Source organism: Psammomys obesus, unplaced genomic scaffold (genome assembly GCF_907164565.1).
Source record: "Psammomys obesus unplaced genomic scaffold, mPsaObe1.curated_primary_1811, whole genome shotgun sequence".
Taxonomy (NCBI): Eukaryota; Metazoa; Chordata; class Mammalia; order Rodentia; family Muridae; genus Psammomys; species Psammomys obesus.
In genome coordinates this window covers 29,798,608-29,870,450 of record NW_026593286.1, presented here as the reverse complement: position 1 = coordinate 29,870,450, position 71,843 = coordinate 29,798,608, and the positions used below count along the sequence as shown (strand labels likewise).

The 71,843-nt window shown below is 41.9% G+C and overlaps 2 protein-coding genes across 5 annotated transcripts in view; both read left to right on the top strand.

Moving 5' to 3' along the window:
• The window catches only part of Nbeal1 (neurobeachin like 1), a 144,376-nt gene extending 131,792 nt beyond the window's left edge, over positions 1-12,584 (top strand). For all 4 annotated transcript variants that reach the window (XM_055616358.1, XM_055616356.1, XM_055616357.1 and 1 more), the window contains 5 exons: positions 407-523; positions 909-1,070; positions 1,749-1,897; positions 3,242-3,377; positions 5,166-12,584. In XM_055616358.1, the coding sequence (XP_055472333.1) occupies positions 407-523; positions 909-1,070; positions 1,749-1,897; positions 3,242-3,377; positions 5,166-5,267 (666 nt within the window). In that variant the 3' untranslated portion in view covers positions 5,268-12,584. The remainder of the gene's footprint in view (positions 1-406; positions 524-908; positions 1,071-1,748; positions 1,898-3,241; positions 3,378-5,165) is intronic.
• Positions 12,585-22,388: 9,804 nt separating this feature from the next.
• On the top strand, positions 22,389-60,121 carry LOC129684002 (cytochrome P450 20A1). The gene is made up of 13 exons (XM_055617064.1): positions 22,389-22,521; positions 27,339-27,388; positions 28,023-28,189; positions 29,591-29,733; positions 40,306-40,473; positions 43,343-43,421; positions 45,174-45,289; positions 46,390-46,444; positions 50,101-50,221; positions 52,131-52,242; positions 54,444-54,508; positions 59,141-59,230; positions 59,379-60,121. Exons 1-13 carry the CDS (start codon positions 22,450-22,452, stop codon positions 59,527-59,529), a joined length of 1,389 nt encoding a protein of 462 aa, XP_055473039.1. The 5' UTR covers positions 22,389-22,449; the 3' UTR covers positions 59,530-60,121.
• Positions 60,122-71,843: the final 11,722 nt, after the last annotated feature.

The window sequence follows — 71,843 nt, the reverse complement described above, 5'->3', positions numbered from 1 at the left end:
AGTCAGCATTGATATCATTCAGTTTAAGTTTTGGGGTTCAAAAGACAGAATAATTCAAGCGTCAGGACCTCCCCTATCAGTGGACTTGAAAAGAGGCAGGAGGAGATGAGGGAGGGAGGGTGAGATATGGGAGAAAATGAGGGAGCAGGCTACAGCTGGGATACAAAGTAAATAAACTGTAACTAATATTAAAAACAAAAATTTAATTAAAAAAGTCAAGCATCAACAAGACTCAGTGTGAATGAACGCATAACTACTTATTATATTACTTTGTTAAGAGAAAGTTTGAAAACAGTATAAACTTTGTTACAAAAACCAAAAACCCAGCAAGAGCCTTGGGAGTGGAGGGAACAAAACAGCAAGCAAACATTCATATTTGTTTTTGTTTTTTTTTTTTTAATTTTAGGGAGGCACTCCTGTGGGCTTAGCATCTAAACCTTTTCAGATTCTTTATGGACACACTGATGAGATACTGAGTGTGGGCATCAGCACTGAGCTCGACATGGCAGTGTCAGGGTCAAGGGTAAGAGTCCACGTTTAAGAAGTAATACTTTTCTATAAATTGAGTAACAGTGTTTATATTTGAAAAGTCTTCTGTAGAGAAATGGGAGAAATTTTTAATCTTTATTTTCAGTGTTGTTGAAGTAGAGTAATACAGAAGGAATAAACTTGAAAGAGGCTGTGTTACCGTTAGGGATCTTACTGGCCTCACTAGGTGAGGAAGACAGCACTCTATAAGATAAAGTACTACTTGAAGTTTCAAGATTAGCGTTTTTCCTAAAGCATATATGTCCTTGATGGAATACTTATTCCCTCAGTTTCTTACCCATATTTCTTTATCCAGACACTTTGCCCTATCGTTTTTGTTCTTGTTTTGTGTTTCATTCTCCATTATCCCCTATGTGTAGGATGGCACTGTGATTGTACACACAATTCAGAAAGGCCAGTACATGAGAACTTTACGACCGCCTTCTGAGAGCTCCCTGTTTCTGACCATTCCCAGTTTGGCTATATCTTGGGAAGGACACATAGTCGTCTATTCCAGCTTGGAAGAGAAGTCCACCATCAAGGTACACAGCCCTGCTCTGTAGTAGGTGTAGACAGTTAGGAATGTTTCTTTCTTCCCTGCAGGACAGGGGCAGCCTGAGGAAGCAGAGTTTTCTTATGGTTCAGTTGCTCATTTCTCACCATTAGATAACTTCTGTCACAGTCTTGTCACATTTATGTTTTGTTTCAGAGATTTCTGTTATCTCTTTATACATGATCAAATGTAATTTCTTAGAGCTAAGGCTATAACTCAGTTGGAAGACTGCTTGCCTTGCAAGCTTGAGGCCCTAGGTTAAATCTCCAACCCCACAGACAAAGTAATTTTTGCTTATGAGGGATGTCATGAACTTTAAGTAGCAGTGAAAGTCAACCTAAGTTCTTTTGTGGGTAAGACAGTGTAGACATAAACTTGAACTTTATATAGTCATTTCCTTTCAGTAATAAAGAGGAGCATCTTTTTTAGGAATGTGAAATCTTTTTTAGGAGCATCTTTTTTGGACTGGAGAATATTTTAACTCATTTATCTCTTATTTGTTTCTGAAGCAATATGAGTTGAAGGCAGTCTAATATTGTCATACTTTTTCTTTAAATACAACCATCTTTTTATTCTAGATATCTTACTAATTATATTATAGTTTTATCTGACAATATAAAAACTCAGCTTTTATTCAAGATCTTTAAAGTTTCCTAATTCCTCATAGGATAAGAACATGTTACATGCGTTTTCTATAAACGGAAAGTATCTGGGGTCTCAAGTGCTGAATGAGCAGATATCAGACATGTGCATAATTGGAGAGCACATTATCACTGGCAGCTTACAAGGGTTCCTGTCTATAAGAGGGCTCCACAGGTAAGTATTTAAAGTGGTAAAACCATGGGCTACATCTGAGCAGGGGTTCTAGGTTATATCCATGAATGGTCCTTGGTTGGAGTATCACTCTTAAGAAAAAAAACCCTGTGCCCAGTATTTTTTGTTTTTGCTCTCCTTGTGGAGCTCCTGTCCCCTCCCGGTCTTTCATTTCCCCCTTCTTTCATAAGATTCCCTGCACTCTGCCCAAAGTTTGGCTATGAGTCTCAGCATCTGCTTTGATACCCTGCTGGGTAGAGTCTTTCAGAGGCCCTCTGTGGTAGGCTCCTGTCCTGTTACCTGTTTTCTCCCTCTTTCGGCGTCTGTCCTGTTTGCCTTTCTGAGTGAGGATTGATCATCTTACCCAGGGTCGTCCTCCTTGCTTAGCTTCTTTGGTGTACAGATTTTAGTATGATTATCCTATATTATATGTCTAATATCCACTTATAAGTGAGTATATTTGTGTCTTTCTGCTTCTGGGATACCTCACTCAGGATGGTCTTTTCTAGATCCCACCATTTGCCTGCAAATTTCATGATTTCCTCATTTTTAATTGCTGAGTAGTATTCCACTGTGTAAATGTACCACAATTTCAGTATCCATTCATCCACTGAGGGACATATAGGTTGTTTCCAGATTTTGGCTATTACAAATAAAGCTGCTACGAACATTGTTGAGCAAATGTCCTTCTATAGTTGAGCATATTTTTGTGATATGCCTAGGAGTGATATAGCTGGATCTTGAGGTAGTGCTATTACTAGTTGTCTGAGAAGGTGCCAGATTGATTTCCAAAGTGGTTGTACAAGTTTACATTCCTACCAGCAACGGAGGAGGGTTCCCCTTTCTTCACATCCTCTCCAGCATGTGTTGTCACTTGAGTTTTTGATCTTAGCCATTCTGATGGGTGTAAGTGAAATCTCGTTTTGAGTTGCATTTCCTTGATGACTAAGGATGCTGAGCATTTCTTTAAGTGTTTCTCTGCATTTGATATTCCTCTTGTTGAGAATTCTCTGTTTAGCTCTGTACCCCATTTTTTAAATTGGATTACTTGATTTGTTGCTGTTTAACTTCTTGAGTTCTTTACATATTCTGGATATTAGCACTCTGTCAGATAAAGGATTGGTGAAGATCCTTTCCCAGTCTGTAGTCTGTTCTGATAACAGTGTCCTTCGCTTTCCGGAAGCTCTTCAGTTTCATGAGGTCCCATTTATTGATTGTTGATCTTAGAGCCTGTGCTGTTGGTGTTTTGTTCAAGAAGAACTAGATAATTAATTTACCTTACATGTATAAACCTCTATTCATCCATCATGTATGTTTGTAACTTTGTTTGGTTTTTATCTCTTCTAGTTTGAATCTCAACGTCACCCCATTAGCCATGCGATTACCTATCCACTGTGTTTCTGTCACCAAAGAATACAGCCACATTCTTGTCGGCTTAGAAGATGGGAAATTGATTGTAGTGGGTGTTGGCAAGCCAGCCGAGGTAAAGCCCAGCCTCACGGATTCCCCCTTATTATTGTGTGTTTGTTTGCTCCTTCATTCTAGCTGATTCAGTAGTCTTTATTATGGATAAACTGAAGCATAAATTTGACTTTTCAAAAAGAGCCAAAGTATAAGTTGTTAATCAGTAGTGTTTATTTTATGATATAATTGAAAGCATGCTTGTGGATTGGTCTGTGTATCACTGTGTCAATAAGAAAATTATTTTACTCCAGATCATGCTCAAGAGGTCTATGTGAATTTGAGAGGCATAAAAGCCCTTATAAAAAATAAAATATAGTTTACATCAGTAAACTTAACAAATACCAAGCATAACTATATAAAGTCATCATTTTTTTAAAATTTGGACCTACAAATATTCCATATCCGTGAGTTTACTATAATGATAAATTTACTTCCTTAATAGTCTTTTATAGATTTAACACATTTGTTCCTCAGAAAACCTAACAGCTATATTCCAGGTAACTTAGTCGTTGTATGTTTTTTGAGACATTCTTAGCCTTCTCTGAGAAACCTAATATGGCATCACAGGTATTTTTTTGAGAGAAGAAATTGAATGTGGTAGTGCTTTCTTATAATCCCAGTGCTTGGGAGGCAGAGGCAGGAGAATCACCACAATTTAGGGGCTAGACTGACTGGTCTACATAGTAAGTTCTAGGCATGCTAGGGCTATATAGCAAGATTCATTCTAAAAGCATCTACAGAGAAAGGCTGCAAAGATGACTGCAGGTCAGAGCGTTGCTGCTCTTGCAGGATGCAGGGTTCAGTTTGTAGCACTCAAACAAAACCTCACAGCCTTGTAACTCCATTTCTGAGGGAGCCCATACTCCTCTGACCTTCACAGGACACACATGTACAAGCAAAGCACTAATGTACATAAAATAAACCCCCAAAAAGAGAGTTAACACATTTTAAATGTGTTGAATGTTTTCATTCAACATTGAGTTTCTAGGTAGTTTCCTGCATCATGCCCCCCATCCTCTGTGAAATAATTACATAAAACTTCTGCTCACACTTTACTCTTTGAGTACATACTTGTAATCCTTGATGGTTGGGAGCCAAAGATAGAAGAATCACAAGTTGAAGGTCTGCCTATCCTACAGAGTGAGTTCAAGGCCAGGCCAAGAAACTTGTGAGACTGTCTCAAAAATGAAAGTACAAAGATGGCAAAGGATCAACCAGGCGATTACAGGTGGTGCAAGCCTGTAATCCCAGCACTCAGGGAGGCAGAGGCAGGCCGATCTCTGAGTTCAAGATCAGCCTGGTCTACAAAGCGAGTCCAGGACAACCAAGGCTACATAAGAGAAACGCTGTCTCAAAAAACAAAAACAAACAAAAACCATGGCGAAGATAGCTCAGTGCTAGAGTATTTGCCTAACAAAAAGAGGCCTTGAGGACTGGAAAGCTGGCTCAGAGGCTGAGACTACTGTTTACTCTTTCAAAGGTCCTGAGTTCAACTCCAGCAACCACATGGTGGCTCACAACTACCTGTAATGAGATCTGGTACCTCCTTTTGGCATGCAGGCAAAATACTGTATACATAATGAATAAATAAATAAATCTTTAAAAAAAAAATGCGACCTTGAGTTCAATCTCTAGTACTGCAATGAAGAAGTGGCTTTAGTTAATCATCAGGAATCTTTTCAACATGTTAGTGACTTTACTACCAACACCTGTTCTGCCCGTTACAAATCGGTAATTATATATTGATTTTATGTGTCCTTGTTTTCTTTAACATCTATTCTTCATTTCTCTGGATTACCTCAAACAGATGCGATCGGGGCAACTTTCTCGAAAATTGTGGGGATCTAGCAAACGGCTCAGCCAGATTTCAGCTGGAGAAACTGAATATAATACTCAGGATTTCAAGTGATTGTTGCTCACATTCTGTGATGGACAGCTGAGCTATATTCATTGCCTTGTCACTTTAGCTGCATCTCTCCACTCTCTGAAGAGAGGATTACCACAGTCACTGTGGCATTTGCCTGTAACCAATGTTTGAGAGGCTGAGGCAGGTGGCTTTTAAGTTCAAGGCCAGCCTGGGCTATGTAGCAAGGCCTTGTCTCAAATTAAAATAAATAAATAAATAAATAAATAAATAAATAAGGATTAAAATTAAAGTTGTAGGTTTTATTAAGTCCATTTTTAAAGTTTTGTCACAATGAGTCTAGTTTTATTAAGTGCTAAAATTGAATTCAGAAAATATATTTGATTCAATTTAGTAACCTATTCCCAAATCATTAAATCCATTTTTTAAAAAACAAACTTCTAATATAATATATTTAGGTTGAAATCCCCTAATCTAAGTAGCAAATTTTAAGCTATTTCTAATAAAGTAGTATAGATCATGGAGAGTTGAGAGATGTGGCTTTTCATGTGTTCTTTAGATAATCATTTTTCTGTTTACTGACCATTACATTGAAAACAACTTACTCATGAACCTCCTATGTAAAGGTAATAACTTTTAGGCATTTGTGTATAACTGAAGTTTCAGAAGTTGCAGATCTGCATAATTGGATTAAATGCAAATATTGAAATAGTATAGTGGTTCATTTCCTACCCTTACTATTTAAATAATATATCACTAATAAAAAAGTAGTTAATTCCATTATTATCTTTAAGTAACAAAAGTTGAAAAGGAAAAAGAAAAACTAGAGATAAGTTTTACAGATGTACTTCATTAATAGTATATTTAAGCAAAAATGCTAATGTGGCTTTGGCTAGCCAGTCTTTTGAGTAGCATTTGCAGCACAATTTACATCTGTGAAATTCAAAATTTTGTTAATTTCTCTTTGTTAAACAAAAACTGCGTGAATTCTTTATGTATTTGATCATTTTTAGCCTGATGATTATGAGTTGCCCTAAAAGGTCGTGATTGATGGAAAAATACTGCATAATTCACAGTAGTCGTGTGGATGCACAGTGTTGTAAAAATCCTTTTATTGCTCATTATATACAACTGTTACGGGAAAGCTAATTTCTTTAGAGTTTGTTAAATATTACATTATATTTAAAATTTTAAGTAAAAAGGCTGATTGATTAATTTGGAATTCAAAGTGATTGTTATTTGTTTTTGTAAATTACTTTTGAGTTAGGTCAGAGAAGTTTTGCAACTAGCAGTATTGGTAATTTAAGATTCTACCGGCTTTGGGAAGATTTGTGAGTCTCTGAAGTTGTACAGAAATTTACATGTTTAGTCCATTTTCAGGAAAAAACTATCGCATGGTTTTCTTAAAATGATCGATGGGCAACAACAAATGACTTTCCTGTGGTAGCCTTTAAAAATCATATATAAATATTTGTTCTGGTCATTATAGATTTCCTTATGCCTAATTGTCTTTTCAGTTGAATCTTGAAGAACTTTTGATTTTCCATTTTCTCTCTCCTGTTGAGCACAGTAGCCAGTGCCTTTTTCTTTTTAAGTTGATACTTTTTTTTTAAAATTTAAGGTAAAAGATTGTTTAGAGAAATGTTTCAATATTTTGATTTGTTGTGGGTCAGGGTTATCAAAACACTGCAAAATCAGTTTCTATTTAATCTGTTAAAACTGTCTGATTCAGGAAAAAATAGCTGTAGATATTTAGCTGTAGATATTTATTTAGATAAATAACATTAAAATCAGCTGATACAAAAGAAGAATTTGTGTAACTGTAAAGACTTCCTTTTTAAAGACTTCAGGTATTTATTGGAAGTCTCACTAGTAGAGATGATTTTGTTATTTGAAACCTTTCTTCTTTTTGTTTCCCCTCCCCAACTCTCCAGGTGCTACAGCCATGATGGTGTCAAGGCTATCTATTTACCCTAAAAATGATTGGGTTTTTCTCTATTTGGAAAATACTGATCTGGGAATAGGGATATCAGTCCGTAGTAGAAGGCTTGCCTCATTGTTCAAGATCCTGGGTTTACTCCCTAGCATGGGTGAGGGAGATAAATGGAGGGAAAGAGAGACAGACTAACTGACTCTAAATCAAGACTTAGTAAGAGGTGTTTTGGTTTTTGTTTGTTTTGTTTTGGGGTGTTTTGTTTTGTTTTGTTTTGTTTTTTTGGCAGTTTATGTAGTTTTTTTGTAATCATAAATATTTGATTTAGGAATTATTTTATTTACTTAAGAACTACAGAAACTTTGATAATCAGAGGGGTAAAGTCCTTTTGGTGTTTTACTTTTAGTGGGAAACTGAACAAGCAGTTTCTTTTATAACCTAAATTAGCAGCTTTGTTCAGTTTCATCAAAGTCTGACCCTAACTAATACTAGATGTTAAAAGGAGAACTGTTTCTGATACTTGTTATTTTTTTCTAAAAAGTATAAATCATAAATGTGGGATTTGGAAAATACTAACAGTATTCTTAAAAAATGAACTTTTGTATTTATTAAAATAGGCACATAGAGTGGAACTATTTCCTCAGTAACATACTTTTCATATAAGCAGTAGAGCCTTGAAATTAAAAATCACTAGATAATATCACTGGGAAGGTAGACTTTTACAGATTGGAGTGTAGATGTTATCCATAGAAATTTTAATAATGTGTAGTGGAAATTATTAGAATGAATTGATAACTGGATATTAATGAGTATAAAATTTCAACTTGGTTGCTGTGTCAGTTCATTTTTTTTAGAATTTTTCATCTGCTTTTTATTTCTTGATAGTGGTGATCATGAATATAAAAATCTCAGCATCCTGGTAATGAGGTGTACTAAGATAATGTTCTTACTTTTGGAAAGGGAAGTTAGTAGAAGTTGTTGGTGGTAGTTTGTGTGTGTGTTTGTGTGTGTGTGTGTGTACGTACATTTGTATAATTGCTATGTACACTCAGAGAATAGAACAGCCTTATATACCAGTATTCTGTCATTACTTAAGAGTTAATGACATAAGAACATAAAATTAAAGAAGAAAAGAAGGAACAAATCAAAACATGTAAGTAAGGAAACTATGAGAATAAAATTGACATTAAGTCTTTCTATTTCTAGCCAGTGTCGCCTCTGAAGGAAGTTTCTATTAATTTCTTTTAAGTCACTTCGCATCCTTTGTAGGTGAAAAATGTCTGCATATTCATAAGCCTGACTTTTCTTTTTTTCTTGTAGATATGTCAGATTATTTTTCAAAGACCTTAAACTGAGATGTTTCATGCTTCTTTTGTTGTTGTTGCTGCTGCTGCTGGTGTTGCATGCTTCTTAATGAATAAGTATGCCCACAGAATTAGGTCTTGGATTTGAGGATTGACTCTTAATCTTAGCCTCTTTGTATTTCTTTTGAAATAGGCTAAGACAATTAAATTGAGCACCATTTTGTTTTTGTTTTTGTTTAATGATGATAGAGGCAAGGCATTTGCCTGTAAATATAACTTATTTTACTAAAGATATCTCTAAGGAAAGATTTTAGTCAAATTTTGAGAGATTAGTTCCTTTAAAATACTTATGTTTATAAAATGAATAGCATCATCTTTGCCTCCTTTCTGATAAAAACATGTGAGTACTTGGACTATACTGAATATAAGCAAGGTATTAAGTGCCTGATGCCGTGTATCTGGGATGTGAGTGTGTAAAAATGTTAGTGTTTTTGAGTGGTATATACAAAATGAAGTGTATTATTTTTACTTGAAAAATCTGTTGTTTTCATCCAGAGCTATGCCCTGATATAAGTGTTGTGTCTCTAATAGAAAACTATTCTGAGAACTCTTTAACATCTTTGCCTTTGGCAGCAAATATTTATTTCACTACCTTTTCTTAATTTTGTGTGTGTGTCATGTGCTTAGCTTTGATTTGTTTCATAGGCCCATACGGACATCTGAAATTTGTTTTGTTGAATTTTCTCATAGTGATTTCCCTGATGACATTAGACAACAATACAATGTTATTACTCTTGAATGTTATTTACAGTACGGGCCATAGCCATACTTACCTAATTTAAATCTAGCATTTTCTCTGCTAGTAGTTATTCCCAACTCTAGCCAGTGCCTTTATTATCTTTGATTCACATGGACAGAACCACTGTGTTTCCTTTTCATTATTGAAAAGTTCATTTATCTTATCTTTAGACTTCTTGTATTTGGAAATCATAATTAATATTTACTTCTAACAAAAGTATGTCTGTTTGCTAATATAAGTTCCTAATAAGTATCAGTCAGTATTTTCCACACTTACAAAGTTTAAATTTTTTTCCAGTATTTGGTATTGAATTTAGGGCCTCATGCATGTTACACAAGAATAAAAAGCATTAGTAAGCAGCACCAAAAGAAAAACCGAATCGGGATATTATAGCATTGGAGTTATAATGAATAGGGTTCTCCCATTATAAAAGCATTGGTAATTTTCCTACATATTTCTGGTGATGTCTGATGATGTATGCCTCTGTATGGAAAGTCTTTGATTTTTCATGGGTTTTAGAGCCTGAGAGTTTTAGGCTGTGTTAGGAATGTATTTCAGTGATGGTACACTTACATGTAAGCCCTAGGTTTGGGATTTGGGTGGCATTTTCCCCCAAACACTGGGGACAGAGTATAGGCCTCACACACAGGAGGGGTTCTACCACTGAACTCTACATCCTCAGTTTAGAGAATGGTTCTTAATTTGAGATCCAATTAGTCTGTAGGAATTAATAAATGTACTATACCTAGGTACTAGTTGGGACTTTTAGTGATTTAATCAGTCACAGTTCTCAAAAATTATAAATATATATGTACATATAAAATACATGTAAACGAACATGTGCTTAAGTTGTAGAGTTATATTTTTATTTGTTGAAAACCATATGACCATCTTAGAATATATAATTTATATCTCTTCCTTGCCTGCCTTTTTGCTACCATGAATTATAGACTATAACAATTATGTAGTTTATTTATTACAGAAACCTTATATAAAAAGGGCCACATTATGAACTTCGGGTGTTTTGTCTTTTTTTTTGGCAATCATATTTATTCATTTATTCATCAGATGTGTTTTCTTAGTATCTTTATTGATACTCACCATACAGGAATGGTTTCTAAACACACTACAAGATTTGGACACATAAAGATAATTCTTTTAGTGTTAAATGAAAAGATAAAAATTCAGTGGCATATACTTTTCCCTATGAAGAAAGAAAGATTAAAGTCACTGACTCAGTATTTTTTCTCTTTTCTGTGACACAGTTTTCATGTTACCTTGAATATGCATACATGTGCATATATTAGCATAACAGTAGCTAAATTTCATCATTTAAAAAATTAGACAACTGGTACATTCACTTGTTTCCTCTTGGGAGACTGAGATGGAAGGATCACTTGGACCCAGAAGTTCAGGAACAGCCTGGACAGTAGTCAAGCTCCATCTCAAAGATAAGTAAGTCATTTTAATTAATGTTTCAAAGCAGACAAGTGTTGCTGCTGTGTGTTTCCGTTTATAATGGCTTTCTAGTAATTTACGTTCTTCATAACTATTTTTGAATAGTTAACAGTGTTTCACTGCTGTACAATGCTATTGTAAAGGTAGCAATGTAACATGAGACTAAGCAGTTCAGATTTAGGTGAGATTGAATAGTTTTACTGATTAAAGTACAAACTGTTTTTGAAAGAAGTCTTATTCCAGTTAAGATTTTATTTAAGTAATATATTTCTATTTACCTTATATTAAAGTGACATGCTCTCTGATAGTGTAGTCCAGTTGAGAATTAGGCCTTAATGTTCCTTTTTATTTTTTCTTGTTTTTGTTTTTGAGACATATTCTCACCCTGTAGACTTGACTGCCTGGAACTACCTGTGTAAACTAGGCTGGTCTCCAACTCAGAAGTCTATCTGCCTCTGTCTCCCAAGTGCTGAGATTTTTAAGAATATACATAATTATTTTGTTCTTCAGAAGTAATTCTGGCAGGAAGATATCAGTAGTTAAATTTAACTGAAAGTAGTCTAAATTCTTACTAGAGAATTTAAATTCTTACTAGAGAATTGGAACTAGAGAAACTTTTTTTGAAGTTTGAATTTTCTGTTAGATAATCCCTAGTGACTTACGTAGTTCCTATACTCCTTCCAAAATTATGGTGTGTTACAGTGGCTCTTACTGCTGAAGATCTTTTATATTTTGAACAGTTTTTTTCTGTTCTGCCTTTTCCTTCCAAAGATTGTGCCTGATAGACACCATCACAAACGTGTTACCTGCAGCTAATGCTACTTACAGTCAGCTCCACATTGGACAGCTTGTGAGGAAGCGAGGTGGCTCTTTGCCAAATTCTCCTGCAGGATGAACTTCCCTTTCCTCATCAGTTTGCTTTTTGTACATGTGGAGGAAAAAATATAGCCAAAAGTGATGAGATTTCTGGATAGCCATTTTCTATCAAATTCATTGCTAAATCAAGACAGAAAATTAACAAGCATTTGATTAATTTGACCATTTTTCTGGGACTCACATTAATTAGCACTTTAGTTTTAGCAGGGTGATGGTCTCTTGAACACATGAATATACACCTAAGGTCAGAACTTTGGTTAGCTGAAAATTTAAAATGGCTTATTCATAAAGCAGCTGAGTGTGGTGTCACACCTGTAATCCCAACACTCACAGCCTATTGCAGGAGATTGTCTCAAGTTTTTAGGCTACCTGGACTACAGAATGAAGTCTGTTTATCTGTGTGTCTCTGTTTCTCTCTCTGTCTCTCTCTCTCCTTCCCTCCCTCTTCCCCTCAACAACTTAGAAATTGTGCTGCTAGTTACTATTTAAGGAGTTGTGTGTTTATCTTAAAATATCCTCTTTCATTTGTTCCACTGGAATTGATTGAAAAAAAAAAGTAATAACCCTTTTTATGTTGAATTATTGACTGTGCAAACTGTGATTCATTGAGTATTTATATGCAAAAAGGGGGGCTCAAAGTTGAGCAAGTTTTAGACCTTAAGGTTGTAAATAACTAATTAGCATTCTGGTAACAAAATTACTGTTTGGTGCAATTGATTCTTTCTGTTTTCATTCTTCTGAACTTAAGTATACGAGATGTATTTTGTTTTGTCACAAAAATATTTTTAAGAACTTCACTGAATGTATATGGGTTAATGTTTGATTGTTTCTGTATAGTATGATCAAAAATAGTTGAAAATTTTGCACTTTGTTAGTCCCTTGGAAATTTATATTCTAATATTTTTTAAAATGTACATTTATTTTGTTCATAATAAATTAGCTTTGTATATGACAATGGGTTTGAATCAAATAAAAAGATAACATTAATTTCATTATTTGGTTTGTAGTTCTGTTTATTTTGATTGACTAAAATTTGCTCTGCCTAAATTCTTTGAGTAGACAAAGAATTGAATGCAGTTTTTAGTAAATAGAAAACCAAACATCATTTGTTTCTCAGATGAGAATCTCCCATGACCTGTATAAGGTGAGTATTAACATTATTTCATCAGGCTCATTCATAAAGAGACTTTAATTTTAAATCATCTCAAAAACATTGTTCCAGTTTTTTTCTCAATAAGTGATCATCTTCAATTTTCATGTCTTGTTAACTAGGTAATACATTCAGTTTTTTAAATTTTGTTTTTATAATCAAAATATTTTATGCATAAGCTTTTAAATTTTCATCCATCTAACAGCGTAGTCCCAGGCTTTAAGCCTGGTCAACAGGTTTCCCCCTGTTGAGCTGCACCCCTGGCCTGTGCGCATCAGTTCTGTGCCTGCCAACTGGTTCTTGCTGCTTAAGGTCCTGTGACAAAACATCTTGCTGGTGTTTTGTCTCTGGATCCAGACCCACTATAAAAATGGACAGTAACTTCACTACTGTGAGCTACTCACAATACTTCATTTTATGGAAGGATCTTCATTAGAATTAGAAATTTTCTGCACTAAATTCATTAAGATTTCTAGATCAATTGGCAGTTAAAGCTAGGTCAGCAACAGGACTAGTTAAAAATCATGTCAGGCTTCAGATAAATGTTTCTCAAATGATAATAAAGTTTGTGTTTTCTTGTCATTTAATATCACTTCATGCAACTGATGAGACTCTTAAATCTTTTGAATTTTGGTACAGTAATGCAGATCTGTAAGCCACTTGAGAGTCTAAGGTGGGAAGATCAAAAGTTCAAGGCCTGTGTGGGCTACAGAGAGCGTTCCAGGAAAATTGGGACAACATAATACCATGTCTCCAAAATGAAAGTCTGATACAGACTTTCTAATGAAAGTCTGTATCAGACTTTCATTAGAAAGGGGCTGGGAACATAGTTTGTTGTCAAGCACTTGGCTGTTTGTGTGAGCACATCTCTGGTACCACGGAAGGAAAGCCTTTCGAGTTCCTAGATTTTATTCATGTACTTGGATCATTTTGACAAATAGCCTGTAAAACTTTACCTAATGGTTATTTAGTGTAGTTTTCAAAGATATGTTTAATTATAACTGCAGGCACTATTGTCAGGAACGTCTATAGAGAATCTATTAATTTCACCTTCTAGTAATAGAGATTTTTTTAAATTAAGAAATCTTATTCAACCCACTTATATTTAATAAATAAAATTTGAACTTAAAAAGATACAGGAGGAATTTAGGGATACCAAAAGTTTTACAGTTATACAGCAACATTTTTATACATACAGTATATATATTTATATATTTTAAACGGATGGTACCATCCTTAAACTAGGGTAAGATAAGCCCATACCCTGGGTCTCATGCTTGAGGTATGCCCAGATATCCCAAATCAGAAGAAATCACTTACTAAAGACAGCAGGCCTCTGTCATTCAATGCTTTGTAGTCAGGGTTTCTATACCAAGATTAACTTCTATTTTCTTAACTATTAATCGTCATGGTCCAGGTAAATAGTTCTCCATGTTTCATGTTCTGTATATTTGACATAAAATGTGGCTTCACTTAAATGTCATAAAGGCTTGTATATCATATTCTGCTAAGGTTGGGAGAGGATTTGAGTAAATAGTTTTGCAAAATCTTTGCTAGCAGGACAAATATAACAACTTATTGAGATATTACTTCCAGGTAGAGTTAAGCTTTCATTTTTCTTCTCAAAGTTAGAGTTGGTGAACTGAATACTCAAGAATTAGTGTGGGCATACTGATAATCCCAGCACTTGGGAGGCAAAGGCAGGTAAACCAGCATAGTCTACATAGCAAGTTCCGGAACAGCCATAGCTGCTTAATAAGAAAGACCCTGTCTCAGACACACCATGCACACAAATAAACAAGAGAATTAGTTCGGTAATGACTGTTAGAAGTAGAGACTTAGGAACTCTTTAAAACATTGAATGACTCAAAGGAAGTGGTAAGTGGAGACATAATATGTAATGTGGCACTGATTGTTTATGTGACTATATGGATTTAGACACTTCTTGATGAGCTAATAACTCAGGCTTGGTGGCACTGAAATCCAAGTTCCTGAGAGGCTGAGACCAGGGGATTGTGAGGCCCTTCTAAGGAGAGTCTAAGGATTCAAGGCCAGCATGAGCAGAGTAAAGACACCATCTCAAAATGGAAAGCTGCCTGAGCTAGAATCCATTGTTGAAAGGGCTTGTGTAACATACACAGGGGCCTGGGTGTGAGCCCAGTATTGGAGACGGAAAGAAATGGTGCAGAAATAAATGAAAGGGCTGTCTTCAGTAACACTTAACCTTCAAAAACACGATAGTCCTTAATCGACAGAGCCGTGGGAAAGAATGTACAAAGAACTCTATGCCCTCACAGCGTGGGTAGCTGTTAGTGCATATTGAACCCGGGCTTCAGCTCAGAGTCAGTTTTAGGTGCTGAAGCTAATAAATGATTCCACAAATGCTGACTGAGACCTTCTAAGTTTAGCTTTTTACCAGCATTCATGTTTTTGTTTCCTTAAAAATATATCATTATGAGCTGGAGAGATGGGTCAGATATTAAGAGCACTGTCTGCTCTTCTAGCACCCACAGGGCAGCTCACAACTGTCTGCACCGCCAATTCCAAGGCATCTATCACCCTCACACTAACACACATATACATATATACATATATATGAGTCTATTTTATAATAGACTCAGTTTTCATGCATGCTTCCCAGTTTCCCTCTGTCACACTTTAGCAAGGCCCCACTGTTGCTGAGTTGTGTAAACCACTTCTGTGTAGGTCCAGGCTTTGTGGTAGTACTTAAAGAGTAATATAAACAAATGTCTTCACTTTTTATTGTAGTTGTCTGCTGCCAATAGAACAAAGCTGTTGTTGCCCTTTTACCCTAGGATGCCACTGTTACTGAGGTATTTCCTCTAAATGGAATTGACCACTCTCCCCATTGTGAATTTAATCCTCTTTATTGGTCTTCAGCTAAAGAATGAGACTTGAGTACAATAGTATCTCTTCTGATATAATTGACCCAAGTGATGTTTCAGAAGGACATTTTTGTTTTTCCCTTGGAAGAGATTCAGAGGGTCTTGAGTGTTAGGTTTGTTTTACTTTGTGTTTTCACTTTTCTTCTCTGATAGAATACATGAGAAAATAATGTAGATTGGAAGGATTGTTTTGGCTCATGTTTCAGAGCTTTCAGGCAGTGCTCATTTGACTGCACTCTGTGGGCCCTTACATGGTGAGATAGAGTGTGGCAGGCAGTGTGTGTTAGAGCAAAGCTGGTCCTCTGGTGGTGGCCAGGAAGTGGCGACAAGGAAAGATAACACACCTTCAAAGGCTCATCCCCCAGTGAACCACCTTTAACTAGGACATACCTTCCACAGTTTCCCCTTCTCCCACTGGCCCATTCATTGACAAGTCAATCAATGCACTAATGCTATGATTAGAGTCCTCACGAATCAATGTTTTTTCAATAAGCTGGCAACCAAGCCTTGATATGGGTGTTGTAGACATTTCTATCCAAGCCCTAACACTGACCTTAGAGTTATATTCCTTTTCAAATAGTGTCCTTGTAAGTTGGAGCTAGGCAGAGGGTTGTAATTTTTTCTTTTAAGGATTTGTGTATTTTTGTGTGTGTGTGTGTGTGTGTGTGTGTGTGCGCGCGCGCGCGCACGCACTCATGAGCAAGCTCATGGAGTCCAGAAGAGTATTACACTTCTCAGAGCTTTGATCATAGACCGTTGTGAATCCCAAAGGATTGCAACTTATGAGATCAGCTTAAACTACATAGCAAAACCTTGTCTCATACACCCACAATGCAAAAAGGAGTGTCATAAGTTGGAGTAAGACATTAAGAGGTGGTGTGTTTCAGTGGCATTGTGACTACCTGTATGATTAGATTTTGTGGTCTGATACTCAGTCATACATACAGCCACACAAGTTAAAGGATTTGAGAACACCAGAGAAGCCTGGCTCTTCTCCAATGCTTTATATTGGGAGTTCAAGACCTAAAACTTAAGGTTACCTTTTTGTTGTTTTATTTTTATTTTTGGTTTTTGAGAGAGGGTTTATCTATATAGTTCTGTCTGGCTGTCCTGGAACTCACTCTATAGATCAGGCCGGCCTCCTGAGAGTTAGGTGTGTGCCACCAACACCCCGTTTAAGGTTACTTTTTGAGATTTTTAATTCATGTGTCTGAATGTTTGCCTGAGTATGTCTGTGTACCAAATGCATGCAGTAGCTGTGGCGGTCAGGAGAGGGTATTGGGTCCTGTGGGGCTAGAGGACAGGTGGTTGTGAACTGTATGTGGGCACTGGAAGTTAAACCCATGTCTTCTGGAAGAGCAACCAGTGCCCTTAACATTCATTGAGCTTTCTCGCCAACCCCTTTCCTAAGTTTCTTAATGCAATCAGAAATGTCTACCTTCCCCACAATCTTTTATGATGTCATTGACAGTACCTAACCACCAGCAATATGCCAGTGATGGTGATGGTTTGAATAATCTACATGATATAGGCTAAGGGAAGGATATCCTCAGGCGGTCATTAAATGTATTTTTAACCTGTAATTCTCTTTTGACAAAATGAATTTGGGAGCCTCCCCTTGAGTAATCCAGAGCCCATTAATGTTGAGTCTACATGGTTCAAAAGGCTAATGATGAAATTATAGACAGAGATGTGAATGGTTAAGGGAGTGAGGGATGGTGAAATGCACAGAGTGGTAGCAGGGCAAGCCATTGTCCTTCCTGAAGGCCAAGGAGAAGAGTGTTACTGTTGTTAGAGGGTCAGAAGGTCATAGCAGAAGCCCGCCCTGTACCTCAGAAGTTGCTGCTGTAGTGAGATCCAGCAAATACTGCACAGAGTTGAAGCAGAGGGGCACGTTCACTTTCTCTCTTGACTCCAGCTTTCTTAAAAAAAAGAAGAAAAAATGTTTTTGAGACAGGGTCTCACTATGTAGACCAGGCTGGACTTGAACCCAAAGAGAACTGCCTGTCTCTGCCCCAAGTGCTGGGATTAAAAGCATGTGCCACCGTGCCCAGCTAGCCTCTGCTTTCTACTTGTGGAAGTCAAAGGGAAATCAGTTCATAGACAGCCTTGCCAGAAGGAATGAACTTCAGTGGTCACAGAGTAGTGCTGAGAAAGAATAGGGAACAACCAATAGATGTTTTCCAATTTCAGAAAAATGGAATTTCAATGAAATATAAAGTAATAGAACACTAAAAATAATGTATAATCAGTTAACAAAGTTACAATTTTGTGCTTTGGGGCTTATATCCCAAAAAGATTGCAAAAAAAAAAAAACAAAAAAAAACAAAAAACAAATAATGTTTCTGTAACAATACCCTGTCTTATTTTTTTTTAAGGTTTCTCTGGGTTCCTAATCATACTAACCAATACACAGGGTGATTGTTACTGAATCCTGGCTCATTTCAACAATAACTAACATTGGTGGAGCTGGGAGATAAGGCAGTAAGCAAAGTGCTAGCCCTGCAAGTGTGTGTAGTGCAGCTGGGATCCACAGCACCTTGTAAGCGCCAGGTTAAGTGTGGCAGTGGCCTGTAATCCCAGCCCAAGGGGTTGCAGAGACTGAGTGACTGGAGTAAACTGGCCAGCTAGACTAGCTCAATAGTGAACTCTGGATTCAGTTGAGAGCACCTACCTCAGTGGATCTGGTGGAGAGACTGAGGAAAGCTCCTAATATCAACCTCAGGTTCTCACACATACACACACACACACACATGTACACGAACACATACACACATGCACATACACATAAGCATGCCCTCATAAACAGACATGCAAAAACGACTCATTTAATCATAAATATATAATTGAAAGAAGTCCTTAATATAACAATTTCCAATATTAATTTTTATTTTTGTTTTGACTTTTGTTTTTGTGTGTCAGGATCTCACAGTAGTCTGAAGTGGCCTACAACTCACTATATAACCAAGCCTGGCTTCCCCCATGGTAATCCTACTGCCTCAGCCAGTATTGCTGATGTGAACCATTATTGCTTTATAATATACTTATGTATAATATTTATGTAATTCTGTATAATTTCAGGTCATTGAGTTAATAATAAAATTGTGATTTTTTTTAAATCCTGAAGAATTATAGTAATTTTACATATTCTGAATTTCAAAATATTTAAGTACTTAAATTTTTTTTAGTATTTAATTTTTTGTTTTGTTTTGTTTTTTGAGACAGGGTTTCTCTGTGTAGCCCTGGCTCTCCTGGAACTCACTCTGTAGGTCAGGCTGGCCTCAAGAGATCAGCATGCCTCTGCCTCCCAAGTGCTGGGATTAAAGCCACCACCGCCAGGCTAATATTTAAATTTTTAAAAGGAGTGTTGCAGGGTATCTGATCCCACTGTGAAACCCCAAGATTGTAAACTGTAAAAACCTGTTTCTAATTGTGGAATGGTTCAGTCTTTGATCCTAGAACTTTCTGTTTACTGTGAACAAGAACTTGTGGTGTGGCTCAGCCCTAGCACACACCTTTAAAAATCCAAGGGCTTTCTGTAAAAGAGATTAAATGAAGTTAGTCCTAGGTCAAGAGGAGGAGCAAACAGCTGACAGGGGTTAAAAAAGGTAGGAGGGACATTGAGTGGAAGAATATTTAAGACAATATAGAGAAGGAGTTTCTTTCCTTCTGGGACATCAGCTGAGAAGGAAGGTCAGCTGGGTGCTTTCTCTGCCTCTCTGAGCGGTCAGGCTCTCAACACTACAGCTGGCTCCTGAGTCTTCATTGGTAAAATTAAATGTTCGAGATTTTTTTTCTTAATAACAACATAGAAGTCTTAAAACACTTAAGAATTCAGAATCAGGAAACTGAAAATATTTTTGCTATTGTCATTTTAGACAGGTCTCACTATGTAGATCAAGTTAACTTAGAACTCACTTTGCTGGCCTTGAACTTCTGGCAACCCTTCTGCTTCCGACTCCTACTGTTCCAGTGCCATCTCAAACATTCTGCACCTCTATAGCTCAGCAAATCCATTTCTGGGCTCTTGATCCTCCAGCAGTTCCAGCTGAGTCTGCTGACATTTTATCTAATCCTTCACATCTGTATCCATTCTCTCTGCTGCCTCCAGAAAGACTTTGTTTTACTCTAATACCTTTGTAGTCATTCTGTAACCTATAAATACGCTTATTTTGTGAAATACTGTATGACTTAATATTAGCAATAAAGAGAATAAAAGGCCAGAAGATCCAGTCTTGGTGGAACATACCTTTAAATCATTCACTTGGGATGCAGAGGCAGGCAGGAGGGTCTTCGAGAGTTCTAGTCCAGCCAGGACTCTATACGGGAATGCTGGAGAGAGGGCTCAGCAGGTACAAGCCTGATGAGTTCAGTCCCCAGAACTCAGGGAGAAGAGAACTGATTCTTGAGAACTGTCCTTTTGACCTCTCCATGTTCACTGTTTATGTGGGCACCTACACTCACATATCTCACAAACACACACACACACACACACACACACACACACACACACACACAATTGAAGTAAAAGAACCTGATTGCCAGTGGCTAGCCATTATGAGAAATCCTATTTGGTAATTGTAGCCATGGAAACCAAAACTTGTGAATTTATTATTCAATAAATTCTGACACTGTAAAGATACAGACTTGCCCATATGTGTTTCTGACTCTGACATGCGTACAATATGAATCATCAGATCTAAGCTCTTTTTTAACAAAAGAGGTGACAATTTATATATGTGAATATTTACATTATGCCAGATGTTAAACCCATTCAAGTCAAGACAAAAATTTGTGGTATCAATGCAAAAGCCCAGGAAAGTATTCTACGTGTGGTTATCAAGCTAATTTTAAATCTGAACACACACACACAGAAAGAAGAGGTAAATGTCTTGTCTGTGGCACCGTGTTGCTGGAAACAAAACCGAGACCCAAATGCTAACCAAGTGCTCCACCACCTGGTTCATATTCATCCTCCTAGTTTAGGCAGTCTCCATGTCTGAACCTTTCTGTCCTGCCTCTGTGGCCACTCAAAAGTTCAGAAAGATTCAGGCTAAGGGCTAGTTTCGGGCTAAAAACTTCAGGTCTTGGTGGTAGCACATATGCCTGGCAGGTACCATGCATGGTTTTGTATGGAGCACGGATCAGGGTCTTGGGAGAGTGGTGCCTAGTCATTGTTGTACAGCTACATTGTGCATTTCAAAATCTTACCTACTGTTGATCTGGACCATCATTTTCATGGGAAATGTCTTTAAAATTGCTTTTTAAAATGAACCCTTGAAACACTAAGGACAGTTTGAAATACATTCAAGGGCTGGAGATATGGCTCAGTGGTTAAGAGTGCTGTATGCTCTTCCAAGGGACCCGGGTTCAACTCCCAGCACCCACATGGCAGGTCACAACTGTCCGTAAGCAGTTCCAGATAGTCTGATACCCTCACACATAAAATTAAATAAATTATTAAAAAATACATTCAAAAGCACAACTTTTGCTGGGTGTGGTGTTACATGCCTATAATTCCAACTACTTGTAAACTAAGGCAAAAAAAAAAAATGTAAGTTTGAGGCCAGCTTGAGCTACATAAACAACTTGGTCTCAAAACAGGAAAAAAAAAAAAAAAGGATTTCCATCAAATGGAATCATGGGTAAGCAATGTTGTTCCCACTGCAAAGATATGGCATTTGCAGTGAGGTGTATGGGTCCTGCTTAAGCAGTAGTCATTTATTATGGGAGCTCTAAATGCAATTCAGAATGACTTCACTTGCCAAATTGCTGTCTGACACTTTGATATTCAAGCTCCAAGACCCAAGAAATTGTTTTAGGATGCTTTCACTAAATGTAGTACCAATAAGTAGCAGGCTCTGCCTTACATTACTCCAAGTTAAAGCTGAATCAAATAGGATCCTCAGGTACAGCAATGCTCTGATCAAGTAATGCTTAACATACTTAAGTACACAGCACTCAGTTTTGTCAGGGCTCAGCGCCTTCCATAAAACATCCAGTAGTATCCTACTACTGGCAACTCTACGGTACTGTTTTCAATGATTTGATTTGACGAGGCAGTGTTTCGGGAAATCAAGGAATTCGGTACGTTGTTGGGAACAACTAAACCCTTGATTCTCTTGCCTCCATCTCCTGAGCGCTGGGATTACAATGTGTGCCCGCCACCAGGTTCTGGGCAACTCTGTGCATACTAGAAAAGCATTCTTTCTCCTCCGCAGCCTCCCGCTTTCAGTTTTACATAGACGAAAACAGACCTTGGAAAATTCAAGGAATTTACTGCAAATCAGAGTTAACAGCCAGAAGTCCCTACCCAACGGCTGCCACCGTGGCTAACGTCTTTAATCCCAGCGTGTGGGAAGACAGAGTCTGGCAGATCTCCGTTAGTTCGAGGCCAACCAGGTCCTCATAGTTCCAAGCTAGCCAGAGATAAGCAGTGAGATCCTGCCACAAAACAAAACCCAACCACGTTTACTGGACTGCTTTCGAGAAACAAGGACCTAACGGTGCTTCTTCAGCCACGCGGCTGATCAGACCGGCTTGGATCGTGAATCTAACCCGAAGGGAGGCAAGAGACGACTTGGTGCAAGCGGTCCTTTACCGGACCGGGGCGGGAGACAGGCCTGGAGCTTTCCGCGCGGCCCGCGGAGCAGCCTCCGGGGCCCTGCGGGGGCGACGCCCACCGCGGGCGGGGCGGGGCGGGGCGGGCGGGCGCTCCCATTCGCCGGCCGCCCGAGGCCGCCTCCCTCCTCCGCGCCGCCGCCGGCCTAGCTCAGGGCCCGGGACCGCGCGGCCGGAAGCATGCTGGACTTCGCCATCTTCGCCGTGACGTTCCTGCTCGCGCTGGTGGGAGCCGTGCTGTACCTCTACCCGGTAAACGCCGCCTGGGGCCTCAGGGTGCGCCTGCGCCGCACGGACCCCGCGGGCAGCGCGCTGGGGTCGCGTCCCGTGACGCCGCCCCGTGCGCACGCGCGCTCTGCGACCCACGTCGGTCCTGGGCGGCGACTCAGAGCCCCGGGCTGGGGTCCCTGCCGGGTCCCGCGCGCCCGGCGCCCGGGCGCCAGTTTTCTGAGGCGGCGCTGAGTTACTTTGGGTGGCTTTCGACTCCCTCAAACTCCAATCCCGCTGGCCACCGCATCAAGAGAAAAACAGCTTCCGTCTTTGCCTAGCAGACCGTTGGGATGCGCGAGGCAACTGCTTCCCCGTCTCCCCCAAAACGTTGTCCACCTGTCCTTTTCAGAGGGGAAGCTCTCAGAACTCCCGAGTTAGTGGTTAAGGGAACTTTTTTAAAATTAAGTGTAGTTTTCTTTATTTTATAATGTGTACAATGTTCTGGCTGCATGTATGTCTGAACGCCAGAAGCAGGTACCAGATTTCACTATAGATGGTCGTGAGCCATCATGTGGTTGCTGGGAATTGAACTCAGGACCTCTGGAAGAGCAATCAGTGCTTTTAATCTCTCCAGCCCCCTAAGGAAACTTTCTTTTTTGTTAACTTTTATTAATTACACTTTATTCACTTTGTTTCCCCCCAAAACTCCTCCCTCCTCCCCTGCTAATCCCACTTTCCCTCCCCCTTCTTCACGAATGCCCCTCCCCCAGTCCACTGATAGGGGAGGTCCTCCTCTCCTTCCTTCTGATCCTAGTCTATCAGATCACATCAGGAGTGGCTGCATTGTCATCTTCTGTGGCCTGGTAAGGTTGCTCCCCCCTCAGGGGGAGGTGATCAAAGAGCAGGCCAATCAGATTATGTCAGAGGCAGTCCCACTTCCCATTACTATGGAACCCACTTGGACACTGAACTGCCATGGGCTACATCTGTGCAGGAGTTCTAGGTTATCTCCATGCATGGTACTTGGTTGGAGTATGAGTCTCTGGAAAGACCCTTGTGTTCAAATTTTTTGGTTCTGTTGCTCTCCTTGTGGGGTTCCTGTCCTCTCCAGATTTTATTATTTCCCACTTCTTTCATAAGATTCCATGCACTCTGCCCAACAGTTGGCCATAAGCCTCAGCATCTGCTTTGATAGTCTGCAGGGCAGAGCCTAAGGAAACTTTCTTAAAGCATATTATACAGCCGGGTGCTGTGTACACTCTGACTGCAGCACTGGCAAGGTGGATGGGATGGACACCCAAAGCCCATCCTGCGTCAAATCCTGTCAAAAAAAAAAAAAAAAAAAAGAAATACAAAATGGTAGTGAGCAGCCCCCCTGATAGATGACTGGTGATGGAGATACCCCTTAGAAGTGTCCTGAAGACATGGCTCAGAGGTTAAGAACACTGGCTGTTCAATTCCCAGCAACCACTTGGTGGCTCACAACCACCTCTATGAGATCTGGTGCCCTCTTCCGTTGCTCAGGCAGAACACTGCTATACATAGTAAAGAAGTGTTCTGTTCAGAGCTAGTGGATGGATTAGAAAGAAAGCATTGATGTGAAGAAGGTGAGAGTTCAGGCCTTCCAGGAGTGGGAGAACAAACCATTGCAGCAAGCTAGATCCATGTGTCTGGAGTGGATGTAAATCCAGACAGGGAGCGGGCAGGCTCTTTTCTCCTGGAGGGTTTCAGTAGGTGGCAATTTTAGTTCTAAGAAAAACTGGGAATGCTGTGTCAGGCTTGTAATCTTACTAGCACTTAGGAGGTGGAGGCAGGAGAGTTCAAGGTTTTCCTCCAGTAACAGACCCAGCCTGGATCCCACGAGCCCTTGTCTTATATTTTATCTACTAAAAGAAGATGGGGTTTCTTTAGTAATATGCGGGAATATATTTTGAGTTTATTCCTTTTACGTAAAAGCAGAATCTTTGAGTCAAGGAGTTTTCAGATTTAAAAGAGAATTTTAATTTGAGGGCTGGACACGTCTAATCCCCGGGCACTCAGGGAGCTCCAGTCGGGGGAGCTTGAGCTTGGTTGGAGCCATCTTGGGCAATGTAGCAAGACCGCACTTGAAATCAATCCTAATGGTATTAGGGAAGTCTTATGAGAATCATTCTGGCTACCATGTTAAGAATGGACGGTAATTATGGGCCTGGGGCAGGGGTGGGAACAGAGAGAGCATTATTTTGGTAAGAGTTGGTGTGGGTTTGGACATTGGTGAGAACTACAGCATCCTGAATTTAAAGCCTAGATATAAAACATGAGCCTAAGAGAAGCTGGAAGAAAAACACTTTTTTTTTTTTTTTTTTTTTTTGGCCTGGTAGATGGAAGAATTCGACACCAGGGGAAAGTGGGGATTTTGTTTAGTTTTTATTTTGGTGGAGGTTTCTTAGAGATCAGTCGTTTGGGTTTACTTAAGTCACGTTTGAGATGTTTGTTAGACATCCAAGCCAGACAGTTATCTAATCAAGTACACAAATCTTGAGTTTTAAGGTAAAAGATGAGGCCGGAGGTAGTTTAGGGACTGCCAGTGTATATATTATATTTAAGCTACAAAACTTGTTCCAGTCTCCTGGGAAACTTAGATATATGAGAGATGAGGTCTGTTGTTGATTATTAAAGTTTAATATTGATTTTAGTTAAACAGAGGTTATTCCTAAACCAGATGTATACCCAAATCACCACACAGAAATTAGGATTTATTTAATTAACATAGAGCAAAATGCTGGGCAATAGTTACTCCATCCTAGACCTCCAAGCCTACATAGTTTCCTACCATTCAGATTTCCCACATTATACTTGCTTTTAGCCATATCTTAGGTCCAGCTCATCTCTCCTGGTGGTTCCAAGTCCTCCTGCTGATCTTTCCTCTCCTTTCCTCCCACTTGCTTCTTTTTCCTCCTTTCTGGACCAGGTTGTCCCACCCTATTCTTTCCATTGCTCAGCATTGGCTGGTTGTTTTATTGACAATACAGAGAACAAATGGGTGGAATGTTTACACAAACTTGAGACAGGTGATGCTTAGAATAAGAATAATGCAGTGTAGGGATTGAAGCCAGATAGTGGGAAAAATCAGCATTTGAATGAACAAGGGTAAATTGTATACATTCCATAAGAACATTATACCAACCTAGGTCCAAGGACTAAGCCCTGAATTCTCCAATTAGTATAGAGGCAGAAGAGGGGAATTGGGGTAGGGGAGGAGGGGACTGCACAGAATTCTGGGGAGGAACAGTCAGGCCAAAGAAAGGCAGAGAATAATCAACCAAGTTAAATGTGGCAAAATATGATGAGGAAGCTCAGGCATGAGAATTTAGTAATATTGGCAATCCAAGATGAGCAGCTCCAGTGGATGACAGGGGTGATGACCTGGCTGGTGGGTATCGAAAGACAATAAGTATGCATAATTCTTTAGAGTTTCGCCCCATCTCCTAATAATTCATTTGGTCCTTAATGAGTGGTTTGTATCCCCCAGTGACACTGTTGAAAAACCTGAGTTGTCTATGTGTTGGTCTTGCCCCCTGAACGTGAGGGGAGTGATCTGATGGAGCGCTCACTGTCTGTGCACTGTCTAGCTGTAGGTCTCTCTGTGTACCTGTTCCCTTTTACTTCAGAAGGAAGCTTGACTGATGATGGCTGAGCAAGGGTATGAGTATAGCAGAATGCTGTTAGTCATCTTATTGTTTTGCTCCTTTAGCAGAACAGCAGTGTTTGATTTCTCCTAGCACCCCGGCCTATCTAGTCTCAGGTTCTTCACCAGTGTTGGGAACGGGTTCCATCTCATGGAGTGGGCCTTAAATACAATCAGATATTGGTTGGTTGCGCCCACAAGCTTTGTGCCACTATTGCACTAGCACAATTTGCATGCAGGACAAACATTGCAGATCGAAGGGTTTGTAGCTGGGTTGGTGTTTACCTTTCTTCTACCTTCCTGTGACTACCTTCCTGTGCCCTGAACACTAGTCAGTAGGTGTGAAGGCTCAAGGTAGACACCAGCTCGACTTTTCCACATTCGGTGAGTTGTGTCAGTGATGTCTTCAGCAATGGGGACTTACCATTAATTTGTGGTGAGAATCCAATAGCTTTGGCAGTAGCCTGGGTTGTCTGGGGGGTCCTGCAGGACCCCTTTGGCCAGCAAGTCAATCAGGTGTAACCTATTCCTGGCACTGGAAACTTCATTTGGTGACGAGAGATATCCAGCTAGGACTCTGCTTCCTGTTACTTTGAGGTTTTAGATCATCTTCCTGTGTGTATATATATCAGGAAGCTTCTACTGCGTCTCTATATGACTAGCCAGAAGGGGGTGGGTCCACGGGAAGAGCAAGGCCGGGTGCCATGCCAGCAGGATCTCACGGACCCCTGGGAACTGGGGCAGAGAAGAAGGGGAGGCAGGTGGGCTGCTGTGGAGCCGGGGTTAAGACTACGAGGTTGGAACTGGAGGACAAGAATGGTGCAAGGCGAACAATGTCTGGGAAACATGGAGACAGGAGAGGCTTCATCAAATGACAGTGGTCTGTATTATCAGGTCTGCAGGCCCAGGAACCAGCGTCTGAATAACACAAGGATAATCTTTAGACAGCGCACAGCAACGTCACTCCGTCAGAGTAGTTTTTTAAAAATTGACAGTGGAAGACTATGAAAGCAATTTTTCTACGCCAAGAGCCTATTTTGTTTTATATAGAAATGAGCCCTTGGATTCAGCTGAATTGGAAAGTTGTTGTTTAAGGTCCCGGATGTCTTGTTTAAACATTTAGGGCTTCTTGGATATGTGACAATTCACTACACACTACAGTAAGCTGCTTTGTTTCGTTTTTTCCATTTAGGCTTCCCGACAAGCTTCAGGAATTCCTGGGATTACACCAACTGAAGAAAAGTAAGGGTTTTTTGTTTGTTTGTGTCGTTCGTTTGTTTTGTTTGTTTTTTGATGATGCTGGGGACAGAACCCAAGGCCTCAGGAGTGGTAAGCAAGTACTGTGCTCTGAACTACAGCCTCAGCCCTAAACTATATTTTTAAATTACTCATTTTATTTAAAGTTTTGTACTTCCACTTCATCTCTAGGAGTACACCCTAACCTTCCTAAAGAAATGGGAGGAAGACCCGGGCCTGGTGACACACATCTGTGAAAAGCTGAAAATAAGACAGAAGTAAGATAGAAAAAGGAAACAAACGTCTAAGCTAATCTTAGGGTTTCTTGAGGCTGTAAACGTGCCGGAGGCTGCTGGGGAGGGGCGAGCTAGTGACCAGCTGGGTAGTTCTCCTGGACTATGCCATATGTTCCTTATGTGGTTTTCAAGGTGTCTTGAGTTCTCAAAATCCTCAGAAAATCCATCTCTAAACATAATCACAGAGAGTGGGGCAGTGAATATAACCTAGTTTGGGGTTTTTCGGTCATTTAAATTTTTTGAACCTTTGCCTTTCATCTGTTGACAGTTAACTCAGAAGTCAGCTTTGCCTTTCTGACTTGTCCAAGTCAAGTTGATTATATTACATGTCTGTCTTTCATCAGAGATGGTAATCTTCCAGACATTGTCAACAGTGGAAGTTTGCATGAGTTCCTGGTTAATTTGCATGAAAGATACGGGCCTGTGGTCTCTTTCTGGTTTGGCAGGCGTCTTGTGGTTAGCTTGGGCACCGCTGATGTACTGAAGCAGCATTTCAGCCCCAATAAGACTTGTAAGTACCATTTTCTTCCTCAGCTGACGCTTACCTCTGAAGACTAAATGTCCATAAAGAATGCTGTTGGATAGCAACAGCTGATGTTTCTCAGATGCTCTGTACTGTGTGTCAGGTGTGTGTTATAGTCTTGGTTATCTCAGTTAACGAGATGCAATGATGGAATCATTTTTATCTTTACTTACAAATAGTCACAATGCAATCCTATGTTGAATTACATCAGAGTTCTTTTGAGGGAACCTGAGAAAATAGTTCTGGAGTACATCTGGAAGGGTTAACATACATGAGCAGCTAGGAAAAGCTTGAGGAATATTAGTGAGAGAAATAGCTGTGCTGTTACATAGCACAGCACAGAACACGGGACTGCAGTAAAGACTTAGCCGGTGCTGGAATGAGGCCGATGGAGTGGGAGTCAGTACTTACGAGGTGAACAAGCACCCAGGAGAAACAGCATTTTTATAACAGGATAAAGGCTGCGGCTGCTTCTGAGAAAACTGAGTAACTGTTTAGAAAAAAAAAATCATTCCTTGCCTTATTCATTGTATCAAAATACATTTCAGGGCTAGGGGAGGACTCAGTTGGCCAAGGTCTGGATGCACAGACGGTTCTGTGCTCGACCCCAGATTCCACACAGAAAGCCAGGTACGGCAGCACACTCTTGTGTCCCAGAACTGGAGGGTAGCAATCGGCAGGGCTCATTGGCCAGGCGGTCCAGTCAGATCAGCAAGGTCCTGTATTGTTACAGCGAATGGGATTTAGGATGGATTTTCCTTCCTTTCTATCTTTCTGTGTCCTTTGAATTGTTTTTAGTGATGTGTGTGCATGTAAATCATAAAGCTACTAAAGGAATAGAAAGAGAAGAGAATCTGACATCAGCTGATTTTATTAACTAACACTTGCAAACAACACGCAGTAGTATCCATTTTGCTTTAAAATTAGTGTGGGGAGCCGGGGTTGTGGCTCAGGGGGAAAGAGCACTTCCAAAAGACACAGGTTCGGTTGCCAGTGCATACATGGAGGCTCACAACTGCCTGTAGCTACGGTCCTACAAGATGCAGCGCTATCTTCTGGCCTCTGCATGCATGGGGTACACAGACATGCTTGTAGGCAAAACACCCAGACAGGAAAAAGAAAACAAATACTAAAAAACATTATAGTCACGTCCAAAGTGATTGTATGCAGGTAAAATGAAGCACAATGGAGTTCTGAGTCAGGACGGTTCTGCCCATTTTCACTGACGCTTGAACCGGTCAGATTTACCAAAGATTGTTAACAGTGTTATGGAGAGATTGCCATGCCCTCTGCTCTTCCCCTTTACCTCCCTGACCTCTCTTTTCCTTTGAATACTTTTTGCTTTGAAATGAGTATTTTAACATAGAAATCTGAATCTGTCTGTTTCAGCGGACCCATTTGAAACCATGTTGAAGTCCTTATTAGGGTATCAGTCTGGTGGTGGGAGTGTGAGTGAAAACCACATGAGGAGGAAACTCTATGGAAAGGCTGTGTCGGCTGCTCTGCAGAGTAACTTTCCTCTCCTGCTGACGGTAAGGAAGGAAGCGCGTGGTCTGGGGATGCGGGGGGCCACAGCAGTCTTCACAGAGTGCAGACACAGTGTTCACAGAGTGTAGACAACAGTCTTCACAGAGTTCAGACACGATGTTCACAGAGTGTCCGGACACTATCAGTATGCCTTACGTTTGCCACTCTTCTCTTACTAATTTTCTTTTTTTCTGGGGGGTGGGGTGGCGGGGAGAGGTTTCTCTGTATAGCCCTGGCTGTCCTGGCTTTGACCAGGCTGGCCTCGAACTCACAGAGACCCACCTGCCTCTGCCTCCCCGGTTGCTGGGATCACAGGCATGCACCTCCTCTGCACCACCACCCCCAGCTTCTTACCTGTTTTCTTAAGCTGACTTTTAGAAGGTTTTATTATTATTATTATTATTTGTAATTATAGGTAGGTAGGTATGTCTGCATGTGGGTATAAGCGCTTAAATCTGGAAGCCACAGGCTACAGATCCCCTGGCAGTGGAATTATAGGCTATAGTGGAAGTTTTGCTTTCTTTAAAAACTCAATGATGGGGGCTGGAGAGATGGCTCAGTGGTTAAGAGCAGTGTCTGCTATTCCTAAACGACCCAGGTTCAATTCCCAGCAGCTCACAACTGTCTGTAAGGCCCATTCCAAGGGATCTGACACCTTCACACAAAAAATAAATGGATAAAAATATTAAAAAAAAAAACCTCAGTTACATTATATAAATGTTTTTATTTTAATTCCAAGTGTGGGAGATGTTACTGCCTTAGTTTATCCACAATTTATCCAATTGCCTCATACAGGGTGTGGTCTTTGCCAGCTGCTTTCACTTCCCTTTCGTGTGTGTGTGTGTGTGTGTGTGTTATGGAATTAGACATGAGATTCTAGAGGGCTTCTCTACCCCAGCTAGTTCCCAAATAATCAAGATCTTTTAGATTAATAAAAGCTTTAAAGTACCACAGGGCAGATCTCAACCCTCTAAGTATTTTGCTATTTCCTAGCTACACATCCCAAGTTTCTTGCCATAATTGTTCCATCAGGCCAGCCCCATGGCCATGTGCTCATGGTCCACACTGCCCCCTGGTGACTTCCTTCTCTCCGCTTCCTTTCCTGTTTCTTTTTTCTCCTCATGGCCCGCATCTGACCCCAAGCCTGGGAACCTAAGCCCTGCCTGCCTCTCTTCTGCCCAGTTACAAGCTCCTAGCTAATTTTATTAACCAGCCAACCCTAAATTGTGGAGCCCATGAGAATGTGCTAGTTTGGATAGCAATCAGATCTTGGGGGTCAGTATTTATCATTAGAATACATAATACCAGACCAACCCCCAACATGTGTGTGTGTGTGTGTATGTGTATCTGTGTATATGTCTGTGTGTGTGTGGTGTGAGTGGTATGTGTGCATATGTGTGGATGTATAAAGTTGGTCCTAGGTGTCTTCCTTGATTAGGTAGGGGCTCTCACTGAAGCTAAAATTCATGACTTGGCTAGTCTAGCTAAGTTGTTTCAGAGATTGCCTGTCTTTGCCTCTTGAGTGCTGGGATTAAAGGTGTCCCACCGTTTATGGGGGTGCTGGGCTTCCAAACTACATCCCCATTCTTTATCTACTGACCATCTTCCTGGCCCTCAGGCCAGACTCTCTTTTTTTTTTTTTCTTTAGATTTATTTATTTATTATTTATACAGTACTGCTCCTGCATGTGTGCTTACACACCAGCAGAGGGCACCAGCTCTCACTATAGATGGTTGTGAGCCACCATGTGGTCCCTGGGAATTGAACTCAGGACCTCTGGAAAAGCAGCCAGTGCTCTTAACCTCAGAGCCCTCTCTCCAGCCCCAGGCCATGCGTGTAAGCCAGTGTTGAGCACAAATGAAAAGAGTGCAGGTTATTGGGGCTCTCCTTGGACATGCTGAGTCTGGGGACAGGAACCCTGCATCTTCAGGAAGTTCTGCAGGAAGTGTACAGCTGAGTACAGCACTCACCTGCACTGTAGTCACTTTTTGTCGCTGTGGAAAGTCCCTGGGAGAGCACTTTGAAGGAGGCGGAATGTGTTTTGATTGATGGTTTTGAGGCTCTGGTGGCTGGTTCCACTGCCCTTTGGCCTATGGAGAAGGGAAAGCATGGTGAAGGAAAGCTGCTGACCTGCTGGCATCCAAGAAGCAGAGGTGGGGCAAATGCACCTTCACAGACACACCCAGTTGGTCCTGACCTCCCAGTAGCCCATGAATATTAACTTACCAGTGGATTAGCCCATTAATAAATTCGGTGCTTCGTGATCCACTCTCAACACTGCCCTGCACATGACCCTTCTGGGGGCACATTTCATATTCCAGGCAAAGTGCAAACATTTCCTTTTGGTCCTGAAAGGCTCTTAGCCGAGCTGCGAGTGTTACGGGGCAGTTTTCTGTCGTCCATCATCCTTGCCCACTCCTGCCGGCCACGCCAACCCTGTGCTCGCTGCATGAGTCCAAAGCACGTCAGCTCCCCACTTCCTCATGCCTTGCCGGCAAACCCACCCATCATAGCACTTTTTCTTTTTCTTAAGTAAGTCTCAAGGAGGGCTTTTGTTCCCCCCCCCACCCCCCCGCCTGGGGTGCTGGTATTAATTCAAAGTCCTAAAACGTAGGCAAGTGTTCTGTTGCCCAGCCCTAAACATTCTCCCTTCCAGCCAGGGTTACTCTTCTCACCTTTCACCTGTTAAAATAATTCATCAGTGTAACATGTAATTGTTACAGAAAACACAGAACCTGACTGCATAAGTAAATCATGAATTAATATGTATATTTATGTATTATTTGGAATCGTAGAAAGGCTGAGTTTGGTGCTAGTCTGGACCGTTTGTGGAGGCCCTGTCTCAGAAAAGTAAATGATAAGTCGTAAGTGAATAGGTGTCTTTAAGTGATCAGTCACCAAGGAAGCACTGAGCGTCCGTTAGAGCCTCCGCTGCTGGCAGAAGCTTCCTTACTGTCAGGCAGGAGAGCACCAGTCACAGCCTTAGAGCAAGTCACATTCTACAGATCACCACAGCAAACCGTTTGGCGTCTTAGTGTCTTTGGTCCAGATCTGAGTGGAGTGGCCTGATGACTGAGTCTTCCCGACTTCATGCTCTGTACTGTGGCTCCTCCCCGTCCTGACCATGGCCTGAGTCTCCACTTGAATTCTGTCAGGGTCCTTTCTCTCTTTTGTATTCCTATGCTGCTTTTTTTCATGTCTTTTGGGCTATTTTTTTTAAAGATTTATTCATTCATTTATTTATTTAGTGATGAGTGCTCTGTCTGCATGTATACCTGCACACCAGAAGAGGGCACCAGATCTCATTACAGATGGTTGTGAGCCACCATGTGTTGCTGGGAATTAAACTCAGGACCTCTAGAAGAGCAGCCAGTACTCTTAACCACTGAGCCATCTCTCCAGCCCTGGGCTATGTTTTGATGAAACAAGTTCTGGATTTTAGAATATATGAAGTCACCTAACTGATAGAATAGTACAAATACTAGTAGCCAAACATTTTGAATTCATTAGTTATATTAGCTCATTGGTGACTATATAGGTAGATGTTATTATTTCCCCATTTTACAGATGAACAGACCAAGTAGTCTGTCCAGGGTCATCCAACTAATCAACCACAGGAAAAGGTTTGCCATCAGGCCATCTGCGACCAGACAGCTCATGTCGCACCCGCAAGGCTCTGTTGCCTCTTTGTAGCCTGGCCCTCCCCTCATGTAGTTTTGCTTGGATAATTTTAGTATACTCTTTAGGACTACAGTTACGGTCCCAATGCAAGGCAAATTAAAAGTCACTTCTTTGAAATAATAATAATTGCTGGGCATAGTGGCTCACACCTTTAATCCCATCACCCGGTTATTCAGAGGCAGACGGATGTCTGTGAGTGTGAGGACAGCCAGGTCTACAGAGCCAGTTCCAGAACAGCCAGGGCCGCACAGACACACTGTGTCAGAAAACAAAAACAAAATGAAGCGTTAGTAATTTCATGGTAATTATTACCTAATTAGTTTTGAAAGAAATTTTGTATTTTTTCCGAGTCGCTCATCTACATTCCAGAATTCAGTTGTTGAGGCTGAGGCATGGTGGTGCGTGCAGTCCTCACACGGGGTGGTCTGAGGTCAGTCTGGACTACACGACAGAGTGTTTCTTTCTTTCTTTTTGACAGGATGTCTATAAAGCTTTGGTTGTCCTTGAACTTGTTATGTAGAGCAGGCTGGCTTCAGACTTGTGGTACCATGCCTGGCTGACATTGTTTCAACAAACAAACAAATTCTGAATCCTATCTATTAAACTATAATCCTTCCTCTAGGTATAACTTGAGGCTAATTTTTCTGTCTACAGTTATGTTAGTTGAAACTACCATAGTATTTTAGTTTGATTATTTTGAAGATGCCTGTAAGCCGTCGTATCCTGATTTAGGATGCGTGATAAAGCCAGTAGCACATGTGCCTGGGATTTGACAGTTCATGCATCATATCCATGCGATTTACTTAAGTAAGGAAAGCTGGTAACAGAATATCGCAGCATGGGCAGACCCCTGTGTCTCCATCATTGCAATCAGTCGACAGCTGTCTTCCTGTTAATGTATATTGATCACACGTGACAGAGTTTGAGGAGCGATTTAACAGATGTCTTAGGAAAGGAAACCTTTGTCTTAGATTTGGACGTTTCTGCTGGTACTAAGTCAGTGTGCCATACTGAGCATGAAACGAGGCTGACTAGGATTCTCACCTGAGTTAGCCGGCATTCACACACCAAAAGGTTTCATTTAATCCCGGACATGGACTCGTTATGCTTGCCTGCAGAACAGACAAAATGCTGGGTGACTCAGTTACACTCTGTGCATTATTTTGATGGGCCTTTCCACAGGGTAACCTAAGACTATCCTGCACATCAGATATTTACATTATGATTCATAACAGTAGCAAAATTACAGCTAGTAAGTAGTAGTAAAAATAACTGTATGGTTGGGGAGTCAGCACAACATGAGGAGCTATATTAAAGGGTCGCAGGCAGCATCAGGAAGGGTGAGGACCACTGGGGAGAGGTGTGAACGAGCAGCTCACAGCCCAGCTCGTGATATAAGCAACTTAAATAGTTAAAGGAATGAGCGTGCACCACACAGAGGCAAACAAAGTCAGACGAAGTCGTGCTGAGATTTTTTCTTTTTTTTGGACTAAGAAGTTTTGACGTTATAGGACACAGTGCTGTTAGAAGCATGAGGCTCGGGAATTAGGGTGCTGCTGAGGGAATGAGCTGATACATGGCTCCTGGAGGCAGCTGAGCAAAGAAGCACAACACATTACTCGTTCATCCAGCTCTTCCAGATGTACTCAGAGGAGCATCCAGAGGTTACCCCCACCTACTGTGGCAAAAATCGAAAGGGCCTTAAACGTTCAGCAGTAGATTAATGATAGTCAATCGATACAGCAGCTTAGAACGGAATCATTCAGAAGGGTAGCAGAGGTATTTATTCATTGTTGATGCTGGGAGCTGGTCTTAAGTATGAGGCTGGAATGTAGTGTTTACCCAGAATGCACAAGGCCACAGGCTTGATAAATATATATATATTTGCTGTGTAGTCCTAGCTGGCCTGGAATTCAACATCTACACGTTAGCTCTGGGTGCATCTGTGAGACAGATGCCAGATGCCAGAGCTGGTTAATGCCTGTGAAAGTGGCTGTCACTCAAGTTGTTGAGGGCCTGATGATGTCAAACTCACAGAGATATGCCTGCCCAGCCTCTGCTGGGATTAAAGGCACGCACCACCGCTGCTCAGCATCTTCTCTTAAAAAAAAAAATTGTGCGTGTACTGATTGGTATTTTGCCTGCAAGTGTGTCTGTGTGAGGGTGTCGGGTCCCATGTAACTAGAGTTACAGACAGCTGGGAGCTGCCATGTAGGTGCTGGGAATTGAACCCACATCCTCTGGAAGAGCAGCCCATCTCTGCTGAGCCACCTGTGCTGAGCCATCTCTCCAGTTCTCCCTCTTTTCCTAATAATGCTCCTGTCAGGCTCTGGCATGAAGGCTCCCGTAGCTTCATGGAATGAAGAGGAATGCCCTCCTCTGTGCTCTCAAAGACTATTTAGCGGTGGCGTTGCCCTTAGCTATTCTGGTGGAGGGTAGTAGGCTCACGTGGCCTTAATTTGCATTTCCCTAATACGAGGCTGGTCATCCCTCACCTGTTTACCTGTGTTGTGTGAGGTTTTATTTTGGGCTTTGTTGAATACACATTGGTTTTGCTGGAAGTCCAGATAAACATGTGTATGAAGAAATGTTAAACTTTTCTGTTGGCAGAAGTCAAAATAATTTATATAGATTAAAATACCTTACTTTAGCCCAAGACATGGTTTTGACTCTTTTAAGAAAAGTAACTGTCCAAAAGCAATTTTCCAGCTTATAACACATTTCTAAATAGCTTTCAAAAAATTTTAAAAATACTACCATAAAAAAATGTCAATACCATATGGTTTTATGAAATAACTTCTATTTTTTTTTTTATTTTTAAAAGTTTGAAAGTTTTAAATAAACTGCTAGCAACATTTTTTTTTCTTCACTTAAAACTGTGTATTATTGAGCCAGGCGTGGTGGCACAAGCCTTTAATCTCACTCAGGAGGCAGAGGCAGGCAGATCTTTGTTCATATTATTTTTATAAAACTGTGTTTTTCAGTTTCTCCCTTAACCGGGCTATCACACAAATAATTGGGATTCTATTATATTATTTTAACAAGCTTCACACATAAGAGCTAAGCCGTTCTATTACTCTATTTTTTTATATTATCTTTTTTAAAAATTTATTACAATTTATTCGCTTTGTATCCCAGCTATAACCCACTTCCTCAGCCCCTCCCAATTCCACTCTCCCTCCCTCTTCTCCTCCCATGCCCCTCCCCAAGTCCACTGATAGAGGAGATCCTCCTCCCCATCCATCTGACCCTAGCCTATCAGGTCTCATCAGGACTGGCTGCATTGTCTTCCTCTGTGGCCTGCCAAGGCTTTACCCCCAGTGGAAGGTAATCAAAGAACCAGCCACTGAGTCCATGTCAGAGACAGCCCCTATTCCCCTTACTAGGGAAACCCACTTGGAGAATGAGCTGCTGTGGGCTACATCTATGGAAGGGGTCTAGGTTATCTCCGTGTATGGTCCTGGGTTCGAGTATCAGTCTCAGAAAAGACCCTGGGCCCAGATATTTTGGTTCTGTTGCTCTCCTTGTGGAGCTCCTGTTATTCTTAACCCTCTAAGCTAATCTGGCTTCCTCCCAGCAGACATTCCAGACACTTGCACTTTGCAGCTTTCCTTACTGAGTGCTCTCGCCCATGGTCTCACCTGGACCTCTGGCCATGGCTCAGTCCTCTACTTTTTCCTCTAACTCTGCCTCCCCTGGCTGACAGGAAGTCCAGCCCTATTCTCTCCTCTGCCCAGTGATTGGCTGTAAGCTGCTTTATTGTCCTATCAGGGGACAATTGGGGAGCAGTGTTTACACAACATTGAGACAGGAGAGTCTCAGAACAAGGATTGCAACCAGATGTAGGAGGTCCAGAAGTCAGCATTTGAATTACACAATAACCTTATGACTACAGATCTCTGTGAGTCCAAGGCCAGCCTGCTCTACAAAAATGAGTCCAGGATAGCCAGGGATACACAGAGAAACCCTGTCTCGAAAAACGAAACAAAGCAACAACAACAAAAAGTGTGTATTATCTGGGGATGAGACATACAGAATAACTTTTGAACATAGAATAAATTTTACAAATTAACACACACATAAAACATTTCAAGAGGAAAAGTGTTTCTGCACCATGTGACATTTTCTCTTCTTTCTATAACCACTGAGTTCAATAACTGTAACAATAATAACAATAAATTAACAATAAGATCTTGTTTCAGATTTGTTTAAGAATGTTTAGTTTGCCTGTGTGTGGACATCATGTGCATGTCTGGGTCATGGAAGGCCAGAAGAGGGCATCAGGTTCCCCCGAAGCAGGAGTTAGGGTTGGTTGGGAGCTGTGAGTGCTGGGAATGGAGTTAGGGTCCTCTGCAAGAGCAAGTGCTCTCATCTACTGGGGAGACCTTTCAGTGCGCTTATCTGCCACTCATACGTGATATTGGTGAGATGTGAGATCTTTTGCCCATATTTTACTTGATCATTTGTTACTGACTTCCAAGAGTTCTTAAAATACTGTATGTGCCAGTCCTTTGTGAGATGTGCGTTTGGAAGTTATCTTCTAGATGGCCATTTGCCTTGGAAGAGCAATGTCTTTGACTTTAATGAAACAGTGCTCACTGGCATTTCTCTTTCGTTAGTGTCTGTCAAGATCTCAGCACTTTCCCTCTCTACAGGCCGTGTCTTTCTCATGCGTTTAGGTCTGTGTCCTTTTTAACTTGACCCTTGTACACTGTGGATGCAGTTAAGGTCTGTTTTTCTTAAATACCTGCTCAGCTGTTCGAAGATGATCCCACTGAACTTTCCTGGAAATTTTTGTCAAGACTCTGTGTCAGCCATGTTTATTGCCGTTTTCATGCTTGTCTTTTCCTCTGACCTGTGTGTCTAGAGCCAGCTGACTCATACAGGCTAAACACATTGTCTTCGGTCTTCATTTGCTCACTCAATTCACCGATGGCTCAAATCTGTCTGCTTAAACCCACTGTTGAATCCATCGGGTGATGTTTTGTTTTTATTTGTATTACTTTTTGGTGGTTGTTTTGTTTTTTCAAGACAGAGTTTCTCTGTGTAGCCCTGGCTGTCCTGGACTCACTTTGTAGACCAGGTTGACCTGGAACCCAGAGATCTGCCTCTGCCTCCCAGAGTGCTGGGATTACAGGTCTGTGCCACTGCGCCCGGCTTTCAGCTACTGGTTTGATTTTGACAGATTCAGGCACAGAGCCTGACACCAATGAGAAAAAGAGGAAAAGCTGAGCCAGCTGTGGTGGAGTGCCAGCTGTGGTGGAGCACCAGCTGGCGGTGCGTCCCTTTAACCTTAGCACTTGGGAAGCAAAGATGGACAGATCTCTGTGTGTTTGAGGCCTACAGCGTGAGTTTCAGGACAGCCAGGCCTACATGAAACCTGTTTTGAAGAGAAATAAAAAAAAGAAGCAAAGAAGGAAGGCAGGAAGGCAGACAGAATCTCTCTGTGTGGTTGTAGATTGTCTTTACACTTATCCAGGCTCTTTATATCCAACCTTAGCTTTTACTTCCTGCTTGTACAGAGGTTACTGTCTGCCAGATGTGAAAGCTGAGGGTCTTTGGTCTTCTGAGTCTGTGGTCTACCTGTGGGCATGATTAGACACTCCGGGAGAGTAAGCAACCCCCACTTAGGAGCGTATGTGTTAGACTCCCGGCGAGTTCTCCCAAACTCCTGTAACAGCACCCCACATAAGCCGTTTTCCTCTGCTTGTTAGTAGGCTTGGGGCAGACACAGTGCTTGTTAGATGTTATTCTAGACAGGGCAGAGCAGGACTGTTTGAGGTTTCACCATACTTCAAAAACAGCGTGCAGTGTAAAACTTAGAAGTGATTTCCAGAACTCCACACTTAATAGTGTTAGAGCAGCTAAATTCTCAGGAGCAGAGACCACTATGTGGGGTGTTATTTTGTTGTAGGCATGCAGTTAATGTTGTTGTATCTGTTTGTGGTGCTGGGGATTGAAACCAGGACCCAGCACATGCTGAGCATATGATGGGCCATCCAGCTTCACCGTCGGCCTGCAAGTATTCTGAAGCTGCATAGCATCATTGATCTCAAAGTTCTTGTGAGAAGTGTCAGCTGGCTCAGTTGATTAGTCTTGACACTTTGGAATCCTTTTAAGGACTGCCTCCTGTTTTCTCAAAGACTAGGTTTATATTCCGACTGTTCCTATAAGGAGGTATATTTCTAAGCAAGACAAAGTCTATTTATTTTGAATATTTATTCTCTTTCTCATAAGACTTAACTGTAATTCCTTAAGCTGGGATGAACTCTAATACAGTCTTTCATTGATGTCTGTACATACCCTGGTTCAGGAAGCCTTTCCTGTGTCACGTGGCATGGGCCTGCTCCTCACACACAGCCATGCCAGGCGGGAGGTGCCACCCCAGTCAGCTGTGGAGCGCCTGGACCTAGGTTACACAAGTTGCTGCATGTGGCCTGCCTGTGCAGTGTCACGACCAAGGGTGCAAGGGTGTTGTTCTGTTTTCCTCTAAGTCTGTAGTCTTTTCCTACCTTTTCACAGGAGATTTGACAGCTCTGTGGTGAGTGAAAGGATGTCAGAGGCTTGAGGGCTTCCTCTGAGAGCAGTGTCTGGCACTTTGACATACTCATGCTTGTGGACCAAGCATGAGTTTGAAACCAGACATTAATATTTTGTTCTGTTTAATGACCAATAGGTTTCAGATTTTTCCATCTTGAATTTTTAGCTTATATTTTTTTGTGTTTATTGTAGTGTTTATTCTTAACCATTGAAGATGCAGTCACAGGTGAGACACAGCATGAAATACCTCAGGCTAAACTTGGTTACAGTTTTATAGTTGGCGTGTACCATCTTACTGAATCCCTCTTAAGAGTCAGAGACAGAAAAATAAGGTGTTACCTTTCTGTTCTTTTCAGCTTTCAGAAGAATTATTAGAGAAATGGCTGTCCTACCCAGAGACCCAGCACGTGCCTCTGAGCCAGCATATGCTTGGTTTTGCTTTGAAGTCTGTCACACGGATGGTTCTGGGGAACACATTCGAAGACGAGCAGGAAGTTATCCGCTTCCAAAACATTCATGGCACAGTGAGTCGAGGACAAAATTGAAAACGATTCTTTCCTCAGACTGGGTAGTTGAATGCTGACTTTACCATTCAAGAAGGTTGTGTGTACGTGTGTGTGTGTGTGTGTGTGTGTGCTTGCGCTTGTGCATTTGTATACGTATGCTCATGTATGTGATGGCCCTCTTATCTATCTCTCCCTGAACCCTGAGCTCAGAGATGAGCTAGATGGACTGGTCAGGGAGCTTCTGTGATCTGACCATTCCCCTCCCTCCTTATAGGAGTGTGTCACCATGCCTGGCTTTTTATATAGGTGCCAGAACTATGGTTCTCATACTTGCAAAGCAGGCATTTCACCAACGTAGCCATTTCCTTAGCTGCGTGCCTCCAGATTAAGCATCTTTTCTTTTTATCTAAAAAGAACATTCTATTGCTGCAATAATTAATGCTTTGTATGTGTGAAGATTTATTTATTTATATTTTTTTAAAGATTTTTTTTTTATTATATATACAGTGTGTGTTTGCATGTATACCTGCCAGCCAGTTTAATAGTTAAAGGAATGTGTTCTAAACACACCCACCAGGAACTGAGTTACTACCCTGTGGCTATTCAGTATTGCGTGTGTGTGTGTGTGTGTGTGTTGGTGGTATGTGTGCATGTGTGTGCTTGTGGTGTGGAGGCCAGAGGATAACTTCAGATGTCAACAGGGCCATCCATCTCCTTTGAGACAAGGTCTTTTCATTTTTCTGCAGCTCACCAATCTGCCCAGCAAGGGGTCCTCCTGTCTCTGTCTCCCCAGTGCTACCATCACAGTCAGGCACCATCACACTCACCATCTTAGTCAGGGTTTCCAGTTCTGTGGCAAAACACTGTGGTCAAAAGAAAATTGGGGAGAAAAGGGTTTATTCAATTTACTCTTCCAGATCACAATCCATCACTCGGGAAAATCAGGACAGAAACTCAAGCAGGGCTGGAACCTAGAGGCAGGAGCTGATGCCGAAGCCATGGATGGTGCTGCTTACTAGCTTGGTCCTCATGGCTTGATCAGCCTGCTCTCTAATAGAATCAGGACACCAGCCCAGGGGCAGAATCACCCACAACGGGCTGAGCCCTCCCCCATAGATCACTGATAAGAAATCCTTACAGCTGGATTTCATGAAGGCATTTCCTCAACTGAGGTCGCCCCCTCTCTGATGACTCCAGCTTGTGTCAAGTTGACATAAAACTAGCCAGGACACCCACTTAAACATATTTTATTTACACCTGGTGTGGTGGCACAAAACCGAGCCAGAGAGGCAGAGACAGATGGATCCCTGTGAGTTCAAGGACAGCCTGATCTACAAATAGAGTCTAGGACAGCCAGGGCTCTGTTACAGGGAGAAATCCTGTCACGAAAACAAGACAAAACCTAATTACTTGTTATTTATATATAGTTTATATTATTAGTGCATGCACATGTATATGCAGGTGATGTGTTTGCATGTGTGATGCGATTGTATAGCAAGCACTCTTGGCCACTGGGCATTTTCCCCAGTCCTGCAATTCTCTGTGTGGGTTCTGAGAGTAAGGCTTCGCTCTTCATGGTTATCAGGCAAATGACTTATTAACTAAGCCAGCTCCACTTTTTTGTTAATTTAATTGTTTACAGTCAAATACTCTGAAATGTGCACATTAATAATTTTTGTGGGTTTTTGTTTTTTGAGGTAGGGTCTCTCTGTGTAGTGCTGGCTGGCCTGGAACCCACTTTGTAGACCAGGCTGGCCTCTAACACACAGAGATCCACCTGCCTCTGTCTCCCAAGTGCTGGGATTAAAGGTGTTTACCACCACTGCCTGGCTTACTTGGATTCCAGTAATTTTAAGATAAGTTAGAAAAATAGAAAAGCTCTATTTTTTAAAAAATATTTTCTTATTCATTAGTAGGTTTTTTTCTCTTAACTTTTCTTTTCAGAATTTTTGAATTTTTACCAAGTTAAAGATTTGTTTCTTGTCTAATGACCCAGTTTGAAAGATTAGAATTAGAAGCTATTTTCTGCTTATTGTCTTCAAATCTTAGACTAAATTTAAACATTTAACATTTGGCCTTTGTCAATGTTTATCAATATCTCAAGTAAAATAAAAATTGTTAGTTACCTATGATTTATTTAATCCCCTCATGTCTGAGGGAATAACATCTATTTAATAAAAAACCTGAGGACTCATTCTGCTGCCAAGTCTTTCCTTGGTCTCTGGTTCTTCTTCCACCTCTTCTCCTTGTTTTTGGGGTGGGATTGGGCATGGTGGGGTACATATGGCCAGGGTGTCATGTAGTAAGCCTGATCTCTATGTAACCAAGGATGACCCTCCTCTCTCCATTTCTTAAGTGCTGGGGTTACAGACATGGGCCACACACCCAGGTTTCTTGGTACTGGGTGTGTACCAGGCTCGGTAAATGCTAGGCAATTGTTCTGGCAACCAGACTACATCCTATACTTCATGTGTGCTTCTTTTAAGAACAGAAACTTTTCATAGGCCAGCTGAAATTAGTTTGAAAGTGCCTTGACTGAAATCATTAAAAACAAAAAACAAAAAAAACCTGGTCAGGTATGGTGGCAAAAGCCTTTAATCCCAGCACTCGGGAGGCAGAGGCAGGCAGATCTCTGAGTTGAAGGCCAGTCTGGTCTACAGAGTGAGTTCCAGGACAACCAAGGCAATACAAAGAAACCCTGTCTCGAAATACCAAAAAAATAAAATAAAGAATCTGAGCCGTGTTCTCAGAAACTGTGGATCAGATGATTGTACAGTAGTAGCTGAAGAGGAAGAGCTCAGAGGCCCACGCTGCTGCTGAGGAAGGCGCTCAGCGCTAGGTAGGAATCTGTACCCTCCGTTGTACTTAAATGGTTTCCTGTCTCTAGGTTTGGTCTGAGATTGGAAAAGGCTTCTTAGATGGGTCACTTGATAAAAATACCACTCGGAAAAAGCAGTATCAAGACGGTAAGTTTTTAACTAACTGCTTTGGGTAGTGCCTGGTAGGCAGGTAGGTAGTCTACCTGGGATCCGGATCCAGGTTTCACCCCTGAGTTCTAATAAGGAGTTTTATAAAACTCCAGCAGTTTTATATCTGAATGACAAGATCATTGGTCATTTATGTTTTCCTATTTGTTTTCCTTCTACATCGCATTCACTGCTGGTTTTTCAACGAAAGACAAGAGAAAGCAGTGACTAGGTGCTGGTGCTCTCTGCACAGTGAGTACACAGTACGTAACTTGTGGGGAGCGTAAGGGGATGAGAAAGCCAGCCATTCGGAATAGCGCTATGACTAACAAGCAGGGGGTGAAATTGTCTAAAAGAAGAAAATCTTTGTGAAGTTTTTGTTTTGTTTTGTCTCACTTGATGTGCATGAGTGTTTTGCCTGCATGTACATCTGTGCACCACTTGCATGGCTGGTGCCCACAGAGGCCAGAAGAGGGCGTCAGATCCCCTGGAACTGTGATTACAGACAGGTGTGAGCTGCCACGTGGGTGCTGGGGATCAAACCCAGGACCTCCGGAAGAGCAGCCAGTGCTCCTAACCACTGAGCCGCCTCCAGCCCATGTGAAAACTCTCACATGTGCGTATGTGTTGCCGAGGGTGCTGGGTGTGTGGTCATCCCCTGAGCTGTATCTCTCACTTACTGTCGGTGGCACTATTCCTCCAAGGAGAAAAGCAAACACTAACTAAATGTCCAGTTATAGGGACTGCTAAGCAAACAATGCTCACAGGACTAAGTAGTCTATAAAAGGGAGGGGCCTGTGATCGGGATGTAAAGTAAAAATAAACTAAAAATAAATTTTAAAATAGTAATAAAAATAAACAGGACTTTAAAAAAGTATCCTACAGGCATTTGTGAAAATGTAACAAAGTGAAAATATTATTTAACATTAAAAAAAATTAAACAATTTTATGTGAATGAGCTTTCGCCTACATGTACGTATGTGTACCGTGTGTGCATTGTCCTAAGAGGCCAGAAGAGGGCGTTGAATCCTCTGGAGCTGGAGTTAGAGACATTTGAGCACTCCCATGTGGGTGCTGAGAACTGAGCCTCAGTTCTCTGCGAGAATAGCAAGTGCTTTTGGTTTCTGAGCCATCTCTCCAGCCCCCCAAAGTAATAATAATAAAAGTATACTGTCATTATTAAAACTGAGTGAAATATTCCCTAAATTGTTTGGCAGTAATTTGTGAAAGTATGTAAAGGGGCTAGAAAGCAGCTTAGCAGTTGCTCACGTCCTGCTGTCCACCTCAGGCAGATCACAGACATTTGGAGGCCTGTGTGGTGTTAGTATTATTTACATTTTTACCTGGGTGCTAATAATTTAGATTTTCTTTAAAATCCATTATACCCTGAATTGCACATAGGTATTTAATGCATATTAAATTTCTTTATTGATTGACTGGTTGGTTGGTTAGTTTTTCAGGAGAGGGTTTCTCTGTGTAGCCCTGACTGTCCTAGAACTCATTTTGTAGACCAGGCTGGCCTCAAAATCACAAAGATCTGCCTGTCTCTGCCTCCTGAGTGTATCTGAAATTTAACAAAAAAAAGGAAGAAAAACCATATGATTTAAACATAAATTTTTCTTTTAAATAATTGGTTAGTGTCTTCAAAGCTTTTGTTCTACATTTTTAACACTGAACAGAATTATTTTTAGGATGTTTAATCTCAACAAATGCTTATATTCTAAATTTTTTTTTCAAATTTTCTTCTTTAAGCCCTCATGCAGTTGGAATCTATTTTAAAGAAAATCATAAAGGAACGAAAAGGAAAGAACCTCAGTCAACATATTTTCATCGACTCCTTAGTACAAGGAAACCTTAATGAGCAACAGGTGAGGAACGGGTTAATCAGTTATTAAAAGGTCATGTGGAGCTGCTATAGGAGCCTTTAAAATTAGAATACACAAACATCCAGCCCAAACAATCTGCTCATGCAAGTGTGTGTGAGCCTTGGTGGACTCAGCCTCTCTGCTGGCGTGGCCAGGTGTGGCAGTGGGGCTTGCTCAGCGCTGGTCTTGACCAGCATAATGCTCCGTCTGTGGTATTGCCAGGCACAGGTCAGCAGTGGCATTGCCGCCACCCCACTTCAGTGCAGGAACCCTGACAGAGCATGTGCAGTCAAATCAGGTTCTAAGGCCTGTAAGAGGCCCTTCTTCACTGTACACAAGACTTCTTGTTGCACCAGACCGTGCCATGGAAACAGGACTGAAAAGGTTGATCTGAGGTGAACCAGTCAGGGTTACTAAGAGACAAATGTCTTGTCACCTCAAAAAGGCTGTTCATCTAGGAGTGCTGGCACACACCTTTAATCCCAGCACTCAGGAGGCAGAGGCGGCCTACTCCTGTGGGTTCTCGCCAGCCTACATGGTGAGACCACTCTCAGAAACCAGAACAAAAGGCATTGCCAGGTCGGATCCACTCACGGCAGAGTGGATAGGAGAGGGTGGGGGTGAGAGTAACCAGAATGCATTGTGCACATGACTGATTATCAAAGAGCAAATTTAAATAAAAATAAGAGGTAAAACCACAAGTAAGAAAATAGTAGTCAGAAATTTTTATTTGTTTTTTTCCTTGAATATGTAAAAGTGTGACCCTATCTGAGTTTATGTGCACCCTGTGTGTGCAGGAGTCCCCAGAGGCCAGTAGAGGGTGTCAGATCTTCTGAGACTGGAGTCACCGGTGGCTGGGCACTGCCCGCGTGGACACTGGGAACCAAACCCAAGCGCTCTGCAAGCGCGGGGAGCTGAGTCCCCTCCAGCCCAGCAGCCCATGACTTAGATTGTTCACACATTACACGGATCTTGCTTTTGGTGAAGACACACTTCCCTCCACTTTTTGTTGAGCCTGATTTTTCTACCCTCGATTATCTTAGTAGACCCTACTAAAGGCCACCATATAGTTCCTGCTTTCTAAAGTATAGTTTTGTTTGTAGATCCTAGAGGACAGTATGATCTTCTCCCTGGCCGGTTGCGTAATAACTGCAAGGCGTAAGTATGAGCTGACTTCTGTCTCAGATGGATTACAAAATACACACTGGTGAAATTCTCCTAAAAAGAGAGAACCCCTCAGGAGCCCTTTGTAGTTCTCTCTTCCTTGCTGCTTTATTCTTGGTTTAAAAGCTTGTTTCAAGTGGATTCCCCCTCCACACACACACGTTCAGTTTCACCTTTGGAAATTGCCATAAATTTCTTGACACATTTATGGATTCACAATTTATGGATTGTGAATTCTAGTTAGTGCCTTTCAAATGAACTGCTGTCAGCACCTTCCTAGTGAATAAGGAGCTTTTCCATTTCCTACTGCTACTCCTTCCTTTGCTACTAAGTCTTTGTCCCTGCTAGATAAACAGTCCCCCACTGAGTCTCAACCCAGCCTCTCTGTTGCTGCCTTTCCTTGATTACAAGCAGATCCGCAGTTACTGAGGACCTAAAGGGTGTGGAGTCCACAGTGATCATGATTTGAAAGAACCCTCTTCTTGAAACTGGAAATTTAAAATTCTAAGACATGTGACCTTCACTGCTTTGTAGATTTAGAGAGAACAGTATTTATTTACAGAGAACAATATTTAAGAATGTTTATAAACATAACAATTAGTCATAGAAAATGCTCTGAGGAAGTATTCAGGCACCAGCTTAAAATGTAGAGAATTCGTCCTTTTTCATTTCAAGGAAGATTTTAGAATGGTGAGGTGTGCTAGTGTAAACATCCCACACATTTATCTTCTTTAACATCTAGATGTATCTAGATATTGTAGACTAAATGAAATTTATGCAGATATGTCAACGATAATTACTCAACTATTTAAATTTTTCTTTATTTATCTGTCATGGCGGCAGTGGGCACAGGTCTTGGTGTGAGTGTGCAGTTAGAGTTCAGCTCGTTACAGAGGTCCTAGGGATTGAACTCAGGTCATGCCGGCAAGTGCAGTTCCCTGCTTAGCCAGCTCACAGCCCATCATTTTTTTCTTTTGATAGTTATTTGTTTTAAAACTATATTACATTAAAGATGTCTCTTTGCTAAAGCTTTTTGAAAATGGAATTAACCTGGGCATGGTGGCACATGTCTAAATTCCAGGTTTGAGGATGGTGAGTTGGTAGGACCACAGTTCCAGGCCAACCAGGGCTGCTTAGTCAGACTCAGTCTGTTTCAACACTAGAAACAAAACAAAACTGAGTTTATTATGCTGTGAACACCAGAAAACTTGGTCAACTGAATTAATAGTTAAGTCTAATTAATAGGTATTATTAATGGTTAAGTCTCATTTTTAGATTTTAGGGAGAATTTATAAAGAGCATCACTAGTCATTTCTTTGCCTGTACCGTGATTTTTATTTAAGGGGTGTTCATTTTACGTGTATACATGTTTGCCTTCATCTGTATATGTGTGCCACGTCCTCATCTCCATTGTCAGCTGGGTCTTCTGCGAGAACAAGCCACCTTCCCAGCTACGACCTAAAGACCCTGCAGTTACTTTGCCACCACCCCATGCATTAGCCTGGGGAGATCCCTTACCTTGTCCTGTACTCTCCGCTTGTCTAAACATTTCCAGGTGGCTCTTTTGTTTGCTTGTTTTTCTTTTTCTTCTAAATTTATTTACTGTTATTTTATGTGCATTGGCGTTTTCTCTGCACGTATGTCTATGAAGGTGCCAGGTTCCTTGGAATTGGAGCTACAGACAGTTGTGGCTGCTGGGAATTGAACCCAGGTCTTCTGGAAGAGCAGCCAGTGCTCCTTACTGCTGAGCTGTCTCTCCAGCTGCTGTTACTTTGTTGTTCAAGACAGGGTTTCTCTGTGTAGCTATGGCTGTCCTGGAACTTGCTCTGTATAGATGGCTCTTAAGATGCCTTTTAGCTAAGAAATTCTGTCTAGTTGTATCTACAGAATATTAAGTGTCTTCAAATCACATCTTAAGGTATTTCTAGTCATACTTTTTGCATTTTAAACAACCACTACACACATACACAAACACACACACACACACACACACACACTACCACCACCACCAGTGACTGAAATTATTAAATATATATGTGTGTACATATATATATATATATATATATATACATATATAATGTTTTATTGGTTTTAAGTGATAATGGAGTCAGCAGGACATATGCGTGACTGCTGTATGCATATCGTTATATTAATCATTTCAGTTTATAGATCTACATTGTAAACTTGTACTGCATTTTTATGTAAAGCACGTATGTTCACATATCATTTGTGAAATAGAAATGCAGTGGTTCACTCAAAGGCCATTGTGAGCCAAGCTGAGTAACGTGGTGGGGCACACCCTTAGAGCCCACACTGGAAAAGCAGGTGGACTTCTGGGAGTTTGAGGCCAGACTGGTCTACAAAGCAAGTTCTGAGACAGCCAGGACTTGTAGGGAAAGTTAAGGACACAGCCAGTTACACTTCAATAATTGAGTTACCGGGAGGCTGTTGATTTTTAGAGGCAATAAGTGAATCAGGCAGACATTTTAAAAAGTTAACTTTGGGTTTTTCGAGTGTAGCTTTTAACACCTGCCTTGCACACACAAGACCTTGGTTTGATCCCCAGCACTGTAACGACAACAATAATAATTTAAGTCAGCTTAGAAAAGAAGGTAATCGATAAGGAGAGGTAAGCGGTTCTCCACACACATTACAAAGCACCTGGAAGAGAAAAGGGGGAGAGCTGCGGTACTGCTGCTTCCGCAGGCTCTAGGGAGAAGACGGGGCAGAACAGTTAGGGAGCACAGCTGCTTTTTGTTTCATTTATCCTCTGAAAATCATCCATAAACCAGCTGAAACCAAGTGAGCCGTGAGCCAGTGACCCTTGGGCTGGGGGGTTAGATGGTGGCCATTGAGGTGGCTCAGAGGGTAAAGGAACTGGCCACCAACCTGATGACGTGAGTTTGGTCCCAGGAACCCACATGGTGGAAGGAGAGAACCGACCCATACAGGTTCTGAACGCCACAGGCCCGTCAACATACTTACACATACATAATACACGTATCTACACACGCAGTAGATAAGTAAGTATGATTAAAGTTTTTAAAAATAGTGCAGGTGGGTGGACCTTACCCCAGCCTGTAGAATCAGAATCTCTGGATGTTGCAGCCCCAACAGACTCTCACGTGGTTTGGGGGCCCCAATAGCCTGAACAGTAATTAATTATTAAAAGTCTGAAAAAATTAATGTTGTCGCATGAGTAAATCTCCCACTACTTTGATCTGTAGGAATCCTTTCATCAGTGCTTCTGCATGTACAGCCTGATTACATCAGGTTTTTATTTCACGAGACTGAAGCAGATAGTCCGTCAGGGTGTCCAGCATTCAGGCCCCCTCTGTGTCTGCTCTCACTAACCTTAGGTAGGGTTTGGGAAGTGGTGTGAGTTATCTGCCAGACTCCAGAAGGACGTTATCTCAGTAGCTCTGTGTACTTTGCCTTCTTCTGTAAACATTCATGTTCTGCTCAAAGGAATTCAAGTCCTGTAAGGAATTTTGTTTTAATTTTTGGTAAAATTTACGTATCATCTGCCAGGAAACAAAAGAAAAAAGAAAATTTACAAACTGAACCATTAGCTTTTTTTCCCCCTGTGTCATTATGTAAAAAGTTATGCAGCAGCTATTTTCATTGTTACCTATACAATTTTTATGTAGTGTGTACCTGGGCGCTCCATTTCCTAACGATGTCTGGAGACGTTCAGAAGACGCTACACATGGAGATAGACCAAGTTCTTGGGGAGGGTCCTGTTACTTCAGAGAAAACTGAGCAGCTCAGGTAAGACTACGATGAGGGAAAAGCCGCTGAAAGGCAAATATCAGGTGGCTTATTAATTAACGTAGAACTTGTGCTAACATGTAGGAAAGATGCATATATAAATACATATGGATCTTTAAATATTTACAGATTTTCTTTTTGATTGTTTCTGTTTATTTTTTTAAAAAAATATTTAGCCAGATGTAGTTGTACATACCTTTAATCCCAGCACTTGAGAGGCAGAGGCAGGTGGGTCTCTGTAAGTTCAAAGCCAGCCTAGTCTACAGAGAGAGTTCCAAGACAGCCAGAGTTTGCAAAATAAATAACAAAACCAACCAAAAATGTATATGCTTCTGTGTCTGTATGAATGTTAGCACACATCTGTGTGAGGTTACTTGTTGAGACCAGAAGAGGGAGTTGGAGCCCTGGAGCTGGAGTTGCAGGTAGTTGTGGGTACTGGGATTCGATTCAGTCTTCATGATTGAAAAGCAAGCACTGTTTGTTTGTTGAGATACGGTTTCTCTGTGTAAGCCTTAGCCTTAGTCCTGGATTTTACTTTGTAGACCAGGCTGGGCTTGACCTCACAAAGATCCCCCTGCCCCCACCCCAGGGCTGGGATTAAAGGCCTGCGCCACCGTTACGGCTAAGTAGCAAGGACTCTTAACTGTACTGGACAGTTTCCACTCTTTGAGGCAGTCTTCCTAGGTGTTGTGATCACAATTATATATATACCACACATTTGCATACAGATTTCAATGGACACTTTACTCTCATGCCTAAAATCGTAAAAGTAGTTCTGGGAGCCAGAGAGATAGCTCAGCAGTTAAGAGCACTGTCCACTCTTCAGAGGACTCAGGGTTAATTCCCAGCAACCACATAGTGGTTCACAGCTATATGTAACTCCAGTTCCCTGGGATCCAGTGCCCTCTTCTGGCCTCCCTGGGCATTAATTACACACTGATGTGCACAGACATACATGCAAGCAAAACATCTATGCTCACAAAATAATAAATTGAAAAACAAGACTGCAACTATTGTGCAACATTAAAAAAATAATAAGTGGTTCTAGATAACCTTTTAGTTAGCCTGTGTGTTACATCAATGGCATCAAGCATGTGGGCACCCATACTCTATTATAGGAATATAAAATAGTGGAGGTACACTGGGAAATGCTTTGGTAGGCTCTTATAACATTAAGCACACATTCCTCCTCATTCCTCCTCTGTGTGACTCAGAAATCCCTCACATTCCTAGGTAGTTGCTCAAGAGAAATGAAAGCAGGCCTGTACAAAGCCCTGTGTGCAGATGTTGATAGCTGTGTGCTGAAAACATGCAAGAGCTCAAGCAGTCTGATGTTTCCCAACTGCTAGATAAATTAGCAAATTGTGATACTGCTATACCATGGGAGGCTGCCAGTTAATAGAAAAACAAAGTCGATACACACAGCCGCCTGCATAAACCTTGTTACAGTAATTGAAAGAGACAAAGCGCAAAGAACTGCCCACAGCATGGTCTCACTGATGGGAAGTCCAGAAAAGGCAGCATCAGTGACTGGAAGGCTTGCTGCTCACGTCTCTCCATCCCCTTCTCCGGGTGGCTGCTGGGGCCTGTGGCTGCACACTGGAATCACATGGCCACTGTCAAACTGTACTGCAGTCTCTGGGCATCCGAAGGTGTCAGCTGTAACACAAACACCCCGAAAAGGAAGTTTCCCAGATCCCTGGGTCTGGAGTTACAGATTGTGTGAACCACCATGTGGGTGCTGGAACCCACACCTGTGTCCTCTGATCACAAGTGTTCACAAATTAAGATCACAAGTGTTCTTAATTTCTGAACCATCTTTCCAGCCCAATCATGTGCTTGTGACCTCCATTCTGCTCCTGTTTGTCATGTTTATAGATGGAACATCTGTTTGTTTATTTTCAAACAGATACTGCCGGCAAGTGCTTTGTGAAACTGTCCGGACTGCCAAACTAACCCCGGTTTCTGCCCGGCTTCAAGATATTGAAGGAAAAGTAGGCCCATTTGTTATTCCTAAGGAGGTAGGAAATGTTTGGTATATTTAACTCAGTCCGTTTATTCTCAGCTACTTTGGTATGTGCCTTTATTTTATTTCTCTTAATTGAAAATAAGCTTTTTTGTTGTTTGTTTGTTTTTTGAGACAGGGTTTCTCTCTGTAGCTCTGGCTGTCCTGGAACTCTGTAGACCAGGCTGGCCTCAAACTCGCAGAGATCTACCTGCCTCTGCCTTCCTGAGTACTGGGATTAAAGGTGTGCAGCACCACCGCAGGGCTGAAAATAAACTTTTTTTATGTGATATATTTTGATCACAGTTTCCCCTCTCTCATCTGTTCCCATATCCTTCCCACCCTTCCAACTCCACGACCTTTTTTCTCTTTCTCTCTTTGGACAAAAACAGGCAAATTAAGAAATAAATCAGAATAAACAAAATGAACAAAGAAAAAGTACAAAAAACACATTCACAATAGAGACACACAGATGTACACACACACACACACACACACACACAACAATAAAAACACAAAACTGGAGACCGTAATACACAAACAAAAGGCCAGTAAGTTGAAAAATGCCAAATCAAAGCATTTTGAGACAGAATTCGCCAAGTACCATTGCATTTATTTTATGGTGGCTGTCACTGAATCTCAGCCACTTTAGTTATATAATAGTATGGATTTCTTTTAGCTTTCCTTGTCTGCATGTACTGCTGTCAACACTCTGCATTTTTGTGCAGTCCTGTGTGTGATTATTGTGTGTGCAAGAACATATATACGTATGTGTCTTAAAAACTTGATTTAGGGGCTGAAAAGATTACTCAGTAGAGAGTGTACCTGCTGGGCAGGCCAGGTGACCTGAGTTCCAGCCTTGGAACCCACCTAAAGGTGGAAGGCAAGAACTGACTCCAAAGCGTTGCATTTGGATCCCACACATGTGCCTTGGCACACCCATGAGCTCGCTCACACATCAAACACACACAATAGTAAAAAATATTTTTTGAAACTGAGTGTACGAAATCTTATAATTAATATGTTGCTCCTTTTTTTTTGTTGAGCATATCATAACTGTTAATAAAGCTGGCACTTGATGGCCATCCAATTCATTTTAACAGCTCTGTAGTGTTCTGCTGTATGTATCCAGTAACTTATGCCCTAGAGATAAAGCAGCCCCACTAATGAAGAGTTAGATTGGCATTCTCTCTTCATTATTATAAATGATACAGTTGTGTAAGTATTGGATAGTGTGTTAGAAATGGAATTTTGGAAAGCTGGTCATGGTGGTACATGCCTATAATTCCAGCGCTTGAGAGGCTGAGGCAGGAAGATTGCCATGAGTTTGAAGCCATCTTAGAGATGCAGCTACGTAGTGAGGAAATGGAGTGTTACCTGTAGGAACTAAAGTGTAGCTCACGTGAAGACCAACTACGTGCAAGGCCCTGGTTTTGAACCGCAGCACCAACAAGTGGATAATGTCATTAATAACAACTAAATCTTGTGAAAGGCAATTTTACTTCACTAATAATGATAGTACATGCTTTTCAGGGTTGGGGAGGTGGCCCGGTGACAGTGTCCCTGCCTTGCTTGTGCAGATGGCAGCCCTTAGCACAATAGGCCAGCTTATCAACTAACTAACTCTTAGTTGATACTCTTAAGACTGAGGGACTAGCACAGTGGGCCCCCGGGGTTCAGTCCCTAGCACGTGTGTGTGTGTGTGTGTGTGTGTGTGTGTGTGTGTGTGTGTGTGTGTATTCCCTCCAGTTCCTCACCACTTTGGATTTATAAATCTTCCATATGTTTTGCGAATCATATATGAATTATATCAGTTTCATTTGCTTCTCCCTGATTATTAGAAAGATGGAACAGCTTTCATACACGTGTTACCAGTTTGCCTTTCTCTTGAGTTCTCTCTTGAATGCCTACTCTCCTCACCCTGCTCTTCCTCCTAGTGATGCTGTGTGTTGCTCAGATTTCCTCCTGTTTACAGTCCTCCTCCTGACAGTTTGTATCCTCATGGAGGTCTTTAAATTTCCACAGAGTTAAGTCTGGTTTCTCCTGTATGGCATCCAGATGTTGCAGCATGCTGAGGAAGCCTGCTCTGCCTTCAGGTCACCAAGACAATGGCCGGTGGTGACTTGGTCACTTTACATTTTCATTCGAGGTAGCAGAAGAGCTTTCTGGTGACTGGTTTTGTGTGCGGCCTGACTAACTAGACTGCTTGTTTTGTAGACCCTCGTGCTCTACGCCCTCGGCGTGGTTCTTCAGGACCCCAGCACTTGGCCATCACCACACAAGTACGAAATTGTGTTATGTCTTTTATGTGCATGCATATTTGCCTTCCTTTCCAATGTTCTGGGAAAAGTAGTATGTGGCAATGATGTGACGGTGGCCACTCCACCGCGGTCTGCTCTTTGCTGCTGCTCCATTGTCCCATTCCTCTGTCGGCTCTCCTCTCTCCTCTCCCCTACCGCCACTATTTTCTATTTATTTATTCTTGAGGCAACATCTTGCTTGAAAGCTCATGCTGGCCTTGAACATGTGATTTTGCCTGCCTCAGCCTCCCAATACTGGATTAACAGGCATATGACATTATCTATTGTGATTTTTGGTTTTGTGTCTTTTATTATCACTTCTATGTCATGATCCATATCTGATTCTGTAGCTGTCTTTAGTCTTAATACTTTTTTTTAAAAAAGAAGCTGTTGCTTCCGTAGCTCATACAGCTCTTTCATAGGGTCCAGGAGTTGTGTCATGCGTGTGGATGGTGAGGAGGAGTAGAGCTGGCGAGCAAGCTCTGGCTGTTTGCCGTAAGGCAGCAGGCTGGGATTTACTGCCCTGGAAAGCAGTCAGAGCTGTTTTGCGATCACGTGACAGTGCAGACCGCAAGGGCAAGGTCTGACGGTGAGCCTGCAGCAGAAAGCACACTCCAAGGATGGGCATGTAGACGCTCCCAGCACGTCAGGTTTTGTTTGGCTGGTTTTAAGTATTTTGACATTAGTCTTTTTTCATGGGGGAAAGGGGTTGAGACAGGGTTTCTCTGTGTAGCCCTGACTGTCCTGGAACTTGCTATATAGACTAGGGTGGCTTCAGACTTAGAGACCCTCCTGCCTCTGCCTCCGGAGTGCTAGGATTAAAGGTGTGCACCACCATGGCCCAGCTTAAAGAGTCTTAATAAAACAACAGACCTTCAAATTTTACTCTGAAATGATTAGTTATTAGTTACATTTTATATTCTAAATGGCTTTAATAACAAAATTAAAGATATAAAGGTATGTGTGCCTATAATTATAGAAAACTAAAGTTTGAAAATTTTAAATCTTAAACAAAAATTTATGTGAAAATGTCAAAATTTTGTTAAACTTTAAGTGCAATACGAAGGATCTAACTGCTCCTGTGCAAGGCCTGGATCCTGTCTTGGTTCTATAGGGTGAGAGAGAAATAGAGGGGTGGAAGAGAAGGAGCTTCATTAGAACCTTTGACATTTTTGTTATTTTCAAAACATCCAGAGAAACTGAAAATGTGAAAAGGAATAGTTGGGGCCAGATGTGGCAGCACGCAGCTGTAATCCCAACAGTTGGGAGGTGGAGGCTGGAAGAGTGAGAGTTTGAGTATAACCTGGGCTACATATCAAGACTTTGTTGCAAATAGCTACTTCTCCCAAAGGGAATAGATACTAAATTGTGGAAATCATTTTGAGCTATTAAATTTAGAAGATGCAGATGTAGTTTTATATTGGAGAGCTTCCTGAAGCTGGGAACCCCTTTATTTATATCAGGTGAAAGGGTCAGAGACATGGCTGCCAGTACTTTGAGAGACATCTTAGCCAAAAATAAAAAAATAAAAATAAGTAAAGAAATACACACATACACACACACTCAGACACTAGAGACAATAGGTTAATTATGGCGTGATGTAATTGTCACACAACTAGGATAAAGGAGAGGATGAAGGGACAAATTGACTTTCACTAAATTTGATGCCCTTGAGATCCAGGGAAATTGTTGCATGTTCTTTTAGTGGCTGAGAAAGATTCCATTAAATGGATGTGCCAGGGTTTGTACAACCATTAAGCTACAAAAGGATATTGGGTTCCTTTTAGTTTTTACTCTTATGAATGAAGCTGCTGTGAACATTTATACGTTTTTGTTTGAACTAGGAGTTCTTATTTTTATAAATGCCGAAGACCATAGCTTCACATCTGTGTTAAAAACAAAATAAGAAATTGCAATACTGGCTGGGGTGGTGGTGTGTGTCTGTAATCTCATCACTTCGGAAGTAGTAAGGTAGGAGGATTGTGAGTTGGAGGGTAGCCTGGGCTACACCGGGAGGGCCTGTCTCAGAAGGAAGGGAGAGGAGAACAGGGAAGGGCAGACTCAGCTGCTTTGTCTCCAGTGCTGGTTCACTTTACCCAGGAACCGCGTTGCTCCCCAAGGAACAAGCCTTCTATCTTAGCCCTCTGAGCAGAAAGGAACGATTCCCCTGTCTCAGGTGTGAGCAAGCATAAAGTGATGGCTGGCAGAGTACTTAGCGAAGCACCTACCGTGTAACAGATATTTGATAAGTGTGAATGCACAGCTCTCGGGGCCAGTTTCTATGCTAAACATTTTGCTTGCTTTTAATTAAAATACAAATGCACGCTGTCTGTCCTCTCTCCCTCTCCTCCCTTCTCTTCCTCCTCTATCTTCCTCTTCTCTGACCATCGTTGCTGCACATGCATATAAAGGAATCAATATATAAACAACCTGCAGAGCCGGCTCCCTGCTGCCTGCGTGTACGTGTTTCTAGGGCTGTCTGCACGTGTGTAAGGCTGGCCACTGGACGAGGGGTGGACAGAGCTCATCCCCAGCAAAGCCCAGTTCTCCCTCTCTCTGCAGCCGTTAGTTAGTTGCTCGTAGCTCGTGTCTATGGGGGGTGGGGGCTGGTGAGATTTCCCTCACTTTGGGAGCGTCAGCTGTCGATGTGTGTAAGCCGTGTTGTTCAGGGCTTCTTCCAGCAGCCATGTTGTGAAGATTTCACAGTGGACTTCCTGATCCTCTACACAAACCATTCTCCTCCCTGATCCTATGTAAGTCTCCCACAGCCTGGAGTGCCGGGTGTCCTACAGATGGAGGGACTGGCTGGAGAGGTTGCACTTCCACAGCAGTGAGAATAGAGACAGGACCCCAGCACTTGTCCACTGTTGGCCTAAAGGTCTTTTCACTGTGTACACCACTGTGAAAATGTCTAAACACCGAAGACCTTCTGTAAGTCAGAGTAATGCAAAGGACATGGCTGCTGGCATATTGTAAATGCCAACATTTCAATAATATAACAGTGCCCTTAAACGTGCTCATTGGAATCTAAATACAACCTGGGCAGTGGCACACACCTGTAGTCCCGGCACTCAGAGGCCCAAGCAGGTGGATCTCTGGTAGTTCAAGGTCAGCCTGGTCTACAGCCTAAGTTCCAGGACAGCCAAGGCTACACAGAGAAATCCTGTCTCAAAAAACATAAAACATAAAATAGGAAAAAAAAAAAAAAAGAATCTAGATACACCTACCTCCTGTGCATTGGAAGGATAGGTGCTCTCCATCGCTAGAGTGTGTCCATGCTCCTCTTCTCTAACTCAGTGTAGATCTTTTAAAAACATTGTATACACTCACTAATAAGCAGATATTAGCCGTGTAATATAGGACAGCCATCTACAGACCTAAAGAGGCTAAACACTAAGGAGGACCCCAGGGAGGATGCTTAAATCTCATTCAGAATGGCAAACAGGATAGACAGCAGAAGTGGTGGAAGAGGGGAAACAGGATGGGAGTCTACTACACAGGGTCCTCTGAAAGGCTCCACCCAACAGGGGATTGAAGCAGATGCTGCAACTCAGGGCCAAACTTTGGGCAGAGCGTAGTCTTATGGAGAAAGAGAGGGGTGGGATTAGAGGGACATGGAGGGGACAGGAGCCCCACGACGAGACCAGCAAAGCTAAAGGATCTGACCCCAGGGGGTTCTGCAGAGACTGATGCACTAATGAAGGGCCATGCATGGAAAAGACCTAAACCCCCTGCTCACATGTGGCCAATTGGCAGTTCAGTCTCCATGTGGATCTCTGAGTGAGGGGAGCAGGGGCTGTCTCTGTCATGAACTCCGTTGCCTGCTCTCTGGTTACTCACCTCTGGTGATGTCAGGCCATGGAGGAAGAGGAGCCAGGCAGTCCTGATGAGACTTAACAGGCTATGGCAGATGGCAGTAGTGGAGAACTCCCCCTTTCAATAGACTAGGGGAAGGGGATAAGGGGAAGAGGGAGGGAAGGACCTTCAATCGGGATATATAAAAAATAAATAGTGAAGAAAAAGAATAAAAATTAAAAACAGAAGAAAAGAAAGATTATTAAAAAACTGAATGGTAGTAACACAAAGGATAGCAGCTATCATAAGATAGAAAAACATGTGTATTAGTTGCTTTTCTGCTGCTTTAATAAAACACCATGATCACAGAAAAAAATTTGTATTTGAAAAGAATGTATATTTGTTCAGTAGCATTTGACAAGGGAAGTCTAAAGTAAAAAACAAGGAAAAAAGAACTTTCTTAGCCTCCTTGAATTTCTAATTTTAATAACAAGCAATATAAAATAGGTTATGTGTTGATCAGGCAGTCTTATAGAAAGGGTCTTGATTTTATTTAGATGTCGTCTGGTATTTGATTGTCCTTATATTTTGTGAAGGTTCCTGCTGCAATGCTGGCTCTGACGTGTTTTTTTCAGTCTGTTGTTTGGAGGTAACATATTTAGAAACAGCAAGGCATGACACGCCTGTGCGTCCGGAGGAAGCAGAGCAAAGTACAGTGTGACAGCTGCAGTGGGCTCACACTGTTGCAGCCTGTGCATTTCGTGTTGATGTTTAACATGCAAGCGCGACTGTTATGGTGACCTCGGATTTTCCTCTCAGGTTTGATCCAGATCGCTTTGCTGACGAGGCAGTGATGAACACACTTTCCTCTCTTGGTTTCTCAGGCACGTGGCAATGCCCAGAACTGAGGTGAGTGACTGCACAACAGAGGGAAGGAAAGGTGCCATGCCCGCCTGCTGGGAATTTGACAAGTCTCTCTTAATGAGAGTGAGCAAGCTGTGCACTTCTTAGGGTCGGCTTTTGGCCTTTAGTAACCAGCCGGCTCTCTTCACGCTAGGTTTGCTTACACGGTGGCCACAGTGCTTGTGAGCACGTTGCTGAAGAGGCTGCGCCTGCTTCCCGTGGAGGGAGAGGTGTGCGAGATGAAGTATGAACTGGTCACAGCATCGAGGGAAGAAACTTGGGTCACTGTCTCCAAAAGGAACTAGGCGTGTATACACTTAACGGCTGTTAAGTAGAGGAAGGGGAAATGCCCAGAGTATGTGCTGAGTCCTTTTATAAACCAGTATCATTTTGTAGTACAAAACCTACTAGTGCTTTGTGATGTAAATGTGGATTTTTATATGTCAAATTTTCTTAATGTATAATATACGTTTATACTTATTGTACCAATATATTGACAAGTTTAATAGGAAAGTTTAATTTTCTTTTAATCTGTGCTATTTTATAAGCCATTTGGGTTTTTTTTTTAATTTTTATTATTATTTTGGGGGCAGGATTGAGACATGGTTTCTCTGTGCAGCCCTGGCTGTCCTGGAACTTGCTCTGTAGACCAGCCTGGCCTCAAACTCACAGAGATCCTCCTGCCTCTGCCTTCTGAGTGCTTGGATCAAAGGTGTACGCCACCACTGCCAGGCTAAGGTATTATTTTTAATCTTGATTTTCTTAGTTTGATCTCTCAAATGAATAATCTTAGAGAATTCTTTTGTACAAGATGGAGAATCGTGATTTCTGAATATTTATCAAAGAGAAACATAATGTTACCTCCTTTGCATTTCTAATAAATTACCCATTACGCTATTTGGGGATTATTTTTTCTGGGTTTTAATTAGTGTGTCTTACTCATGTTCATTAGGTTTTAGTAATTCCGTAAACATTCTGCCTAGCATCTGCTATCTTTTCTCGTTGCCCCTAAGCATGTAGAGGCTGCACATGGCTCAACGTGGTAAGCAGTTCCGAGTCATTTGGGAACAACCCAGTTGATTCTGGTGTGCTCTGAAGCGGGTGCCCCTCTGTATGACAGACAGAGGGAGAGGCTTGCCCTGCTGTGCTGGAAATCTCGAGGCACTCTATTAAAGTCTGCTCTTCAGGCAAAGAGAGAACCCCCAAATTGGGAACTATGATGTCCTAATAACGCAAATGGATGTTTTAGTAAGAAAGAGTAAAGCAGGAATCAGAAGCCACAGATAAGGAAAATAAGCCTATTACAGATGAAGGGCTCACACAGACTGTGAGGATGTGAGAACAGGGCTCCGTGGCAAAGTGTTGCCCTGGCTTCAATCTCCAGAGTAAGACACATGGACAAAAGGTGAGGACAGGCCTGACTACAGGTCATGCTGCTGATCCCGTCTGCAGTGTCCAGTCCCTGAGAAGCAAGGCCACACTGCAGTTCTCTAGGGAAGATTTGAAGAATTGTTCAAAATATACTTTAGCACCGTAAGTTTTATTTACGATGCATTATTGATCGCACTGTAGGTTAGTTTATATTCTTTGCTTTCTGCTAGAATGGTGAAGAATTTCCTTTCTACTCTTCTACTGAGCTGTCAGCCCGACCCCAGATTCTTCACCACTGATTCCCAGCTGCCGCTGCTGCTGCTGCTGCTGCTGCTGCTGCTGCTGCTGCTGCTGCTGCTGTGGTTTTTGTTTTGTTTTTAGTTAAATCCTTTTTCTGGGTCTGCAGGTGAAGACAACTGGCACCAACCCTGATGACCTGTACTTGATCCCCGAGACCCACATGATGGAAAGAAACAGACAAGTTCTCCCCTGCTACATATGCATACACACACAAATACAATTAGATATTTAAGAAGTCCTTTTTCTTTGTAAACGTTTGTTTTTAGACAACAGCAGGAAGAATACCAAACAAATAGCTAAAAGGAATAATTGCAAACTGTTTCTCTCTTTCTCTTAGTTTTTCAAGACAGGGTTTCTCTTGTAGCTCTAGTCCTGGAGTAACTAGCCTTGTAGCCTCCAACAGAGTCCGCCTGCCACTGCCTCCCAAGTGCTGGGGTTAAAGGTGTGCACCACCATACGTTATTTTCATTTGTGATGAGTTATTCTGTGATGCATTTATTGATCAGATAATTGTAAGAGCAATTTATGAGCAATTGGCATAGAATTGGTGCAGCCTGCCTTCCTTTTCCAACCTTCCCTTTTTTTTGTTGATTACAGATGTGTCATCAAGCTGTTGCATTTATTTCTAACACACACAAACTTAATTTATGTAGAATATTCCAAAAACATTAACTGAAATCTGTTCTTGGTTACCATTTTGTTATTTCTGTAAATTATACAAGTTGTTAAATCTGACCCCTCCCACCTGTTTTTTCTGAGGTTTCAGTTTTGTATTGTCCTAGTTGAGTGAGTAGATTGGAAATGTGCAAAGGATCAGAGAAGGCAACTGATATGTAAACAGGTGTCAGTGAGGCCTTTGGTAATAAGGGTAATTTTAAAGCAAGTGAGGTCTGCTGAGCAATGATCAAGGCAAACATGGGGTCCCTAACTAAACCAGAGGGGAGCTTAGCATAATTGCCAATAAATGAGGCTGTGTGGAGTAACTAGTGACTGGCAGCGAGGAAAATAGAGCACAGAGGAACCAGCCAAATGAGCCTGTTTTGCCCACAGTTCCACAATTAATTAAAGCATCACAAAGAAATCATTTTCTAGAGGGTTTTTTTTTTTTCTTTTTTAATGGAAATTCTGGGGCTAGAAAAGTAGGTCCAGTTAGAAAAATATTTGCCAGGAAAGCATGAGAACCCGATTCAATTCCCAGCATTCACGGAAGTCGGGTGTGGTAGCGTGCCTGTGCAGGCACAGTGCTGTGGGGGCACAGACTAATCCCCAGGGCCTGCTGGCCAGCGAGCCAGCCTAGTGTGTGAGAGAGAGACTCTGTCTCAAAAACAAGACGAATGAGGCCCAAGTAACAACACCTGACATGTCGTCTGGCCTACACACACACACACACACACACACACACAAATAGAAATACCAAAGGACTGAAAATGTAGCTCAATGAAAACACCTGAGGCTCTGAGTTCATAACGCCAGTGCTATTACATAATATGTGTGGGTTTGATAAAATGAATATGTTGTCTATTCACAATTATTCTTTCGTGGCTCCTTGGGAGCCTCCTTGTCACTTGTAGCAAGATTCTTGCCTAACAAGGCTTTTTAACTGATAAGGTGATTGTGGAGGATTGGCTTACGAGTCCCCCTAAGGAGCTATTGACAGTTAGTGGCTGCTGAGCTAGCCGTTTTCTCTCAGTGGTGTAATCACTGGCGTGTTGCTCATCCACTCTGGTGCTGATGAGAACTGGAGCGCTTCTAGAGTGAGGGAGCATAGCTCAGAATTTATCAGATTGTTAGCGATATCAGCTGTTTGAATGAATTGTTTAATTGCCCATCCGTTGCTTATGAGGAAACGTCATTGGCTAATAGATAATTGATGTGAGCGCTTAACCAGATCTTCCAGGAATTTGATGGCATGGTCTGTACCAAAATGGTAGAGGCAGACACCTCCATCGGACTTGTGAGAATGAAATAAAAGTATTAGGCTTTTCTCTTTGGATCTTTTGAAAATACATGCCTAAGCCTATGTTGTTGTCGCCGGCACAGGGTTCTGTTGACTATAGTATAGATTCAAAAGGAATCTGAGAACAAGCTTTAAGTCGTTCTTGCTACAGAACCTTTGAGGGAGAAGCAAATGTGTTTTGAATGCTAAATTTACTTAGATTTAAAAATACATATCTTCCAGCAAAGTTGCCATGACAACCTTTCTTAATGTGTGTGTAAATTTTATGTCTTGTCTCTTTGAGGTTTTCATCTTTTCCGATATAGGATCTAATCACAAGGATTGGGCACTGTGGTGTGTTTCTGTATGGGTGGTGCCCCGTGGAAGTCATATAATTTTGGAAAATGTGCATCTAGCAATAGGACAGTCCTGTGGTGTGTGAGCCTGTCAAGATTAATGCCGTCTTGTTCTCCTTCTCTGTGGTCATAACTGATCTGGTTTCAAAGATAAAATTTAGTCTTGAAGGAAATGCATGGTTATGTTCTTTTTGTATTTCTATTTATTCTCATCTATGGTATCTAGAGGAGGGTCCTAGGAAGCTTGTTAAATCTCGAATCAAATATCTCGGTCAGCCCTAAGCTGATGCAGCCCCCCTGAGACAGCCTAATCCTTAGGTCTTAGGATGACTTCGAGCATGAGGTATTTCTACGGTGACAAGCACAGCTGCTCTTGGCCGAGCTCCAGCAAGATCGATGCCACCATCACATCTCTCCTCCACTCTGAGTTTCAGGTGTGTTTTCACTCTTAAGTTCTAGCTGTAGGAGCAAAGAGAGCACCAGGAGTTGGGAAGGAATTAACCATCTCCCCTTTTGATGTTACAGATCCCTTCCTTTAAAAAAGAATATTTATTTATTTTTAGTTTATGTACATTGGTGTTTTGCTGCATGTGTGTCGAATCTTGGATTTACAGACAGTTGTGAGCTGCCATATTGGGTGCTGGGAATTGAACCTGGGTCCTCTGGAAGAACAGCCAGTCCTCTCAACTGCCGAGCCATCTGCCGAGCCATCTCTCCAGCCCATTACAGATTTCTTAAGCAAATGACTGATAAGAGCGTAGGTAGTTACTGTACCTTATGGTAACAGTAACCATGACTATTATTTGAGCTCTTATATTATGAACTTTTATATACTGGAACTAGTATATGAACTTTAAACATGAGAACCTAAAATTTATGTTTTATTTTAATTTATTATTTATTATTAATTTATTATTTGGGAACCTGACACCATCACGCACCCTGATCATGCTAACCTCCTAGGCTTCCCATGTCTGCTCCTCTTTCTCCATGGCCCCCCAAGTATATGTGTTGTATATGCGTTGTCCATATACTCCCTGGAGCATGGTCGGATTCCTAGTGGGCAGACCTCTCCACCCTGGAGAAGGATGAGTCTGCCTGCTCGCACACCAGCAGCTGTCAATGAAGAGCCCGGGAGCGGCCGCCGCTCTCCCACATCCATGGACTTCAACACGGCTTCAGGCGGCAGCCCAGACCATGGACATCCTCATGGGCCTCGGTGACACGGCCACATCCATCAACATGGCCCCCGGGCCGTATCAGGGCCGCGAACCCACTCACGGTCTTCAGCAGCTGCGTGGGCCATGGGCCTCAACTTGGCCTCGGGTGGCTACCCATGCCGCTCACATCAGCATGTCTGGCCCCCGCACCCCACGAAGCCCGAGGACATCACCAGGTCCTCAGGCAGCGGCACAGACAGCAGACGTCCTCGTGGATCTCGGGTTTTATCGCGCCCTCGGGCAGCGGCATGTACCACAGACACCAACCCGGCCTCTGGCGGCTTCTTGGACTGCGCTGGCCTTTTGACACGGTCCAGTGCAGAAAGTGTTGGTCCTGCAGTGTTGCCCAGAGCCCGGGGCACCCGTGACTGGGCAGCAGATTTTGGGGCATAAGCTCCAGTACCGTATGGCACTCCGTGGACTTTACTGGGCAATGACAGCGCGTCCACCTAAGCCCTCCTTCTCACCTGTCACCGCCATCACATCTCCAGTTGTACCGTCTCCACGGCACGGACTGCTCCCTTGCCTCTCAATCACGTTTAGCATAGTGGCCCCCGCCTGCCCCAGGCCTCGAGGCCGGGCCAGCGCTTGGGCGTCTTCCGCCTATCCCTATTTATACGTTTGTTAAATGTTTATTTATCTGTGTTTTTCCTAAACTTGAGCGGGGCATGGTGGTGCAAGCCTTTAAGCATAGCACTTGGGAGGCAGAGGCAGGTGAATCTTTGAGTTCGAGGCCAGCCTGGTCTAGAGAGAGAGTTCCAGGATAGCCAGGGCTACACAGAGAAACCCTGTGTGAGAAAACAAAGAAGACCAAGCAAACAAAACAACAACAAAATCAAACTGGGCTTTTACTTCTTGGAAGTCAGCAAAGTGTAAAACGCAGTAATACATTTCTCTCTCCTCTCTCTCCCTCTCTCTCTCTCTCTCTCTCTCTCTCTCATGTATATTGTTAAGTACCGTTACATCAGAGCTTAACATACCGAAAAGATACTATGACATCTTCAGTTTTAGAAGAAGGTATTTCAGTAGCAAATGAAGTCTTCCTCAACAGATTGTGTTCAAGATACTGACTTCTTTTTGAGACAGTGTCTCGCTATGTAGCCCTGGCTGTCCTGGAACTTTCTGTGTAGACCAGGCGGCTGGCCTGGGACTCAAAGGGATGCACCTGCTTTTTCCTCCTGAGTGTTGGGGCTAAACGCATGTGCCACCATTGCTGAGGCCAGACTCTAACCTCATGGACATTCTTCAGCAGGACGGACGGTGAAATACCGCCTTTATGTTCGGTAGCATGGTGACTTCAACACTGTCTCTAATGCTATTGTGGACGAACCTCCTAGCTTCCTGTAGTTGGACCATACTTGACAAGGATGTTTCTCCTGCTGGAAGGTCTTCTCAGAAGATTTTTTTTTTTCCCCTTGAAATTCCATCCTAAGAGCCATGAAGTAGTCGTCTGAGTCATTCACTTACTCATACAGACAGACACATTTAACTATGGTCCGTAAGAAATACATTGTTAATTCCTGAAGAAGGAAACTAGATGTGTCTTAAGTGTCCTTAAACAGTGGTTCCCTGCCATTTAAAAATATCAAGACTTTTCTGTGTTTCTTTATTTCCAAGAGGCTACCTACATTAAATGACTTTGACAAAAACAAACAAAAAAGCAACAACAACAACAAAAAAAACCCCATATAACTGGATTGTGTAGCTCTGGCCATCCTGGAACTCACTCTGTAAACCAGGCTGGCCTCAAACTCAAGAGATCTGCCTGCTTCTGCCTCCCAGGTGCTGGGATGAAAGGCGAGCACCACCAGTGCTTGGCCAAGTGTAATCCAACTTAGGGGCCAATATAATCCCCTAAGTCACAAATTAATAGTTTTTGGAGGTGGGGCCTTTGGGAGGTACTTAGGACCAACGACATCATGAAGGGAGCTGAGCTATAGTTTGGACAGAAGGACCCTGTGTTCCAAGCTGGATGATGTCACAGCACTGTTGAAGGCAGTAGAAGCTTAAGAGGCCTCTGCTAACGAGGGTCTTCCCCTGAGGAAGACTGTGAGACATCTGACATTTCGTAGTTTCCCTTCTGCTTCCTGGTTTCTGAGGTGAGTGATCTTCTCTGTCATACGCTCCTGCCGTGATGGGCTGTCCTTGAAAAAGACCTAAGAGGTAAGCCCTTGATCTTGTACTGGATTCTCCAGCAATGTGAGCAAAAACAACCCCCTTTTTCCTTCTAAGAGAATTGCCTCAGGTGTTTACCATAGTAAAGTGGATCTACCGTAGCACCATGGGATGGCATTGGTATTTATAAGAGAGGCGCAAGACAACACGTTTGCTCTGTCTCACCAAATGTGTCACTTTCTGCCATCTATGTTGCAACAAGAAGCTGGTGCCAAAGCTCTTAGACTTTCCATCCTTCAGAACAACTGCTAAACAGTCCATTATTTCTTGTAAACTACCCAGGGTGTAATATTTAGATATAGGAACAGAGAACAAATTAGTAAGCAAGGGTACTTATCAACCTTGTACTGTAGAAGTGAGGTGTATTATCGTCACTATATCTAGTTAGCGGTTGGCCCCAATCTGTTGGTATGGACATAAATGGACATAAATCAGATTGTCAAAAAAAGAGTTCCTTCTGGGTAGATGATGTTGCTCAGTGATAGACTCTATGCTTGAAGCCTGACGCTCAACTGCCACACCCTAGAAAACAAGCAAAACTTCAGCCAGGCCTGGAAATCATATGCTGTAAGTCAATTTATATTTGGTATACAAGTTTTAATGCTATTAATGAATCGGAAAAACGGGTACATTTCAAACCCATGTTTTTACATGAAGGTCGTTACCATTTTCAGTAACAGAATTTGGTTAATTCTGAAGCGTGAAGTTTCATTAACTCTTCAGCATAATTTAAGACAAGCAGTGTAATGTAATTTTTGAAATTATACCATTTTCTATACTGTATGTTTATGAGATCCATAAGAAGGACAAGAACAATGAGTGGTAAGAATAATCTATAGCAATGTAGGCTTTTTAATAGTTTGCTATTTTCACCAATTAAATGTGCTTGAACTTGAAACCCAATTTCAGATGCTAAAGCTTTCTAGAAATGCAAAGATCAGACTTTGCTTTTGCTTTCACACATAAACTTTTGCTTTCTAGATTTAATTTGTTTAGTTGGTATTTAGTGTTGGTTTCTTTCTTTCAACCTCTCTCTCTTTCGTTCTTCCTGGTTTATTTTGTTTGCAGTAATGGAGCTGGTATTCAGTACTTTGTGCGTGTTAGGCAAGCACTCCACTGCTGGGCCACAGCCCTATTCCCTATTTTTTTTTTTTTTTTTTTTTTTTTTTTACAGTCTTAAATCTAATTACAACCCAGAAATTTTCAGGATGGTGGTGGTGCATGCCTTTAATCCTAGCACTCAGGAGGCAGAGACAGGCAGAGTTTGAGGCCGGTCTGGTCTGCACAGCTAGTTCCAGGACAGCCAAGGCTATACAGAGAAACCCTGTCTTGAACCCCCCAAACAAACAAACAAACAAATAAAATATTTGCCTGTTTTTTGTTCTTGTTTTGTTTTCGAGATAGGGTTTCTCTGTGTAGTCCTGGCAGTCCTGGACTCACTTTGTAGACCAGGCCAGCTTCAGACTCACAGAGATCTGTCTGCCTCTGCCTCTTGGAGTGCTGGGATCACAGGCACGTGCCACCACGCCTGGCATATGGCTGCTTTCTTATAAAACCCGGGAGCATCAGCCTGGAAATGGCACCACCTCCAGTGATCACAACGGGCCCTCCCCCGTTGATCACCGATTGAGAAAATGTCTCAGAGGCTTACCTACAGCCCAGCCTATTGGAGGCGCTTTCTCAGTTGCTGCTCCCTTCTCTACACTGACTCTAGCTTGTGTCAAGTTGACGTGAGAGCAAACAGCACAGGCCCACTCACTGAGGAGGACCACCGCTGGGCGGTCGTCCTGGGCGCCAGAAGAAAGCAAGCTGAGTCTCCAGCCACAGCACTCAGAATCCACCAGTCTTGTCTGATCCTGGAAGCTAAGCAGAGTCAGGTCTGGTTAGTGCTTGGATGGGAGAGAGCAGAAGCCAGCCAGGAAGCAGCATTCCGTCAAGGCCTCTTCATCAGCTCCCTCAGCCAGGTCCCTTGCCTGGAACTCCTGCCTTGGCTTCCTTGGATGATGAACTACAAGGTGCAAGATGGAATAAACCCTTTTCCGCCCGGGGTTGCTTTCGGTCATGTTTTATCCCAGCAACAGAAATCCCAGCCAAGACACGATGAAACAAACTGTTTTGTGTGTGCTAGGGATTGAACCCTCGCGCAAGATAAGCGCATACTCTACCACTGAGCCACACTACCAGACGCTCACCACCGTTCTTCCCACTGAGACAGTCTTCAATACCCCAGGCTAGCCCTTGGCCACACATGCGCAGTTTGTGTAGTGCTAGAGCAGCCCTTCATCAGCGGAACTGCAGCTCCAGCCGCCTCTCTTACGGAAGGCTCTCATGAACCCAGTGACCGTATTAACCCAGGTTTAGGCTGCGGTGACGCCAGACTATTCAAGAGAGGAATGCAGATTCAAACGGGAATAACATATCAGTATAACATTTACATGGCATTAAGCACTTCAATTACTCTAGAAGTGATCGAACATATGCAGAGTTTGTGTGTAGGCCATATGCAATATTAGGACATTTTATATAAAGGATTTGAGCATCCTTGCAATTTTGGTGTGAGAGTGAGGAGCCTACAGCCAGTCTCCTGTGGATGCCGAGAAATAACTGCAAAATGAACAACAAGTACATTTAAAATAATATTGTTCTTGGTGTCTTGGAATGACTGACATAATACAGAAAGACAGTACGAGATTTTAACTGTTGCTTGGAATCAAGCTGATAGTACAATTGCAAAGTACAGACACCAGGTTTGGGAAAAATAATTTTAGAAAATTCGAGATGAGCAAACTCATTGGCCCCAATAATCCAAACAGATTTTAAACACACACACACCACACACCACACACCACACACCACACACCACACACACACAGAGTTTTAGAAGAAATATACAACATGAAAATCTAAGTAGTATATATGATTGGTATTCCACTTTCTTTGTTAATCTGTTTTATATCTCTTCAACTCTTCCCTTCCCTTCCCCCAAGCAGGACTCACAAAGGGGCTTTTGCTATGTAGCCCAAGCTGGTCTTGAGACCTGTCTCAGGGCCTGGAGTATTGAGATTCTAGATGTGTGCCGCTATGACTGGCTGTATTATTCATTTCTATTTATTATTTATAGAAATTTCTGCACATATTCTTTTCTCTTCAACATTGGGTGTTTTTCTTTCTCCTGCCCCCTTTTAGACAGCATCTCATACTGTTCATTCTAAAATCAGTCTCCTGTGATAGAGTAATCCTGCTTCATCCTCCCTGTCACTGGGATTTCAGATGTGTGTTCCATGCCAGACTTTTTGATTTGTAAGAGCTCCTTGTTGTTTTCTTGTTCTGTTCTGTCTTGTTTTGTTTTTCAAGACAGGGTTTCTGTGTGTAGCCTTAGCTGTCCTGAACTCGCTTTGTAGACCAGGCTGGCTTCAAACTCACAGAGATCTGCCTGCCTCTGCCTCCCTAAGTGCCAGGATTACAGGTGTGTGCCACACAGCACGACTGAGCTCCTCACTCTTTACATCTTACAGACATGAACTCTTTGTCACAAACATTTTTTCCAGATTGCTATTTTAACTGTTGTGTTAGCTCTAATTATATAGAAGCCTATGTATTGTATTTCCACTTAAAAATAAATTTAGAAAGGTCACTGAAATCCCAGTATTGGGGCTGGAGAGATGGCTCAGCAGTTAAGACAGTTAAGCACTGTCTTCTCTTCAGAGGTCCTGAGTTTAATTCCCAACACCCACATAGTGGCTCACAACCATCTATGCTGGGATCTGGTTCCCTCTTCTGACATGCAAGTGTACATGCAGATAGAGCACTCATGTACAGAAAATAAATAAATAAATCTAAATCTTTAAAAGAAAGAAATCCCAGTGTTACATACTAATTTATGTCTATCTGTTTCCTTTATTATAAAGCTTTAAAATTTGAAAAATTTAAGATATAGGTATTGTTTTTGTATTATAATCTAACTTATTTTTTCTAGCTTCTGTCTTTTAATTCTAGCATTTTTGTTTCCCCCTGACTTATGATGGTCCTGAGGGCTATTGTTGTGGCTCAGTTGGTAGAGTGCTTGTCCAGTGTGCTTGTGGCCCTGGGCTCAGTCTCTGGCACTGCATAGATGGGGTGGGTGGCTCGCTCCTATAATACAAGCATCTTTATATTTCTAACTCTTTTTTTGTCCTTTTGTTTTACTATACTCAGAACCGTATGTTTTTTTCCTATTTATTATTTTTTAGAATTTTCCTAACTACTCTTTTATTTTTATGTTTATAAATAATCTTAGCACATGTTGACAAGCCCCAAAAATGTGTTAGGATTATTGTTTCGTGCCATGTTGTTTGCTGTGGAGGAATACTGAGTTAAATCTGGGATTTATATTTTAAGGATTTTTTGGACAGGAGGATGATCGGGAAAAAAAGCATTTATCTGGAAAGCTAAGGGCTGAATTTATTGCAAGGATCTGGGATGTTCCACCCCAGCACATTTAACCGGGGCTTGCTTTCTTAGCGGTTTAGTCCACTGTCACCATGGTGGGAAGCATGGCAGCGGGCAGGCACAGATCCATAGACAGCAGGAAGAGAGAGAGTCACTGGACCTGGCTGGGCAACTGAAACCCCAAACCCCACCCCCAGTGACACACTTCCTCCAACAAGGCCACACCTCCTGATCCCTGTCAAGTAGCATCACTCCCTAATGACCGAGCGTTCAAATGTATGGGTCTATGTTGGCAATTTCTAATCAGACCACCACATTCGGTAAACATGCAAAGCTGCTTTTGTTGAATGGGTATTAACCTTCCCTCCTTTGTTAGGAGGTTATGTAATAAGTGATTAATAGGCATTATTAGCATCTAAATTTGAAGCTCAGCATTTACAGAGCTAAAAAATCAGAAGCGTGACTTAGCATGGCGTAATGGAAAAGAAAAACATTTTCTTTTTAAAGTTCAAACCAGTATGTAATTCCTAAACCCACAATCTCTAGATCTATTTAGTGTTCCCTTGGTTTTTCTGTCTACGAATAAAGACCATGAAGCCTCCTTGGCAATGTTAGCGGGAACTGACTCGTGTGAAATACTGAATGAAATCTGGCATAGAGTAGTTGATTATTCTTAATATCATTTTATCTTTTCTATAAGAGATTTCTGTGAAGGGGGGAAATGATCATGAACACCATTTCCTGAAAAGAACTCATGTTTCCCTGAAACTCCTGCATGCGTCCTGTTAGTGGATAGAATATCAGTGACACCGAGGGGCCAGAATGCTACAAGT

Excerpts from the sequence above, each read along its gene's own strand:
- LOC129684002 (XM_055617064.1), top strand. The coding sequence starts at position 22,450 with ATGCTGGACTTCGCCATCTTCGCCGTGACGTTCCTGCTCGCGCTGGTG. Across the intron at positions 27,389-28,022 it reads ATTACACCAACTGAAGAAAA|AGATGGTAATCTTCCAGACA; the intron begins GTAAGGGTTTTT and ends GTCTTTCATCAG. Across the intron at positions 50,222-52,130 it reads GAGAAAACTGAGCAGCTCAG|ATACTGCCGGCAAGTGCTTT; the intron begins GTAAGACTACGA and ends ATTTTCAAACAG.